The sequence below is a fragment of the Elephas maximus genome, chromosome 6, assembly GCF_024166365.1.
Source record: "Elephas maximus indicus isolate mEleMax1 chromosome 6, mEleMax1 primary haplotype, whole genome shotgun sequence".
NCBI classification, from domain to species: Eukaryota; Metazoa; Chordata; class Mammalia; order Proboscidea; family Elephantidae; genus Elephas; species Elephas maximus.
In genome coordinates this window covers 81165855-81237943 of record NC_064824.1, presented here as the reverse complement: position 1 = coordinate 81237943, position 72089 = coordinate 81165855, and the positions used below count along the sequence as shown (strand labels likewise).

General features: G+C 39.0%; 1 protein-coding gene across 1 annotated transcript; it reads left to right on the top strand.

The window, feature by feature from the left end:
- The first annotated feature begins 17305 nt into the window (after positions 1 to 17305).
- On the top strand, positions 17306 to 48815 carry FRZB (frizzled related protein). Its single transcript, XM_049887599.1, has 6 exons — positions 17306 to 18416; positions 25409 to 25456; positions 36816 to 36881; positions 43408 to 43612; positions 43967 to 44030; positions 47296 to 48815. The coding sequence occupies exons 1-6, from the start codon at positions 17939 to 17941 to the stop codon at positions 47410 to 47412; spliced, it is 978 nt and encodes a 325-aa protein (XP_049743556.1). The 5' UTR covers positions 17306 to 17938; the 3' UTR covers positions 47413 to 48815.
- Positions 48816 to 72089: the final 23274 nt, after the last annotated feature.

The following is a 72089-nucleotide window of genomic DNA, read 5'->3' as shown; positions in this document are numbered from 1 at the left end:
ATGACAACAATAAACCCACACCAATGGATAATCACACTGAATGTAAATGGCTTAAATGCCCCTGTAAAGAGACAGAGAGTGACAGAATGGGTAAACAAACAAATAACCCATCAATATGCTACCTACAACAGACACACCTTAGGCACAAACACATAAAAATATTAAAAATAAAAGGATGGAAAAAAATATATCAAGCAAAGAACTACCAAAAAAGAGCAGGAGTGACAAGACTAATCTCAGATAAAATAGACTTTAAGGCGAAATCCACCATAAAAGACAAGGAAGGACATTATATAATGATTAAAGGGACAATCCACCATGAGGGCATAACCATAATAAATATCTATGCACGCAATGACAGGGCTCCAAAATACATAAAACAAACTCTAACAGCAGTAAAAGAGAAAGTTATAGTTCCACAATAATACTAGGAGACTGCAACACACCACTCTCACTAAAGGACACAACATCTAAAAAGAAACTCAGCAAAGATCTTAAGGTCACAATCAACCATCTTGACCTCATAGATATGTATACAACACTCCACTCAACAGAAGCAAAGTATACATTCTTCTCCAATGCACATGGAACTTTCTTCAGAATATACCACATCTTAAGCCACAAAGCAACCCTCAATAAAATCGAAAACATTGAGATAATACAAAGAATCTTCTCTGATCACAATGCCATACAAGTAGAAATTAATAACAGGAAAAAAAAAATCAAGTACTTGGAAACTGAATAACACCTTGCTTAAAAACCACTGGGTAGTAGAAGAAATCAAAGATGGAGTCAAAAAATTTCTAGAATCGTATGAGAATGAAAACACATCATACCAAAACCTTTGGGACACAGCAAAGGCAGTGCTCAGGGGTCAATTTATAGCAATAGGAGAAAACATCGAAAAATATGAAATGGACAAAATCTAAACATTAGCCCTACAGTTTGAACAAATAGAAACGGAACATCAAAAGAAGCCCATAGCCACCAGAAGAAAGGAAATAAAGATCAGAGCAGAAATAAATGAAATAGAGGATAGAAAAAGAACAGAAAGAATCAACAAAACCAAAAGTTGGTTCTTTGAAAGGAGCAACAAAATCTACAAACCACTGGCCAAACTGACAAAAGTAAAACAGGAGAGGAAGCAAATAACCCAAGAAAGAAATGAAATGGGGGACATTACAACAGACCCAACTGAAATAAAAAGGATCATAACAGAGTACTATGAAAAACTATACTCCAACAAATTTGAAAACATAGAGAAAATGGACAAATTTCTAGAAACACACTACCTACCTAAACTAACACAAACTAAAGTCGAAAATCTGAACAGACCCATAACAAGAGAAGAGATTGAAAAGGAAAAAAAAAAAAAAAAAAACTTCCAACAGGAAAAAGTCCTGGCCCAGATGGCTTCACTGGAGATTTCTACCAAACATTCAGAGAAGAGCTTGCACCAGTACTGCTCAAACTATTTCAGAATATAGAAGAAGGGATACTTCTGAATTCATTCTTTGATACCAAAGCTGTGCAAAGATGCCACAAAAAAAGAAAATTACAGACCAATATCTCTAATGAATTTGGGTGCAAAAATTCTCAACAAATTTCTAGCCACTAGAATTCAGCACTATATAAAAAAAATACACCATGAACAAGTGGAATTCCTACTAGGTATGCAAGGATGGTTCAATATTAGAATATCAATCAATGTAATCTGCCACATAAATAAAACAGAAGAATCACATGATCATCTCAGTCAACACAGAAAAGGCATTCAATAAAGCCCAACACCCATTCCTGATAGAGACTCTCAATAAGATAGGAATAGAATGGAAATTCCTCAACATAATAAAGGACAGCTATACAAAACCAACCGGCCAACATCATTCTCCCCTGAGAGAGGCTAAAAACATTTCCCCCTGAGAATGGGAACAAGACAAAGACAAGGATGACCTTTATCACCACTCCTATTTTACATTGTGCTGGAAGTCCTAGCTAGAGCAATAAGGCAAGAAAAATAAAGGACATCCAAATTGGTACGGAAGAAACAAAACTATCCCTATTTGCAAATGATATGATACTATACCTACAGAACCTGAACAACTCCACAAGAACACTATTAGAACTAATAGAAAGATTCAGCAGAATAGGAGGATACAAGATAAATATAGAAAAATCAGTTGGACTCCTATACACCAATGAAGAGAACTATAAAAAGGAAATCAGGAAAACAATACCATTTATAATAGCCTCTAAAAAACTAAAATACTTAGGAATAAATCTAGCCAGGGACATGAAAGACCTATTCAAAGAGCTACAAAACACTACTGCAAGAAACCAAAACAGACTTACATAAATGGAAAAACATACCACCCTCATAGATAGGAGACACAACATTGAGAAAATGTCAATTCTACCCAAAGCAATCTATAAATACAATGCAATTCTGATCCAAATTGCAACAGCACTTTTTAATGAGATGAAAAAACTAATCACTAACTTTATATGGAAAGGAAAAAGGCTCTGGATAAGCAAGGTATTACTGAAGAAGAAGAACAAAGTAGGGGGTCTCACACTACCTGACCTCAGAACCTAGTATACAGCTATGGTAGTCAAAACAACCTAGTATCGGTACAATGACAGAGACATTGACTAATGGAACAGAATAGAGAACCCAAATGTAAATCCATCTACCTATGGCTACCTGATGTTTGACAAACACCCAAAGTCCACTAAATGGGGGAAAGAGAGTCTTTTTACCAAATAGTGCAGGCAAAATTGATGTCCATCTGTAAAAAAAATGAAACAGGACCCATACATCACACCATACACAAAAACTGAAAAGTGAATCAAAGACCTAAATATAAAATGCAAAACTATAAAGATCATGTAAGAAAAAATAGGGCCAATGATAGGGGCCCTAATATACAGCATAAATGAGATACAAACCATAAATAACAATACAAAAACACCAGAAGATAAGCTAGATAAATGATATCTCCTAAAAATTAAACACTTAATGCTCATCGAAAGACTTCACAAAAAGAGAACCTACAGACTGGGGGAAAAAAATTTGGCTATGAGATACCTGGCAAAGGTACAATCTCTAAAATCTATCGGAAAATCCAACACGTCTACACTAAAAAGTCAAATAATCCAATTAGAAAAGAGGCTGAGGATATGAACAGACACTTCAGCAAAGAAGACATTCAGGTAGCTAACAGACTCAGGAGGAAATGTTTGCAATCACTAGCCATTAGAGAAATGCAAATTAAAGCTACAGTGACACACCATCTCACCGTGACATTACTGGCACTAGTCAAAACAAAAAACTTACAAATACAAGAACAGAAAATAACAGATGTTGGAGGCGCCGCGGGGAGACTAGAACTCTTATGCACTGCTGGTGGGAATGCAAAATGGTACAACAATTTTGGGAAAAGATATGGCGCTTTCTTAAAAAACTAGAAATAGAAACACTATACAATCCAGCAATCCCACTCCTAGGAATATATCTTAGAGAAATAAAAAATGTCACACAAATATACATATGCATACCCATGTTCATTGCAGCATTATTCACCACAGCAAAAAGATGGACACAACCTAAGAGCCCATCAGAAGATGAGTGGATAAACTATGATACATACACACAATAGAATATTATGCAATGATAAAGAACAATGATGAATCTGGGAAACATCTCACAACATGGATGACTCTGGAGGGCACTATGCTGAGTGAAGTATGTCAATCCCAAAAGGACAAATACTGTATGAGACCGCTATTATAAAAACACATGAAAATATTTCCACACATAAAGAAACAATTTTTGATGATTACAAGGGAGGGAAAACACTAACTAGAAATTAGGTAAGTGGTAACTTTGGTGAAAGGTAAGACAGTACACAATACTGGGGAAGTCAGCACAACTTGACCAGGGCAAAGTCATAGAAGCTTCACAGACACATGCAAATGCCCTGAAGACTGAGTTACTGGGCTGAGGGCTGGCGACCATGGTCTTGGGAGACATCTAGTTCAATTGGCATAACAGTCTATAAAGAAATTGTTCTACATCTGACTGTGGTGAGTAATGTTAGGGGTCTTAAAAGCCTGCGAGTGACCATCTAAGATACATCTGTTGGTCACATCACAGGCTGGAGCAAAGGAGAATGAAGAAAACCAAAGGCACAAGGGAAAGATTAGTCCAAAGGACTAATGGACCACAATTACCACAATCTCCACTAGACCGAGCCTAGGACAACTAGACAGTGCCCAGTTACCACCACTGACTGCTCCAGCAGGGATCACAATAGCAGGTCTTGGACAGAGCAGGAGAAAAATATAGAACAAAACTCAAATTCACACATGCACACACACACGCACACATACACACACACACGCACAAGTAAAAGACCAGACTTGCTGTTCTGGCAGAAGCTGGAGAAACCCTGACAGTATGGTCCCCAGACACACTTTTAACTCAGTACTGATGTCGCTTCTGAGGTTCACACTTCAGCGAAGATAAGACAAGTCTTTAGGGCCAACAGAAAGCCTGGTGGCATAGTGGTTAAGAGCTACGGCTGCTAACCAAGAGCTCAGCAGTTTGGATCCACCAGGTGCTCCTTGGGAACTCTATGGGGGACAGTTCCACTCTGTCCTATAGGGTCTCTATGAGTCAGAATCGACTTGATGGCAACGGGTTTTTTTTTTTTTTAATAGGTCAACAATAACACAGGTGAGGAACATGCTTCATAGTTGAGTCGTGTATATGAGACTAATGAGCACACCAGTCCAGAAGCAAAGATGAGAAGGCAGGCAGGGACAGGAAAACTGGACGAACGGAAACAGGGAACCCAGGGGGGAAAAGGGAGAGTATTGACACATCGAGGGGTTGGCGACCAATGTCACCAAACAATTTATGTATTAACTGTTTATTGAGAAGCTAATTTGCTCTGTAAACTGTTACTAAAGCAAAAAAAGGGAAAAGACAACCTATAGAATAAGAGAAAATATTTACAAATCATATGTCTGATAAGGGGCTGTTATCAAGAACATATGACGAACTCTTACAACTTAATAATAAAAAGATAAATAACCAAATTAAAAATGAACAAAGGATCTGAATAGACATCTTGCCCAAGAAGATACACAAATGGCCAATAAACACATGAAAAGATGCTCAACATCATTAGTTATTAAGAAAATGCAAATCAAACCCACAATATGAGATACAGCTTCACACACACTAAGATGACAATAATAAAAAAGACAGATAATAACAAGGGTTGGTGAGAATATAGAGAAACTGGAAGCTTCATACATTGCTGATGGAAATATAAAATGATGCAGACACTTTGGAAAACAGTTTGGCAGTTTCTCAAATGTTTAAACATAGGAGTTCATATATGACCCACCAATTTCACTCTTAAATACATAAGAGAAATGAAAACATGTCCACACAAGAACTTGTACACAAATGTTCTTAGCAGCAGTACTCATAATAACCAAGAAGTAGAAAAATCCAAATGTCCATCAATTGATAAAGAGATAAATGAAATGTGCTATGCCCATGAAATGGATCATTCAGGAATAAAAAGAAAAGAAGTACCGGCACATGCTGCGATATAGATGATCTTTGAAAATATTGTACAAAGTGAAAGAAGCTGCTTATAAAAACCATATATTGTATGATTCAATTTTATATGAATAGGCATCTATATGTCCAAAATAGGCAAATCTATAGAGACAGAAAATAGATTAATGGTTACCTAGGACTGGAGAGATTCAGGGGAAATGCAGAGTGACTATGTCTTAGACTGTGTTCTCTAAAGAAGCAAAACCAGTGAAGCGTCTATATATAGAGCCTCTGTTTATCTATCCATCTATCTATCTATCTAAAGAGAGAGAGAGATTTATATCAAGGAAATGGCTCATGAGGTTGTACAGGCTGGAAAGTCCCAAGTCCGTGGGTCAGGCTGGTGGCTTTTCCCCACTGACACAGCTGCAAAGGTTGGCCAACCCAAGATCCAGAGTGCAGAGGATGACAAATTCTGAGATCGGCAGGTAACCTGCCAGCTCAGTCCCAAGAACTGCAGGTCAGATGAACAGGAGCCAGCCACAGAGTCTAGAGCGAGCAAAAGCCCAACAGCCTTGCTAGAGAGTCCAGCTACGTTGGATACAGGCCACACGCCCAAGGAAACTCCCTTTTAACTGATTGTCTACTTATAGCAGATCCGATCATGGCAGTGATCACGTATTATATGACTGCCAAACTACATCATAACTGCCAAACCACTGAGAATTGTGGCCCAGCCAAGTTGACACACAACCTTTACGATCACAGTCTGGTAATGGTTATGCGGTTTCTTTTTGGGTGATGGAAGTCTTTTAAAATTGATAATGGTGATGATTGCACAAGCTTGTGAATATACTGAAAACACTGAATTGGACACTTTGAACAAGTAACTATAATATGCAAATTATATCTCAATACAGCAGTTATTAAAAAAATCTGAAAGATCGGTGTGCAACTTGGTAGAGTATTTATATTAAGGCATACCAAATTGTTCTTAACGAGCACTGTGTCAAAACTGGAGGAGTAAGTTTTCATGCAGAGGTAATATAGTGCCAAGATGAAGAGCACGGTCCTTGTAGCCGGATTGTCTGGATTTGAATTCTGATATCAATGGAATAGAACTGTGAGGGAACTTGTGTCTTAGTTATCGAGTGCAGCTTTAACAGAAATACCACAAGTGATGGCTTTAACAAAGTTTATTCCCTCACAGTCTAGTAGACTAGAAGTCCAAATTCAGGGCATCAGCTCTAGGGGGAGGTTTCCACTCTGTCAGCTCTGGACCAAGTTTGTCATCAATCTTCCCCTGGTGGAGGAGCTTCTCAGGCACAGGGACCCTGGGTCCAAAGGACATGATCTGCTCCCGGTGCTGCTTTCTTGTTGGTATGAAGTCCCTCTGTCTGTCTGCTCGCTTTTCTCTTTTATATCTCAAGAGATTGGATTTCAGACACAATCTAATCTTGAAGAACTCATTAATATAACTGCCACTAATCCGTCTCATTAACATCATGGTGATAGGATTTACAACACATAAGAAAACCACATCAGATGACAAAATGGTGGACAATCACACAATACTGGGAATCATGGCCCAGCCAAATTGATACACGTATTTTTGGGGGACACGATTCAATCCATGATGCTGGGAAAATTATGTACATTTTCTGTGGCTCAGTTTCTTCATTTTGATGTCACAAAATGAGATTACTAATTGGTAACCCTATGTTACCGTACAGGGTGGTTGTGAAGATTAAATGTGTTAGATGCTTTAAGAGTGCAGATAGTAAATTATAGTAAATGTTATACAAGTATTTGCTATTATAAGCTACAGAGTTCAAAGGATAACCCTCTAGTGCTGACTGAATTCCAACTCATGCTGCAATCAAGTTAATGAATAACCACATGAAAAAAGGAGCCAAGAATATTGAGTAAGGGAAAATAGGTTTTTAAAGGATAGATTTCAGACAGTTGAGAGCAAAACAATATACAGAGGAAGAATAAAATATATGCATTTGCCTCCTCATACTGCTACATTCTAAGAAATAATGTCTTGTCTTGGAAATGTGATTAAATATACCCCCAAGAAATAGGCAAGATGTCTGCATTCACCTTTTGAGACTTGTAATTAGGAAATTCTGCAACTATTGAGTTACTAAGGTTGTTAGCATTGAGTAGACCCAGCTGTTCTGGCCTAAGCTGGACTATAATAACCCGGTTCTCTGTGTTGGAAGAATAGGGAGAAAGATTTAAAGGGTATTAGCCAGAGATGGAGTGATTAGCTGTGATGGGGAGAGTGAGATAGCTGAGGGCCATTTTGAGGGTCAGGGCCTTACAATTAGCAAGCATCCTCGGGGGAAAATTGCATGGAATGATTAATGTTCCTGTTTAGCAAGAAGGTCAGCAGGTCAGATTTCCCAGATGTGCTAAATTAGTTGATTGGTGATAGAGGTGTACTGAGCCTATTCCTAGGAAAGTTTCTGTTAGCACTAAGTTGAACCGTTAAGACTTAGGCCCTTCACATTGTCTAAGTTGTTATAAAATATCTCAATAAGATTCTTAAAAAGTTTCCATAGTCATTTCTGACATTCTGATTAGTATTCATTCTTCCAAAGTGAAGAAAAATTTTTAGACTTCTAAAAAATTCATTGGGTGTCTGGTCCACCATGTATAGATCTCGAAAGTCATCACTCCCATCCTCACAACAAGAAAAAAGCTGAATAACTGAAAAAGTCGACAACTCTTCTTATACCCGTCAGAGAATTGAGATCATAGGGCAAACTACAGCTTTGAAAACTGAAGATAGAGCCAGATACAGAAATTCAGAGTTTACCAGGAGGAGAAACTACTACCCTGTACCAGGTGGGAACACTTAAAGAGTAATCGACTAATTGCTAGAGACTGAGTGTGGAATAGTTTGAGAGACTAAAATCTTCTGCAGTCCCAGCCTTAGGTGAGCCCCACTCTTTCACAAGTTTTATCTTCAGGAGCTCCATCAGGTTCTCACTGTGAAGATAGGAGAAAAATCCCCATGTGCTTCTGGCAGGGGAGGGGAAAATAACCATTATGAAATACACCCAACCTGCCCTCACTGGAAACTATTTTACCAGAACCTAAAAAAAAAAAATGCGGGGGAAAGGAAACACTTCAGCTTTCTTTAGCCTTTCTGTCTCACCTAAGGGTTGAAAATAAATAAATAAAGCCGAGAAGCACTTGTGAAGGCTGAAGCCCAGGGGCACAAGCTCACTAAAATGACTGAGGCCTAATCATAAAATGATAAACATTTCCCCTCCCCTCACATCTTACCATCACATCAATAAAGCCAAAAAATCAAATTCGTTGCCTTCGAGTCAATTCTGACTCATAGAGACCCTATAGAACAGAGTAGAACTGCCCCATAGGGTTTCCAAGGAACGCCTAGTGGATTTGAACTGTCGAACTTTTTGGTTAGCAGCCGTAGCACTTAACCAGTACACCACCAGGGTTTCCATCGCATCAACAGAGCTTCTATATAATAACGAGTGATTACAGCTGAAAAAATAACTACCAGGTTCAGCTTCTACTTCAGAAGGAGTCTCTAGGGAAACCCAAAGACAACAGGAGAGGGGGGGAAAAAAAAACAAAAAACAAAACAAGGACACCAGTGAAAACTTTAGCCTCTGACACCTAGAGCTACAGCAAAGAGCAGATACAGCCTAACTAGCCAGATAAACATAAAACATACCAATGTTATAAGGGAACAGAAGAAGGAATTAGGAGTATTCTAAGGTAGCTGTACTACCTGTGAAGTGGTATATTGTTATTTAAAACTAGACTTAGATTACTTATAAATATATATAAATGTATATTGCAAACTCTAGGGCAGGCACAAAAAAAATTTTTTTTAAAGTATAATTGATACACTTAGAGAAGAGAGAAATGAAGTCATATAAAACGTTCCGTTAAAACCGGAGAATAATAATAAGAGTGGAAGAAAAGAAACAAAAAACAAGAGTAATCAACAGAAAATAGTTACAAAAAAGTGGCACAAAATATGGCCCAAGGCCTGAATGATAATGTAAACAACCCAGCAACTGACTGAGACCAAGGCTAAAATAGAATATGGCCTTACAATGATCCCCCAAGATTAGAAATGCTACAAAATAGTCTAGGTTTCAATCTTCTGTGATTTGTTAAATGTAAGGCTTAATTTGGAAGGTAAATCAAACTCTTACGTGGATATACAAATAAAATGAGAACATAAATTTGCCAAATTGGCAACTATCTCAATTACTAATCCAATGATTTTTTTTAACTAGACTTAATTTTTTACAGCAGTTTTAGGTTTACAGAAATATTATGCAGAAAGTAGAGTTCCCTTTAACTCCTCTCCCCACTGTACAAAATTTCTCCTATTAAAGCAACTCTTTTTTTCTCCTATTGGCATTGTTGCATTCCTGTGGTATATTTGTTACAATTAATGAACAAATATCCATACATTATTAATAACTACAGTCCATAGTTTACATTAGGGTTCGCTCTTTGTATTGTACACTTTCATGGATTATGACAAATGCATAATGTCATGTATTACCATGTGTTTTCAAACATCTTCCATAATGTTATGGATTACAGTGGTGGTCCAGCCTGCAACTGATCATGGGGATGGCACAGGATCAGACAGTGTTTGCTCCATTGTATATGGAGTCACTGTGAATCGGGGGCAACTGTATGGCAGCTGGTAACAACAACCCTGTTAATGTAGCTAACAGATAAAGTTTTAATTGTGTTTCTTGGAGACGGAAAGGGTAGGGTCTTCCTAGAGAAGAACACAAGGAAATACTAGGTTCCTAGAACACTGAGGGTAGAGAGGACACCAGCAGGAAGGCTGCCCCATTTGAAGTCCAAGGCTTCACATTCTATTCTTGCGAAGCCACAGCCAAAACTTGACAATCAGTGGTCAGTGTTCAGGCCCTGTCCCAGACTCACAGTGCCCAGGTCCTTTCGTTTCCTGGCTCCTTTCTGTCCTCAAAGAAGCATAATTGTTGGAATTATGAAAAGAGCATGGATTCAAGTCCCACTTCTGACAGGCCCTTATTTGACTGTGAGACTTTTGGGAAATCATTCCTCTGAGACCCAGTTTCTTTCTTTCTTTTTTTTCTCAGTTAATTTTTTCCCTTTTTCTACATTTTATTGATTTTGCCGTTGAGAATATACACAGCAGAACACACACTTATTCAGTAGTTTCTACATGTACAATTTAGTGACATTATTACATCCTTCAAGTTGGGCAACCATTCTCACCCTCCTTTTCTGAGTTGTTCCTCCCTCATTTACATAAACTCATTGCCCCCTAAGGTTCTTATCTAATGTTTTGAATTGCTGTTGTCAATTTGATCCCATAAAGATAGTTCTTTAAAAAGCATAATGCTCAAGGCAGACACTTTTAACTAGTTAACCTAAACTATTGTTTGGCTTTAAGATGACTTCAGGGACTATTTTTGGTTTAAGGTTTAAAGATCATCTCAGGGCAAGAGTTTCAAGGGTTCATCCACCCTCCATGACTCCAGAAAGTATACAGTCCATGAGAATTTTAAAGTCTGTTCTACATTTCCCCCCTTTTGATCAGGATCCTAGTATGGAATCTTTGATCAAAATGTTCAGCAATGGTAGCCAGGCACCATTCAGTTCTTTTGGCCTCATAGCAAAGAAGGGAGTTCATGGAGGTAGTTAGCCACACATTCCATATCCTCCTCCTATTCCTGACTGTCCTCCCTCTGTTGTTCTGGGTGAAGAGAGACGAATTGTTGTGCCTTGGATGGCTGCTTGCAAGCTTTTAAGACCCCAGGCACTACACAATGAAAGTAGGAGGTAGGACAGAAGCACTAAACAAGTTATAAGGTCAAGTAACTGGGATATCCCATGAAACCATGATCCTAAACCTCCAAACCAAAGAACCAAATCTCATGAGATGTTTGGTTGTACATGTGCAGCCACAGCAGCTACTCTTTTTTTTGGAAATATATCTATCATACAACTTTTGCAATTCAACTTTTTAGAGGTGTACAACTTATTGACAGCAATTACAATAATTGGCTGTGCAACCTTACCCTTAATCAGTGTGATTTTTCCATCACTGTTAACTCCACCTTTCTCCTTTCCTCCCACACCTGGTAACCGTTAATAAACTTTGGTCTCTATACTTTTGCCTTTTCTTGTCTTTTTATATAAGCGAGGTAATACAATATTTTTCCTTTTGTGATTGGCTTTTTTTGCTCAGCACAGTGTCTTCAAGCTCCATCCACACTGTAGCATGTATCAAGACTTCATTTCTGCTACTGGCTGAGTAGTATTCCATTGTATGTATGTACCATATTTTGTTTATCCATTCATCTCTTGATGGGCATTTAGGTTGTTCCTACTTTTTGGCTGTTGTGAATAGTGCTGCAATGAACTTTGGTGTACAAGTCTCTGAGTCTCTGCTTTCAAGTCTTTTGGTTATATTCTTAGAAGTGGAATTGCTAGGTCTTATAGTAGTTCTATTTTTAGTTTCTTAAGGAGCTGCCACTGTTTTCCACAACAACTGTACCATTTTGCATTCCCACCAGCAATGGATAAAGATTCCAATTTCCCCACATCCTTGCCAACATTTGTTATTATTTTTTTTTTACTCTTAGTCATTCTAAAAAAGGTGAAATGGCATCTCATTGTAGTTTTGATTTGCAACTCTGATGGCTAATGACACTGAGGACCTTTTCATGTTTTTGGTGGCCATTTGAATGTCCTCCTTGGTGAAATGTCTATTCAACTCCTTTGCACATTTTATGATTTGAAATCGACTCAATGGCAATAGATTTTTATTTGTCTTTTTGTTGTTGAAGTTTTATATGTTTTCATTATTAGATTCTTGTCATTTTTATGGTTTCCAAAGATATCCTCCCAGTCAGTAGCTTATCTCTTCACTTTTTTTAAAAGTCTTTTAATGAACAAAAGTTTTCAATTATTATTAGATCCCATTTATTTATTTTGTCTTTTGCTGTTTGTGCTTTACTTATTATGTTAGATAATCCATTGTTGAAAGCTAGGTCTGACAGTGTTGCCCCTGCTTATCCTTCTAAGAATTTTATGGTTTTAGTTTATACACTGAAGTCCTTAATCCGTTTTAAATTTGTTTTTGTATATGGTGTGAGGCGTGGATCCTGTCTCATTTTTCTATGTGGGAATTCAATTTTCCCAGTACCATTTATTGAAGAGACTTTCTCCTCATTGAACGGACTTAGCACCCTTGTCAAAAGTCAGTTGACCATAGATGTGTGGGTTGGTTTCTGGACTCTCAATTCTATTCCATTGGTCTATGTGTTTTTTGTTATACTAGTACCAGGCTGTTTTGATTACTGCAGCTGTATAACCAACCCTTTGCTGTCGGGTCAATTCCTACTCATAGTGACCCTATAGGACAGAGTAGAACTACCCCATAGGGTTTCCAATACTGTCAATCTTTATGAAAGCAGACCGCCACATCTTTCTCCCATGGAGTGGCTGGTGGGTTTGAACTACTGACCTTTTGGTTATCAGCTGGGTACTTTATCCCACTGTGCAACCAGGGCACCTGTAGTTGTATTAAAACAAAACAAAACTCGTTGGCTTCAAGTCAATTCTGACTCATAGTGACCCTACAGGAGAGAGTAGAACCGCCCCACAGGGTTTCCAAGGAGTGGCTGGTAGATTTGAACTGCTGACCCTTTGGTTAGTAGTCAAGCTCTTAACCACTGTAACATCAGGAAGTTTGAGCCCTCCTACTTTGTTCTTCTCTTTCAACATTGATTTAGTGATTTGGGGCCTCTTGCCATTCCATATAAAGCTGAGGATTGGTTTTTCTATTTCTGTAAAGAAGGCTGTTGGAATTTTGGTAGGGATTGTGTTAGATCTCTAGATTGCTTTGGGTAAGTCTCATTTACTTTATCCTGGTAACTAAAACCTCCTCCAAAGCATTGCTGTGCTGTTTATGTGCCTAAAAACTGGTTTATGTGCTTCTCACATAATGGGGACTCAATACAGTCTAGTTCCCTAGCTCCCTGGGTACCTAGGACTGATACTGAATTGGTAGAAAGTAGGACTGGCCACAGCCATTCTGACTGGGCAATGCCCATTCTGTATCAATTCATTATTTCTCATATCAACCCTGTTTGTAGGAATGTTTCTTAGAAGAAATAAGTAGGTAGTCTCATGATCAGGAATCTAGGGTAAAAGTTAATTTAAACAGATGAGATATAATGTCAATATGGAAATATTGAGAGAAGAAAACAATGCGATTTCGGTTTTTTTGTAAATTGGTCAAATTTAAATTTTGGTAATAAGGCTTTTTCACGGTAATGATCACTAGCAAGATCTTTTCTTCACATCACCACAGGAATCCTTGACACAGGCAATTAAATGAATTGCCAATGACCATAATGCCACCATGCAGTCTAAGAAGACTCTGGCTGGCCATGACTGGTTCTGGGTGCACTTCCCAGGCAGCTGTTGAACCTAGAAATGGCCAATGGCTCCAACTCAGTGCTAGGGAGTGCTATGCTGCAGCTCTTACAAAGCCAGATGCTAGTGATTACTCCTGAAGTTACCCCATCGTGGGAAAGGCCTACTGGATGTGTCTTGGAGAGCCCTGCAGAAATCCTGGCATCTGGTCTGGATTAGATGTTTTCAACAGGGTATCTTGCATTTGCCCCTTTGACAACTTCCTCAAATATGAACTCCACTGCACATAGTTCTTTATTTTTTGTCCTTAGTTCTAAGAGGTGAGTTCTGAAAGACCACTATTGCTATGTGGTCTTTTTTTAAGATACCATTTAAAAGCTCCAGTTCTCCAGCTTCTTGTATGTTGCCTGCAGGTTGTCTAGTAGGAAATCTTTGTACAGTTATGGAGAAATATCTAAAGCAATCAGGTGTCATTCTTGTAGCCCAGGTGCAGTTTTACACAAAGATCAGTATTCTGTCAGTTAAATTCTGGCTAAATAAAACTGTAAAATAGAACATAAAAGAAACAAATTACCTATGACCTATTTTCTCTAAGGGACCAGGTTTCACCCTTAATTTTCTTTACATGTTTGAAGGCACTCATTTTGGAGGGAACGGCTTATCTATGAATGGAGACTGTACACTATATCTAATTTTTTGTGTGTTTCCTCCATGATTACATAGCCTATTTTCAAACCTCAACTATTTAGTGAATTTGTACTTTACTTCTCTTTAAGACATTTATGATTTAATATTTAAAATATTGCATTCCAAATTCCGTCAGCCAATATTTCTCAAATGTCCATTTCGAAAGAAATAGAAGATTTCTTTAAAAAAGTGTACCTGCTATTTAGGAAGGCAGAACACACTCAGACAAAATAATGGGCTTTTTTTTTTTTTTTTTTGAGCAATAAACTGTCACGTGCTAAAGAATAGTTTCCAAAAACCAAAAATGTTCAAGGGGAACTACCTAGAAATATGAACAGAATCAGGCAGGATACTCAAAAAGGCTTCCTGAAGGCAGTGAAATTTATTTTGAGTTGTGATAAAAAGTACAAATTTGGATGAAAGAAAAGTTGTGAGGGATCATGTTAGACAAAGAACAGAATTGACGTTTGAGCCCAGGAAGGAAAACAGACTTTATTTCAGATAGTTGTAGAACCATTAAAACAATTTGCTAATTTCTTCTTGTGCTGTAAGATTTAAGATGAATGGGAAAAAGTATTTAGCAAACCTTTTATTCTATCTACCTCTCACTTCTTCTAATTTATTGACAATCCCAGCTCCATTTTCTTCATACAGAATAGCCCCAAATATTCTAATATTGACTTTTTTATTGCTTTTCTTTTCCTCCAAATGTTACCTGTGAAATCATTTTCTACCCATTGATTTATATAATTTTTGGCCTTGTTTCTTAGATGATACTAAATAATTGTAGGCCAGGCAAAGTTTTTATACTAGCTAAATGACTCCTCCTATCTACCATCTGTTGTTTTTTTCTCCTAAGTGGAACAAACTTCCATCTAAAGAATTCATAGCAGTCACACACTGCTGTTTATGGTGATTTTAGAAATAAAACTCCATAAAACTCAAGTTAGCACTTACATTTTATAAGCGCAGCCTCCAAGTCAGTGTTGGAGAATTGAAATCGACATCCCACTGTGTTCCCTGAAGTGGGGGCATATTCTCTCTGCTTATTATCGACTGTGAGAAATGGCCGGATTAAAGCAAAGAAATATTTCAATGATGCAGAGCAAAGGTGACTTCCTGTTTTGCTTTAGGCTTTGTTTCTTTCTCTTCTCAATGAGGGCTGTGTATTCTGACATTCTGCAACCCTTCTGCTTAATGGTTTCCCATTGAAAGTGTCCTGTGCAGTGACTTTGCAGGGCATTTCATTTACAATCTGTACCCAAAAGGGAGGGACGGAAAGAGGGGGGCTCATTAACAGAAGGAGCAGAGGGAGCAGACCACAAGTAGATCTGTTTTCTATTTTTTCCTCTAGATTGAACTCATCTGGGTGGAAAGGGAAAGGATTTTTTTGTGTGTTTGTTTTTAACAAATATATAGCCATCATCATCACCATCATCATGACCTGTGTGAGGTAATTTTCCTATACCTTTCTCTCAAGTGTTAGATGAAGTTGATCATAAGAAGAGTTTGATTATGTGTGGTTTTATTTTAGTGAGTAAAATCAGAAGAAAAAAAAGTCAAGTGCTTTACAGTAGTTTCTGCTCTGAAGCTTAAAAGGTGCAACTCAAAAGTTCTGATACCACAAGGCAAAGAAAAATTTAAGAGAAGAAAAAAATCTCCCTGCTCCTTGCTTCTGGTAGCCTATTTGTGATGGTACACAATGTTTTCTTCTTTTTATGAAAGGCAGTTTCTCCTCACCTGGTTATTAAAGAACACAGACCTCTTCTTTCAGAATCCTGCCTGCAGAGAATGAGAGCTCATTGCCCTATATGCTTTCCGATATCAAGTATGGTTACTGTTGTTTTTTAAAAAATCATTTCTCACTTAATGAACAAAAACTTTCTTTGTAGTTGTAATTCATTTCTAGAGAGGATGAACAATGTTTCAAATATTTATCTGCCATTTGAATCTCCTACTTAAAAAGATTCTTTTAAGTACTTTGCCCGCTTTTCTACTGGGGTTCTTTCTTTAAAAATTGAAATAAGAGTATTTGTATATTAAAAAACAAAACAAAACGCAGATCTCTGTCATCACTAAACTTTGGGTTGATAAGCCTCCACCACTGTTCACAGCTGTGTTATCTGCGACTCGGACATTTAAAGTGACTTTGCTTAAACCTTTCCCCCTCAGGTCTAAGTTTCTGCAGTTTGTTTAAAGGGAGTACCTCCTGAGGCTTGGGAGGATTCCCAAGTTGGGAACTGGGGTCGGGGGTGGAGACTCCCTGGTGGATATTGAGGCGGACTCTTCTGCGAGTGGCTAGGGGCTCATCTCTGGGGCCAGGGTTTCCTCAGTGAGGGGCACGAGGGGCTCCCCAGCGTGAGGGTGGGGAAGAGGCGATCTCTCCAACGCGGTGCACGACTCGGATCAGCGAAGCCTTGGATAATCGCATCCTCATTGCTTCTCAAAGCTCCCCTCCCCAACCCCATCGACCCGCAGACCTTCTCTTCCCCGACCCTCCACCCTTTTCCGGGGATGGGGAGCAGGCGTCGGAGGGCAGGGACTGCGCCACGGGGCGGAGCTCTTTCTGTGGCCCGGAGGTGGGGAGTGAAGAGTCACGAACCTCCCGGCGAGGCTCTGCCGGCGCTGCTCTCTACCGGCGGCGGCGGCTCACACCGAGGATTAGATCTTCAGCCTTCCAGGCTTGCAAACTCCTACTGCGTCCTTCTCTCCCCGTCCCCCGCCCCCCATTAGGCGTTTTTTTCCCTCTGGATTCCTCTCCTTCCTCCCTTCCCCACCCTCCCCCCTCACTTTGGAAAATTTAATGCTGCTTTAAGCACCTTTTGTGATCTAGGGAACGTGACACTCCAGAGCTTCAGTTACCTCGACTGATTTCTACTTTTGTTTTTATTCTCTCTCGCTTCTTCTGGTTTTCCTTCCATCTGATTGATCTGCGAAGTCTGGTGCTTCTGCCAGAGAGAGGGGAATAAGTAGGTGGTGCTGCCCGAGAAGGCTTAGACGTCGGGGAAGAGCAGCCAGAGCAGGAGCAGCACGGGCGGCGGCGGCTGGAGTTGGGCGCAGCTAGCGGGACCCCATTGGGGGAATTTGATCCAAGGAAACTGGAAGATTACAGGGGGAGGGGAAGCTCCCCAGATCACTGTGTCCACCTAAGGAGGGAGGAGGAGACGGCGGACAGCCTCTCGGCGTCCACGCCATTGCTGCACCCAGTCCCATCTTGCAGGGATCATGGTCGGTGGCAGCCGGGGAGGGATGCTGCTGTTGCGGACGGGGCTGCTCGCCCTGGCTGCGCTCTGCCTGCTCCGGGTGCCTGGAGCCCGGGCTGCAGCCTGTGAGCCTGTCCGCATCCCCCTGTGCAAGTCCCTGCCCTGGAACATGACCAAGATGCCCAACCACCTACACCACAGCACCCAGGCCAACGCCATCCTGGCCATCGAGCAGTTCGAAGGTCTGCTGGGCACCCACTGCAGCCCCGATCTGCTCTTTTTCCTCTGTGCCATGTACGCGCCCATCTGCACCATTGACTTCCAGCACGAGCCCATCAAGCCCTGCAAGTCTGTGTGCGAGCGGGCCCGGCAGGGTTGCGAGCCCATACTCATCAAGTACCGTCACTCGTGGCCGGAGAGTCTGGCCTGTGAGGAGCTGCCGGTGTACGACCGGGGCGTGTGCATCTCTCCCGAGGCCATTGTCACCGCCGATGGAGCGGGTAAGAGCTGACACTAATCGGCCTCTCCTCTGCGCTCAGCCTCTTCACTGTTTGGAGTCCTTGTTACTTCCTTTCACTCTTTAATTCTTCCTTTTCTCTTCTGATCACCCCTCTCTCGAACACTATTCCTTTTTTTTTTTTTTTTATCTCACCTTATTACCCTTCCAAACTGATGCCCTTTATTCCGGTATCTGATCTGTCTTTCAGAAACACTCCATTCATTTCACCCATATCACATTTACACTCAACTGAGTCCCTTCACTTTCCGCCCTTTGTTTCTCAAAGTAACTATATTGCATAGCGATGCTGTTTTTTTCACTTTCTTAATATGTTCGTGATCGCTGAGCTTTCTTGCCCCATTCTCATGAATTCTCAACCAACAGGTTTCTGTGTTTTTAGCGTTTTAGCTGCTGGTTAAAATTATGTGGAGAAAACAGAAAACTGAAGCCCTATTTTCTTCTAATCTCTAAAAATGCCAAGATAATTTCAGTAACCTTACTCCAACTCACAGATGTTAATGGTATGTGTTTGCTCAAAATCCAGTTTGAGCAATTCCCTTCACCTTAAATTTCCTCCTCTTTTCAATGAGATAAATGGTTCTTCCATTCCTGGCTGACACAGCTGTGAAACATTGCTATGCGCAGCTAATAACGAGCTTCTGTGACCTGCTCCAGCCTCAGAGCTGGCAGAGGGAAATTGCTGGGCTCTTTTCGCATGCCCACATGCCTTCAAGTCGTTTTGTAAATGGCATATGGATGAAAGGACTTATATTCAAGGCTTGTTATCATCATGCACTCCTGTAAAGTTATTTGTAATCTCACCCCTTAATTCCCGTACACAACAGTAATTCATTTTTATCCCACTCTCACACTCTGCAAGTAACTTGTCTCTAGTAGCTGATTTCATGCCCTTTCTCAGTGACTGCATCAACCACACATTCATTTCCATCTTTCTCTGCCATAAAACTGTTGCAGTTCTACTTTTAGTGGAATCAGTTGCAAGTTGTTTTCTCAGTAGCGTTTGGTCTAATTATGACATTTAAAACACTCAGTCTCCCAACTAAACCTAATTCACTGTGGTCCATTTAATTCTAATTCAATATCATTTCTACTCACTAACCCAAACCTCGAATTTTATCCTTCATATAGTTTAAAAATAAACCCAATCCTTTAGAGGGGTTTTCTTTCACACTGTCCCTAGATTGACTGTTTTAAGACGTGGCTACCCGCTTGCTACCATCTCTGTGCATTTTGGGGCATCAGTTTTTCCTTCTTCCTCTCAACTTGCTCAGTCTTAGCTCATGATCTTAGCCCATTTCTTGGTAATAGATCTTGGTTATCAGGGGACCAATTCAGAAAAATTAGGGACCCCTCTGCTACTTTCTGTGCACATTAGCTCATATAACCTAAAGTGGGAAGTGGGAGGTACTTGTACAAACAGCTGGAAAACCAAAACTGAACAGAAAGATTTTAAGAACTTATCAACGGTCCACTTCACTTTGGTTATTACCTTTTGAATATTCTATTTTTGTAATTTTAATCAAGAACCAAGAGCTGGTTGCAGGAGTGGATTATCCAATAGGCAAGGTAAGCTCAGATTTACTTGTGTTACTAATCAGCAGTGAACAATGTCACCTGGGTTTCACCACAATCAAACCCATACGAAATTGTTCACTACAGGTAAGTAAGTAAACCCAAGTAAGCCCGTGCTTACCTTGCATAATCTGTCCCTGTCAGGGACTGTAAATTGAAAACAGGCTTTGATTGTGTAGAAAGGTCCCGTGGGGCTGGGAGTGAGACAAATGCCAGCCATACCTAGAAGCAGAATCTTTGGTGTGGTGAATAAATGTGAAATCGTTCACTACAGATGATCTGGTAAACAAGGTAAGCACCCTGCCCACCATGTTTACCTTGCCTATTGGATAACCCACCCCTGGCTGGTTGTATAAAATAATCAGAAAGAAATGTATTATTAATCTGTGGGCCAAAGAAGCACTCCTGAATCTCTGTTCTCACTGACGCCATTGGTTCTGCAGACTTGGGAAGAGCTCAGTGCAGTTGCTTCCCTGGTCTGTCAGGCACTTAGGAGTAGTAGCTGAGCACTGGTGTTCCTCTGAGGCCAAGGGCTAGGAATGAGGTGGCAATGGTTCACGCTTAAACAGATTCCTCCCCTGGAAGAAGATATTCCCTTAAACCTCTCTTAAAGATGGCCCCCAAATGAGTGAGGTTTGGCGAGGTTAACGGCTCTCAAATATCATGCTATTCAGTATTGAGAGGAAGCAGTTTCATTAAATGCCCCCAAATTACCTATCACTGTGGACCAAACCCAGCACAACTGTCTCATGGAAGCTCTCCAACAGGACTTGCATGAAACATTCTGTCAGCCCATGGAACTTAATTTCTGAACTTCTTTAAAACGTTATCATACGTGCTTTTGACAACATCCTTGCTTGAAAAATAAGGAGTAGGTGGCAGTTGGAACCATATTTTTACTGATGATCCCCCTGCCCCCGTGACATTTACCACAGCCTCCAGCATGAACCGGAGATTATGGCGGCAGGTGGGAGTGAAGGGGAGGTGGGGGTGGAGAGTAGGGGTATGGATTCTAGCCTACAGGGCCTCCTGGCTTCCAGGGCCAGCTTGCTGAAAATTACACTGCCTGTGCTGGGTCAAACTGTCAGACACCTGGAATTACTTAGGAGCTACCACATGTGGTCAGTTTAAGATGCAATGTATTCTGTGGTCCAATGAGATATGATAGTTCACAAAGGAAGTTTTCTTTTTTCCCCCTCAAGGTATAAATGAAGTCCTTGTGACTTAAGACTAGAATCTATCCCAGCCAGATATAAAAATGACATCTCCCTGAACAAAATGTGACAGTCTTTCACATTCCTTCAATGCCAAGAGTTTTCAGATCCTACTATTCACGTGGAACTGTTTCCCCATGGTATGTCATGACTCCACAAACAAACTAAGGAGATTTTAAAAAGCAAAGTTCTGTTGAAATGGATTATTGCTTCAATTGCTTTTTGCTTTCAGAATACTTAGGGCAAACATACTTCTATAGCGCAAAGGACACATCCTGACCATTGCTAATGAATTCACATTAAATTTATTCTCCTTACATATTTTATATTTACCACAAAGTTGTGGTTACGTGTTCAACTGCTTTAAAGTAATTATCTGAGATTTCAGCTCAATTTAGTCATTCCACCAGTTAAGACGTTTAGTCAGATCTTTAGAATGGCATGGTGAGTAAATAGTATAGGCTTGAAGTCAGACAAACCAGGGTGTAAATCCTGACTCTTCCCATGTCAACTGTTATACGAAAATTATATAACCTCTTTGATTCAAAATTTTCTTATCTGTAAAATGGGGACAATACCACCTACATCTCAAAGGCACAGTAAAGATTAAATTAAATAACATATATCAAGTATTGAGTCCAATACCTGACCATAGCAGATCTTAACAAATTGTTACTGCTGGTGTTGTTTTACTATTCTAGTTATTGTTACAGCAATAACTATAGCAAATGTTTTCTTTTTTAAAATGGTTATGTTGGTAAATGCAGATACTATCTAGAATTTGTATCGGTTCAGCTGTGGGCAACAAACTTCATTCTGGGACCTGTCTGGAAAAGATCTTATTTCCTCTGAATATATAAAATTTATGTTTCATTTCATACAAATAGCCCTGGGCCTTAGACTCCAGAAGAAAACACTTCGGCAGCAAAAGGAAAAAAAAAAAAAAAAGACCAATCTATGTCTGTTAATTACAAATAGTTTATCTCAGAAATCAAGCATTTAAGAAAATTTATGGTGTGATATTTAACAGCTGTTTATACAACACCCACAGTTTGCCATGCCAAAGGCTTTATAATCACTCCTCAGTCATAGCTAGTTTCCGTGGTAGTGCTAACCTGTCACCCCAGCTCTTGCTCAACAGATTTTTCTAGGCCTTCTCCTGACTGGCAGGGCTGCGCCAACTTTCACATGCATGAACTGCTGTTTAATCATTTCTCCACTCTCTGAGGAACAGGCAGTCTTTTCTTTAGCCCCGGTCTACAAATATCTGAGGGGCCAAATACCAAGAAGGAAGAAGAATTATATAGTGTGACACGAGGAGAAAAATGGAATAAAAATGAGAGATGGAAATTTTAGATTAAGACTAAAGAGAAAACATGATTCTAAGGATCCTTCATTGTATAAAAAAGCACTCTAGATGGGACGGGGAAGAGTATTTCAGAGTGTTAATGGTGTTTAATTTTATTCACAGCTTACTCGATTATCAGTGGTAATGGAATCTTGGAAGCATAGGTCATCGAGTCTGTGTAGCCCTCAAACATTATCATTCATTTTTTATTTCATTCCCACCAAACATTCAAATAGTTGTTTCTATAAATAAAAAAAAAAAAAAATTTTTTTTAATAAGTAGAAAAATTGACTAAGTTGTATTTGGACTTTCTGTTTCTATTAGATGTCTAGAAAGGGGATACCAAGAGCCCACTATAGAGACATATAGCTTGAATAATTAAAAGTTAGATATTTCTTCAATTTAAAGAAAACCAAATTTTTGGTGTTACAGACTCTTAGCTGGTGTATCAGTCAGGTTCTCCAGAGAAACAGAACAGAAGAAACTGAGAGATTTGTTTTAAGAAATCGGCTCACACGACTGTGGGGACTCACAAGTCTGAAATTTCTACGGCAGGCCAGAAACTGGGCAGGAGTTCTTTTCTGGGAAGCCTCAGTTTTTGCTCTTAAATTGAAGAACTGGCTGAGTGAGGCCCACCCAAATTTTCAAGGGTAACCTGTTGCACTTAAAGTTAATTGATTGTAGATGTTAGCCACTACAATCATAGCAACACATAAATTCGTGTTTGATTAAGTAACTGGGTACTATATCCTAGCCAAGCTGACATATAAAATTAACCATTTTAGATTTGCCATTAATTTTGTACCTTGAGCAAGTCGTTTGACATTGACATTGACTAGAGATTGTAAAGAATGAAAGGAATATTCATGTAAAGTGATTAATAAATTGCAAAGCATGATGTGTGTTTAACAACTACCACCACCTCATTGGTAGAGGATATATGGCCATCCTTAGTGTGGGCATCATTAGCAACAACAGAATAAGAACAGCACTTACCATGTGCTAGGTGCTGTCCTATGTGCTTTATGCATATTTGCTCATTGATTCTCATAACTACATAAAACCCAAACCCAACCCATTGTCGGTGAGTCGATTACTACTCATAGTGACCCTGTCTTACAGAGTAGGACTGTTAGCTCATATAACTCTCATAATAGCGACATAAAACCCAAACCAAACCCGCTGTCAGTGAGTTGATTCCCCATAGAGTTTCCAAGGAGTGCCTGGTGGATTCAATCTGCTGACCTTTTGGTTAGCAGTCATAGCACTTAACCACTATGCCACCAGGGTTTCCAATAACTATATAGTGGGTACTATTATTCCCATTTTGCAGAAAAGGAAACTGAGGCATATAGAGACATTAATGGCTTGTCTAAATTCATAAAGTTGGTAGGAAAGAGAGTCAGGATTCAATCCAGGGCCTGTTCTACACTATACTTCTTCTCTTACTAAGAAAAGAGGTGATTCCTAAATTGATAGAAAATCTGAGTCTTTTGTCCGTAGCACTGTATTTAAAGGGACAAAGTATTTTCCATTGTATTTTGAAAGCCTATTTATATATGGCTTCAGAGAATAGAAAGTGGCCCTGGACCATGATTCTAGGAGATAAGAGAGTACTACTTCACAGCACTTTTGAGATAACAGAGAGTTTAAATTCCAGATTTTCATGTCTAACCCCAGGCCTCTCAATCTTAGTGCGTCCCAGAATGAATTCACCATTTCGTCACCCTCATATGCCTTTTTTTTTTTCCTAGTACTTTCTACATTGGTGAGAGGGACCACCCACCCTAGTTGTCTTGGCTTGGGAGTTAGCCTTGACTCAATCCCTTTACTCATTTCCCATATTCAATAGGTCCTAGGCACTATTGGTACTAATCTGTTGACATTTCAATGGTTGTGTACCAGCAAGTCAATTCTGACTCATAGCAACCCTGTAGGACAGAGTAGAACTGCCTTCTAGGGTCTCCTAGGCTGTAATATTTACAGAAGCAGATTGCCATATCTTTATCTGGCTGGTGGGTTCAAACTGCCAACCTTTTGATTAGCAGCCAAGTGCTTAACCACTGAGCCACCAGGGTGCCTTTGACATCACAGTAGGGGTGTCAATAAGAATACCTAGCTAGGAGCAGTATCTCTCAGCATAGTGTTTTGCTATGGGAATCAGTGTTATTCATTAGAGGCTGCTTTCTTGATTAGAACACAGAACACCCTTATCATATCATTTCCTGGTATTTATGGGATCATGAAAAGAATAAATGCAATTTCTAATTATTGCCATGTCTATTAATCGCACTGGCTTAAATAATTTCTGAATGGTAGGTTTCACTTCTGTTGAAGAACTATTTGGTCAGCAGATATCAAAGGGTACAAGAATACTTTCTGAATGTTTTCTCTAGGCATTAAGGATTTAAATGTATGCCAGTAGCATGATTCTTTTATTTATTGAAGAAGTATGTTTTGTTCTTTCAGTAATTAAGTTACAAGTGTCTGGTGAGTGCCTAATATGTGCAGAGGTTTTATTGTGATATATCAGGATTCACAAATCTCCTGAAACTCAAATCTTAAGTAGATTAAATCCTGAAATTTTATGCGCAAACGATGAGGATTTAAAAAGACTGTCCACCTTTTACTCAGACAAAAGAATTGATCTTACGGTTATCTGACCAACAAATGATGAAGTGCCAGCCTCAGGACATGAATAGGTGACTATTTTTCTAAGACACCTGGGCTGTTACCCAAATCAAACTTGTGACTAAGTTAGATTTTTATATGCGAATACTTGAAATAATATAATAATAGATATGTTCTTGTTCTCTCTATTCTATCGCCTCCTTTCAGATTTTCCTATGGATTCTAGTAATGGAAACTGTAGAGGGGCAAGCAGCGGTGAGTATATCATTATCTTCCTGATTTTATTTGTGGGTAAAATTAGTTTTTGTTATAACCTAGATCCCCAAGTCTTACCTGGAGACATTTGAAACCTACATTTTAAGATAAACTTAAATAAATATTTATATTAATTTTATTTTTAAATTAACATATAATAAAATGAATCATTCCTTTTGGTGTACAATTCTGTGAATTTGAACACAGGCATAGATTTGTGGAGCTGCAGCTGCCACAATCAGGATACAGTTCCATCATCCCAAAAAACTCCCTTGAGCTATTCTTTATAATCACAGTCCCCCAGCCCATAACCCCTGACAACCACTGGTATGTTCTCTATCTATGGCTATCGTTTTGTCTTTGAGATTATCATGTAAATGGAGTGAGAGTATATAACCTTTTGATATCAGCTTTTTTTCACTCAGCATAATGCCTTTGACATTCATCCAAGTTGTTGCATGTATGAATTGTTCATTCCTTTTTTCTTACTGCGTATTTCATTACTTGGATGTATGGCTATTTGTTTTTCCATTAACCCGTTGAAGGGCATTTAGGTTGTTTTCAGTTTTTGGCAGTCATGAATAACGTACTATAAACATTTGTGTACAAATTTTTTTGTGATTGTAAGTTTTCATTTCTCTAAGCTAAGAATGGGATTGCTGGGTTATAGGTTAAGCGTATGCTTAACTTTGTTAAAAACTCCCAAACTGTTTTCCAAAATGTAACTGTTCAATTATACACTAGCAATGTACATAATGTGTCAGTTTTCTCTGGTTGCTTTCAGTTTTTTTTCTTTTAGTTTTCAGCAGTTAGGTTGTGATGTGTCTGGGGATTTATTTCTTTGGGTTTATAAAAAAAAAATTTTTTTTTTATCATGTTAAGGGTTATCTAAGCTTCTTGAATTTATAAATTTATATTTTTAGCAGATTTTGGAAGCTTTCAGGCATTATTTCTTCGTTTATTTATTTATCACACTCATACCTCTGGGACTATGATGATACCAATGTTAGATCTTTTGATGTTGTCCCACAGGTCCCAGGGACTGTGTTCATTTTTCTTTTTCAATCTTTTTTTTTCTGTCTTGTTTATATTAGATTAGTGTATTTTCAAGCTCACTGACTCTTGACTCTGTCATCTCCATTCTGCCCTTGAGCCTATCCAGTAAGGTTTTTTTTTTTATTTCGGTTTGGTTCTTCTCTCTCTCTCTCTCTCTATTTGGCTGAGACTTTCTATCTTTCCATTCATTTCAAAGATGTACCACCCGTACTTGTCGGAGCATTTTTATAAGTTACCTTAAAATCATTGTCAGATAATGTTAACATCTGCGTCATCTGATTGTCATATACAAGTTGAGATTTCCTAGCTCTTCATATGTAGAGTTATTTAGGATTGTATATTGGAATTTTGAATATTATGAACATTTAATTTTGAGCATTATAAGACTTTGAGTCCTATTTAAAATTCTATGGAGAATGTAGATATTTTTGTTTTAGCAGGAATCAACCCAGGAAGATTTGGACTACAGATTCTGGTCAGCCTTCTGCGGATTTTCATTTTAGTGTCAATTCCATTTCTAAAACCTTTGCAGTGCCTTTCAGACCTATACATGTGTGCGCCACCCAGTGACCAATATGGGACCAGGGCAATGGTATATTAAATAGTTCAATTTTTAAAATCTGTGGGAGACTGTTTAATGTCAAAGCCACACAAGCCCAGCTCAGGGGAGATCCCAGTAGTTCATAAACAACTATGGGATTGCTTTCCCAAGCACCTCTCTCTCTGTAATCTCCCTGGTACTTTTCAGTACCCTGGAACTTTACCGTTTGGCACTTTGGCTCAAAAGCTTGGGCTTTATTTACCCCACTCTGTCATGCACACCCTATAATTGGTCCTGGATATGGGCCCAAGTGGAGGGAGGACATAGAGAAAAAGCAATGGGGATTTTCTCTCACTCTCTTGGCTCATAAGCACATCCATCAAAGAGGAAGGTTCCCCTTTCTTAGAATTTTAGGTTTCTGAGGGCTTCACTGGAAACCCTGGTGGCGTAGTGGTTAAGTGCTATGGCTGCTAACCAAACGGTCGGCAGTTTGAATCCGCCAGGCGCTCCTTGGAAACTCTATGGGGTAGTTCTAATCTATCTTATAGGGTCACTATGAGTCGGAATCGACTCGACGGCCCTGGATTTTTGGTTTGGAGGGCTTCACTTGCTTCCATCGTTGCTGCTACCACTACCCCTGGATTGTTTGAGGCCTGAGTTGGAAGAGAAGGGAGTGTTAGGAGACTCTTCTTGCACTTCTTGAGCCAGAACTAGAGGGCTCCTCCAAGAATATTCTTTTTGCATGGATGTCCACTACCATGTTATGAGCTGTGTTGAGTCCAGGCTGGGGATACCAGAGGAGGAATAATGGTAGACTCACCAATATCATCAGTTTGATGTTACTGGTCGTCTTCCCCAATCTGCCTACTACTATTTACTTTTTATAGTCCTTAAGGAGTTGCTTCATTCATTCTTCTCATCTTTTATAGCTGCATTCAGTGGGAAAGACAGGATGGACTCTGCTTATTCCATCTTAACTATAAAACTTAGATGAAGTATGACATACATGCAGAAAAGTACACAATCATAAGCATATTGCTGAGTGCATTTTCAAAAGTAACCACTGTCAAGTAACCACCACACAGATCAAAATATATAACATCTGTATTTTATATATGATATGTGTGTATATATATATATATCCATACAGAAGTCTTCCTTGTGCCTCTTTCAAATCACTGCTCCTACCTTTTTCACCAAGGATACCTAGTAACAGGAGTTTTCATACCTGTAGATTAATTTTGTCTGATTTGGGCTTTATATAAATGGAATACTACAGTATTGTGTGTGCATGTGTGTATATGTGTGTGGGGGGCTTTTTTTGCTCTTCATTATTATATATTGTATATAGCAGTAGATTTTCATTGCTCTAACATATCCTATCATATGACTATACTACATTTATTTATTCTGATGTTCATGGATACTTGGATTGTTTCCAGTTTTTGCTACTAGTACCAATGCTGCATTTGTTTCTACAAGAATGTTGTAAGTACCATTAGTTACTATGTACTTCTTCCGTCTGCACTGATTTGGGCCAGTATGTCCTGCTTTTTCAAGGTGTCTTATATGTGGAAGCTGAACATTTATGATTATGTAAAATAATTTGCAACATTGATTTTGATTAACTTGGGACAGTTTTCACTGGTGTTTTCCTCTGAATCTTATCATGGTAACAAGTGTTTGACCCATGGCAATGTCTACCAAAGGTACCCCAACAAACCATGATCTTCTTAAAAATTTAAGTGAATTAAAATTATTTATTTAGAATTATTTTGTTACCTTCTTGATGTAATTGACAATGTTCTTTAATGTCACAAATCAGTTGGAAACCATTGGTGTCCAGCAATGGTGCTATTTTAAGGACCATTCCTACTATTATGTCTGGTTAAAGTAAACCAAAAAGCTCATTTATTTAATGTTGCAACTGGTGAGTCAACATTTCTGGTCAAATGCATGCATGCACTATCAGTTTGTCCAGAAGCTATGTTAGAATAACACTTAAGTGTGTGAAAAGGAGAAGAGGACATTAACGACACTACAAACAGTATTCAAACATTCAGTGTATAAAACTACCTAGAATGGATGTAGTGTTCCCTGGTTCAGAGTTTACTCTTCCTCTTTAATAAAAATTTTGCTGGCGAAATGGCAGTGATGAAAGCAAACAAACAAAACTAAAATTCATTATAGTTGTGAAAAAACACACTAACATATTGACATATTTCAAAAGGAAATAATAATCTGTACTCAAAATTTTATACTTCAGGGTAATGTAACAGCTGAGGTTGATCATAACAAAACAGGAAATGAGGGAGACACAAAAAACATTGTAACCCACATAGCCTCTCTTTCAAATGTGTCAAGCTGTTTATTTCTGGAATTTGGAAAAGAATTTCTACCCCTCCAGCTAATTTATCCCTTGCCTCAAAGCACAGTAGTGCTCACTGGGAGCACTGAAGAAGGAACGAAGCTCAACACTTTTCTTTGTGTTTTGGAGATAATGATTCTGAGACACTTCCAATTTGTGTGTTTTGCTATTGCAAACCCACTGTCATAACAAGGAGCAGATCCTTTCTAGTTTCTCCAGCAAGGAATATAGAGAAAAACCATTTTAGTTCTATTCCATCAAGTCATCTGGTCTTGTCATATCAGCACAGAAGATTAAGGCAGGTATTCAAATGGGTCCATGAAAGGGTATGTTTTTATTAAAATAATTTCAAAAAATAATTTCACCACTTTTTTGTGCTGGTGAGCAAATTATGAGTTTTTACATCTGAAAAAACACAACTTCTCCGGAAAGGAGATGTAGTTAGTAAATTTTAACACTAACTAATTGTATGAATATGACCAAGATGCTGTACTTTTCTGGGTCTGTTTCCTAACATCGAATCAGATTGTATTGACCTCTGAGTTCCCTTCTGATATACCTTCTAATTAGGGAAACAGTAACAGTGTCCCCTACTGTAAATAAGATACTCTCCCAGAGTATCACTAACCTCTTCCTGTTCCTATTTCAAAGCAGGGCTTCTAACAGATTCTTTCCTGTTAACCCCTACTGAAAATCTGCATTTCTAACAAGTTCCTGGGAAGTTATACATAAGAATCACCTAGGGATCTTGTTAAATGTAGGTTCTGATTCAGTATCTCTGGGATAAAAATGCAAATTCTCAGCAGGGAACTTGTTAGAAATGCAAATTCTCAGCATGGGGTTAGAGCCAGATCAAATCTTCTGTTCGAAGCCCTTCTTCAAAGTTCCTTCAGAGGAACTCTTCTGGGTGGCTAAGTGGCAGCTAAGTAATTGAAGATTCCTGTTTGCATGTGGCCGCCAAGCTTGCCCCCAAAACCCACCCAATGCTCTCGAGTCGATTCCGACTCATAGCGACCCTATAGAAGCTTGCCTTAGCCACCCCTTTTTTATTGGGATGGCCTATCCCTAGCTTGGGTAGTACAGATACAATCTCTTTTGCAATCCTTTTTCTTCTCCATGGGCCCCCTACCAATTTTGGGAAGGAATCCAGGTTTCCTTTTAGTGTAAATGTTCACTGTGTATAAAACCAAAAAACTCACTGTCATCAAGTTGATCCTGACTCATAGCAAAGCGATATAGAGATCGAATTAATGTGGGTCAACTTCTACCCTCCTTTGGAAGAAAATTAATAGATTAAAAAGTATTTTTATAATTCTGGAGTAGCTACAAATATAGTCTTTTTTCATTACTTTGCAGCACTTGATAATTTTAACCAATTCTCTTTCTTAATCGTTCTTCACCCTTAGCTAGTATACAAATTGTTCTAGTTCTACTCCTGTGCCCCAGCTATGGGTATTCCCCAAGGCTCTGTGCCTAGCTTTTGCACCTATCTCCTTTTCTTTTTTTTATTAACTTTTATTGAGCTTCCAGTGAACGTTTACAAATCAAGTCAGTCTGTCACATATAAGTTTACATACATCTTACTCCGTACTCCCACTTGCTCTCCCCCTAATGAGTCAGCCCTTCCAGTCTCTCCTTTCGTGACAATTTTGCCAGCTTCCCACTCTCTCTATCCTCCCATCCCCCCTCCAGACAGGAGATGCCAACACAATCTCAAGTGTCTACCTGATATAATTAGCTCACTCTTCATCAGCATCTCTCTCCCACCCACTGTCCACTCCCTTTCATGTCTGATGCGTTGTCTTCGGGGATGGTTCCTGTCCTGTGCCAACAGAAGGTCTGGGGACCATGGCCGCCGGGATTCCTCTAGTCTCAGTCAGACCATTAAGTATGGTCTTTTTATGAGAATTTGGGGTCTGCATCCCACTGATCTCCTGCTCCCTCAGGGGTTCTCTGTTGTGCTCCCTGTCAGGGCAGTCATTGATTGTGGCTGGGCACCAACTATTTCTTCTGGTCTCAGGATGATGTAGGTCTCTGATTCATGTGGCCCTTTCTGTCTCTTGGGCTCTTAGTTGTCATGTGACCTTGGTGTTCTTCATTTTCCTTTGCTCCAGGTGGGTTGAGACCAATTGATGCATCTTAGATGGCCGCTTGTTAGCATTTAAGACCCCAGACACCACATTTCAAAGTGGGATGCAGAATGTTTTCATAATAGAATTATTTTGCCAATTGACTTAGAAGTCCCCTTAAACCATGGTCCCCAAACCCCCGCCCTTGCTCCGCTGACCTTTGAAGCATTCATTTTATCCCGGAAACTGCTTTTGGTGCAGTCCAATTGAGCTGACCTTCCATGTATTGAGTGTTGTCCTTCCCTTCACCTAAAGCAGTTCTTATCTACTAATTAATCAATAAAAAACCCTCTCCCTCCCTCCCTCCCTCCCCCTTCGTAACCACAAAAGTATGTGTTCTTCTCAGTTTATACTATTTCCAAGATCTTATAATAGTGGTCTTATACAATATTTGACCTTTTACCTCTGACTAATTTCGCTCAGCATAATGCCTTCCAGGTTCCTCCATGTTATGAAATGTTTCACAGATTCGTCACTGTTCTTTATCGATGCGTAGTATCCCATTGTGTGAATATACCACAATTTATTTAGCCATTCATCCATTGATGGACACCTTGGTTGCTTCCAGCTTTTTGCTATTGTAAACAGAGCTGCAATAAACATGGGTGTACATATATCTGTTTGTGTGAAGGCTCTTGTATGTCTAGGGTATATTCCGAGGAGTGGGATTTCTGGGTTGTATGGTAGTTCTATTTCTAACTGTTTAAGATAACGCCAGGTAGATTTCCAAAGTGGTTGTACCATTTTACATTCCCACCAGCAGTGTATAAGAGTTCCAATCTCTCTGCAGCCTCTCCAACATTTATTATTTTGTGTTTTTTGGATTAATGCCAGCCTTGTTGGAGTGAGATGGAATCTCATCGTAGTTTTAATTTGCATTTCTCTAATGGCTAATGATTGAGAGCATTTTTTCATGTATCTGTTAGCTGCCTGAATATCTTCTTTAGTGAAGTCTGTGTTCATATCCTTTGCCCACTTCTTGATTGGGTTGTTTGTCTTTTTGTGGTTGCGTTTTGACAGAATCATGTAGATTTTAGAGATCAGGCGCTGGCCGGAGATGTCATAGCTGAAAATTCTTTCCCAGTCTGTAGGTGGTCTTTTTACTCTTTTGGTGAAGTCTTTAGATGAGCATAGGTGTTTGATTTTTAGGAGCTCCCAGTTATCGGATTTCTCTTCGTCATTTTTGGTAATCCTATCTCCTTTTGATTATTCCTTCTTATTGGAGTTCATCCAGCTACATAGGCTTAATCATCACCTTTGTGAATCTAGTTCCGATAGTTCTCCCAGGTAGAGTATCACATTTGCCTCCAGTAAATATTTCTACCTGGGTATCCTATTTTGTACTTCAAATTCAACATGTTTAATGACTAAAGTTATCTTTTTTATTAAAAATTTCCTTCATACAACTTTCTTATTTGATATGTGACACCATCATTTCCCCAGGACTCTAAAAACTTCATAGTTAATTAGTTTGTCCATTCCACCATCCATTAAAAGTTTAATGAACACCCACTGAGTATCAAACATACTATATGCAAAGGTCATGAAATGAAAGGAGGGAGCAGTTGACTGGAAAGTCCACTCCTTTTGTCTATGTGCTTGACATGGAGTAGATATATAACCTTCTAAGAGGTTATCTTAGGTTATCTTCTTATTATTTGACCTCTGTAGAATACATCACGAATGCAACACTTAAGATGTAACAAAAGAAAACAGGCAAAATTGCATCACCTTTTTCTGTATTTTGTTTATCTTGAATGACTTCTTGGATCCAGAGACATTGAGAAAGGCAGTTTATTTTAAATTTTCCAGTGGCATAAATCCTAAAGGGATAAACCATATTTCCTTATTAACATCAGGTTAGACACCTCGATCTTAAGCAATTCCCTTTTACAAAGTGCAAATTACTATGAATTGAGTTCTTTATTGAAATATTTTTATATTTTATAATATCAATGTTATGTTATATTAAATTCAGCTATATCTGACAGTAATATCCATGCTTTTAACCATGGTGCTTCTCTGGTCTCTACTGCAGTAGTATAGCTCTACTTCATCTGCACAGTTGGCTTGATTTCTGATTCTGCAGAAGGTGTCTTTTGCTTATTCGTTTGTTTATTTATTTCATCATTTAGATGAGGGTTTTTTTTTTTTTTTTTTTTTAATGTCCTGGGAATAGTAAGGCCCTCTAGATTTTTCATGAAGTGTCCATTTGGTAACTTGGACTTGCAATTTTAAGAAGAGAGAAGGTGGTTCTAGGGATGGGGTTCCATGGATGTTTCACCATTTCTAGATGTTTCTAGGAGGGTGGTAGAACTGACCTTCTGGAAGATAAAATTGTATACAGTCCAACTTCCACTTAAAGGCTATCAAAACAAATTCTACAATGGTACCCCTCCCTGTTGCCATTTTGATGACTCTGATGATAAAGTAGAGGAGCCATCCAGTGCTTTGACTTTTGCTCTTCTCTAAGCTGCTCATCCACTCTACCCCAGCCATTCTTTTCCATGGACACATCCTGGACTTTGTCATCTAGCAGTGAAATCAGCTCTGTCGTCTTTAATTTCAGGCATCTCACTTTGCCTTTAAAATATGTGTAACATTTTACTGTAAAATAAAACTTCTATACAGGTAGTCAGGAAAAATATAATAACTTCTCATTTTCTTTCAAGCACTGATGTTAGTGTTGGCATTAGTTGCCATTGAATTTGCTCCGACTCATGGCAACTTTATGTATGACAAAACAAAACGTTGCCCAGTGATGTGCTGTCTTCATGACTGTTGGTGTGTTTAAGTGTATTGTTGCAGTCATTGTGTCAATCCATCTCACTGAGAGTTTCCCTAATTTTTGTTGTCGCCTTTACCAAACATGATGTCCTTTTTTAGCACTTGGTCTTTCCTGATGATGTGTCCTAATTATTCAAGTCGAAGTCTTGCATTCTCACTTCTAAGGAACACCTGGTTACAGTGATGTTGGTGTGTTGTTGTTAGCTGCTGTTGAGTCAGCCACCAATTCATGGTGACCCCATGTACAACAGAACAAAACACTGTCCAGTCCTGCACCATCCTCATGATTAGTTGTGAATTGGACTGTTGTGATCCACTGAGTTTTCTTTGGCTGATTTTTGCACAACAGAACAAAACGCTGTCCAGTTCTGCACCATCCTCATTAGTTGTGGATTGGACTATTGTGATCCATCGAGTTTTCTTTGGCAGATTTTTAGAAGTAGACCTCCAGATGCTTCTTTTTCCTCCAACTTAGTCTGGAAGCTCCACTGAAACCTATTCAGCATTATAGCAACACATGAGCCTCCACTGACAAATGGGTGGTGTCTGCACACAGGATGCATTTGCCAGGAATAGGACTTGGGTCTCCTGCATGGAAGGCGAGAATTCTAGCACTGAGTCACTAATGGCTCCACTCCCACTCCCCCACCTCTGCACTGGTATTACACACTGTTTATTGGGCTGAGAACTTCATACAGAAATCATGTGTTAAGGATCATCTGCGGAACAAGGTAAGTGTGGTGCATACTATTGAGAAATTCTTATTTCTCACAGGGTGAGAACTATTGGGAAAGCTTAGTGTGCAGCTGCCCATCACCAGTGGAGATGCTTTTCTCTAAAACTTAGAGCTGACAGTAAGGTACTATGTCTCCACAGGGCTGCTACTTTATAGCATATTATCTACAACTTCAAATGGAAATAAACTTTATTTTGATTAGAAAACACAATATCCAATGGTTAACAACAGCTCCTGTCCTTTATTGCTCTCCGCACTAACATAAAACATTGTTTAAACAAAACTTTTCTATTGGCTTTCTTTCTCTGGTTCATATGTTCTTCTTCTATTTTTTTTTTTCTTTTTCTGTTCAAAATAGAAGAAACTCATGCTATTTCATTTTTAATAAAGCTTTTTCAGGGGCATTATAGAAGTCTTTGCATACAATAAAATGTTTTCCAAGATAATTGTGTATTATTTTATAGTTGTGTAATGACTACTAGCCATTTACCATGTTTATTCTGTGTATTTCTTAGCTATCTTGGCAGTGCAAAGATATAAAGGTATAATAATCCATTCTCCAAGATATTAAATGATCTATGCTATATATGAAATATTTTGAGATAATTAGAACTTGTATTGCATATACCTGTATTACATAGAAAATGTTTTTATCGTTTATCAAATATTTAAAAATATATGGAATTTCTCCTTTCAAAATATGCATCCTTGAGTTAAATAGCAGCTGTTCTACCTAGAAAAGGGGCTTGCAACCCTCTTCTTAGGACCTTCATTAAGCTCACTGGATTTCAAGTCAGAGAAAGGTATGTTGAATTCCTTGATTTACCAATTACTATCTTGTGCAGGCCATTTAGCCCCTCTGAGTCTCATCAGTAAACAAAGGTGGTAATAACACCAGCTTGTCTGGTTGAGTTGCTTTCAGATCCATGAGCTAATAATTGGAGCAGTACTGTGTGATCTGTAAAACATATACAAATTTAAGTAGTACTCTGCAGGGGTAAACCAATTACTTGAGCATAAGCGAAAATTGCCTCTAAGTAGGTATTGATTCTACTCCCATATGAACTAAGCAGGGGTCACACTGTCATGCATGGTGGCGATTTTAGTTAATCTAGTGCTGCTATAACAAAAATGCCACAAATGAATGGCTTGAACAAACAGAAATTTATTTTCTCACAGTTAGGAGGCTAGAAGTCCAGGTTCAGGGTGCGAGCTCTAGGGGGAAGACTTTCTCTGTGAGCTCTGGAGGAAGGTCCTTGTCTCTTTTGAGCTTCTGTTCCTCCGCAATCTTCATGTGGTTTGGCATCTACCTTTCCCTCGTCTCTGCCTGCCTGCTTGCTTGAGCTTAATCTGCTTTTATATCTCAAAATACAGTGATTTAAGACACACTGTATACTAATACTGTCAATACTGTCTCATTAACATAACAAAGAAAACTCATTCCCAAATGGAATTATAGCCACAGGTATAGGGGTTGGGATTTACAACACATGTTTTTGGGAGGCACAATTCCATCTACAACATTGATGAACAGTGCTTCCTCATGATTTGGGTGTTTTTTTTTTTTTTGAAGGTGAAAACTTACGAATATATTGGTATTGAATTAGAGGCTATATAAAACCAAACCTTGCCGTCAAGTCAATTCCTACTCATAGCAACCCTATGTAGTTCAAAAAATGTGAATATACAAAAGAAAGCAAACGTTGAAATTTTACTTATAGCTAACATATTGTATTTTTCAGAACGCTGCAAATGTAAGCCAATTAGAGCTACACAGAAGACTTATTTCCGGAACAATTACAACTATGGTAAGGATATCTTCAAGGTAGAGCCAGAAACCACTGTATTAAGAAGGGTATGTATGTTAGTGTTTAGAGCTGTTCAAGAGTAAGGCTTAAAAACAAATACAACTTTTAAGAGTTGTATTTAAGAGTATAGTTCCCCTGCCCCAAATAAAGTATCTCATGTGGCCGAACTTTTTTACAAATGTTTGATTGTAAAGCATATTAAACTAGGCACCATCGACTTGATTCTGACTTGTTATGACCTCATGTGTGTCAAAGCAGAACAGTGCTCCATAGGCTTTTTTTTTTTTTTAAACCACATTTCTTTGTGTATATAATTATCACATTCAGGATATTTAACACTGACCTAGTCTAACACCTAATGTGGGATCTGTGTTCAAATTTTAACAATTATTGTCATGTTCTTTATAGCCAGTCCATCTCCCCAAAATCCTAGATCCAGTGTGTTACATTTAGTTGTCATGTCTCTTTAATCTCCTTTAATCTGGAACAGATCCTCAGCCTTCCTTTGTCTTTCACGACCTTGACATTTTTTAAGAACACAGGCCGGTTTTGTAGACAGTCCTTCAATTTGAGTTTGTCTATTTCTTCATGATTACACTCAGGTCACGTGGTTTTTTATGAGGATGGTACATAAATGATGCATACCACATTAGGAGTCGTGTGATGTCTGTCAGTCCTATTGTTGGTAATGTTGACTTGGAGCACTTGGTTAAGGATCAGTTGGTGTTCACCAAGTTCCTCCTCTATGAAGGTTCATTTTCCCTTTAAGAATAGCTTCTTCATAGACATCAGAAGAGAGGAGGACCATAGGGTTTTCAGTGGCTGATTTTTGGAAGTAGATTTCTAGGTTTTTCTTCTGAGGTACCTATGGCTTGATTTGAATCTCCAGCATTTTGAGTGAATTAACAGTTTGCACGTTTGCACCACTCAGAAACTTTAAAGCATATTAAAACCATAAAACCAAACCTGTTGCCGTCTAGTCTATTCCGACTCCTAGCAATCCTATAGGGCAGAGTAGAACTGGCCCATAGGGTTTCCAAGGAGTACCTGGTGGATTGGAACTGCCAACCTTTTGATTAGCAGCCTTAACTCTTAACCACTACGCCACCAGGGTTTCCTTAAAGCATATTAGGCAGCACTAATAATATCTTAAACCAAAATACCAAACCCATTGCCGTGAAGTCATTCTAATAGTGACCTTATAGGACAGAGTAAAATTGGCCCGTAGGGTTTCCAAGGAGCACCTGATGGATTTGAACTGCTGACCTTTTGGTTAGCAGCTGAACTCTTAACCACTACGCCACCAGAGTTTCTTAGAACTATCTAATTAAGTGCACAGAGATGAATTTTAAAATAGGTGGGACTCTTCTCTATCAGGAAGCTGAAAAGAATTTGAGCTCAAATGTTGGTGTTTCAGGGTGTGTTCTAAGTTCAGCTACACTGAGGTGAACAGAAGAGCACTTCGAGGCATAAGGAAAGGTTACACGAACCAAACTTGGTTGCTTCAGTCAGTATACCCCGCGGAAAACATTGACAGAGTTTGAAAGTAACGCTTAAAAGAAGTTGCTAGCATTCAATTAAGGAAATTTTTTTATTAGCTAAGACTAGAAAGGAAACCCTGGTGGTGCAGCGGTTAAGAGTTCAGCTGCTAACCAAGAGGTCGACAGTTTTGAATCCACCAGGCGCTCCTTGGAAACTCTATGGGGCAGTTCTATTCTGTCCTGTAGGCTCGCTATGAGTTGGAATCGACTTGAGGGCACCTTTTTTTTTTAATACTAGAAATGTGACATTCTGATAAACGAAATATTAATTGAATAGCTACCAATCCAAATGTGGCTGCCAAACTCGACTGTAGGAGGAAAAAGCCTGCTGACCCCGCTGGGTACGGTGCTAGGTGGTTTCCATCTACTATCTTGTTTAGTATTCTCCACTATCCCGTGAGATGTATTATTATCCTGATTTTATCAGTGATTATGGAGGAAAAGTTGTCCTTTCTCTGATTATTCAGAATTACTTTGGGCGTTGGTGTATTTCTGAGTAATAAATGTCAATTACTGTCATATTTAGAAGGGCCAGTTAATAGTTTCCAGTTGATAAATAAGGGGAAGTTAATATTTACTGTATTCAATAGGCAAGTTATTGTGATTTTTTTCAAGCGTCTATGAGACTAATAAAGGTCATATTACTACAGCTGGAGAAGATTTGTGATGTGGAGTCAAGGAATACGCATGGCAATTAAATTAAATACACATGGCAATTAAATTAAATACACATGGCAATTAAATACACATGGCAATTAAAGTGAACTTTTTATTATTAACATGAATTTAATTATGAGTTTATTGCTCTCTTTTAGAGAATGTTGGACATATAGAGAAGACACATTTCTACTTTTATACTTTATAGAAATTGGAAGGAGAGAAATGAGTAAAACTGTGTAAGAGTAACATCTGATAATAGGTATTAAGAAGTATAAAGTAGAAAATTCTCAGTGTAGTTAAGCCTCTTAGTTAAGCCTCTAAAATACACCAACTTCTTCAATGGAATTAATTTTTTGTTTTTGGCTTACACTCATCTTAAGAGTGGTCTACTTTCTTTTAGCCAATGATGGATGCAATTTCCAAGGTGGAAAGGTTATGTTTGTATAAGAATACAAAATACCTGGCTGCTTGTCTGAGGACGTGTTTTACAAATTGATGTGAAAACCTTCGAGGGTCTTAATTTTGAAGGGTTTAGTTTTCTAAGATTTAAAAATACAATATGAATTTTAAGTATAGTGATACTAGAAACAAAAGCACAAATATAAAGAAGGTGAATTGGGAAATTTGGTTGAGTTGGTATTTATTTTATGTCTTTTTATTAATTTTTACTTTGTTCAACTTCCTTAGTGCTGCAATGGTTGGTGCTGATATTTCTGGTAAACATTAAAATACTAGTATTTACAAGTCATGGAAAGGGAAGATCTTAAAGAAAGAAGTTGAGTGAATATTATAAAATATGGGGTATAAAAAAAAAAGTAAATGGAAGGGGGCAGATAATTTCTTTCTCATAGCCAAATGGTAACCACCTTGCCCATAGTTGAAGGGTTTTAATTTGTCTGGAGCTTTCAGCTTATTTGGCGAAGACAGGTACTCAAAGGATTAGTTAGAAGAAAAAAAATCTGAAAAAATAAATTTTTACTTCCACAGTATGTTAATTTTTATCTTTCTTGTCATATCTCTGCTTGCATCTATCAAGAAATCAAAGTGGGGGTGGGAGCAATTGATAACTGAGACACACATACACAAAAAATAACAGGCTGCTTCATTCAGATTAATTCAGTCAAAAACTCTTTAGCTTTGGCAAAATTAGTTGGATAATAAAATAAGTCTTAGAGAGAGAGATTTATTTTGGAGTGGGTACATGTGTTAAAAATTTCTAATGAAAATAGGAACACTGGGTAAATAAATCATTAGTTTGAGAACATTGCACAGTTTACTAATCTCTAGTATTTGATGGATGCCATGAAGTTCAGTCACTTAACCAGGACACATACGCACACAAAAAATCTGCTAGCTAGGATTGTGAACTTATCATCTGATTTTCCCAAATGACATTTCAAAAAGATTAATCTCATTTTTTATTAAAATACAGAATAGAGAGAACACTAATAGAAAGGAACTCCTTGCAAATCTCACCAAGCAGGGACAACTGGACAGCTTGCTACAAGTTCTCATACTTCAGGCAAATAATTTGCTGAAGAAAAAATAAGATTTGGTGCTGAAGTTTGTAGAATTAATTAGTGACTTTGTTTCTCTTGTTCATATACTGTACTATTGAAATATTGCTGAGTCAATTTCTGATGAAGTTGGAGAATTGATAGGAGAACAGTTTATTAGCTGGCTTTATATTTTCATGGATTATTTTTCTCATTCCTTTGTAGTCCAAAACCCCTGAAATGTGTGGAAAGGGATGCCGATGAAAGTGGTTTGCAGATATGTGCCTAAGAAGCTTTTAAAAAGTGGCTTCTTTTGGATAATCTTCATGGATATTGAACTAGAGCAGTAAGGGTACCTGGGCAAAAGCCCCTGGCTTCTCACTAATTCACAGTTTTACTTCTTTCTCCCTAGGCATTTTCAAACTCTCCATTCTTTCTTCTTTTTTTTTTTTTTTTTTAATTGTGCTTTAGCTGAAAATTTACAGCTCAAGTTAGCTTCTCATTCGAAAATTTATATTGTTCTGTGACATTAGCTGCAATTCCCACAATGTGACAGCACACTCCCCCTTTCTACCCTGGGTTTCCTGTGTCCATCTGACCAGTTTCTGTCCCTTTCTGCCTTCTCATCCTGCCTCCAGACAGGAGCTGCCCATTTGGTCTCCGATATTTGATTGAACTACGAAGTACATTCCTCACGCATATTATTTTTTGTCCTTTCTTTAAAAAAAAGCTCATTTAGAATCTGTGAAACATTTCATAACACGGAGGAACCTGGAAGGCATCATGCTGAGTGAAATTAGTCAGTTGCAAAAGGACAAATATTATATAAGACCACTATTATAAGAACTTAAGAAATAGTTCAAACTGAGAAGAAAACATTCTTTTGTAGTTACGAGAGTGGGGAGGGTGGGAAGGTGAGAGAGGGGTATTCACTAATTAGTTGGTAGATAAGAACTACTTTAGGTGAAGGGAAAGACAGCACACAATACAGGGGAGGTCAGCACAACTAACTAAACCAAAAGCAAAGAAGTTTCCTGAATAAACTGAAAACTTCAAAGGCCAGTGTAGCAGGGGCAGGGGTTCGGGGACCATGATTTCAGGGGACATCTAAGTCAATTGGCATAATAAAATCTATTAAGAAAACATTCTGCATCCCACTTTGAAGAGTGGCGTCTGGGGTCTTAAACGCTAGCAAGCAGCCATCTAAGATGCATCAATTAAAAATTGGTCTCAACCTACCTGCATCAAAGGAGAGTGAAGAACACCAAGGACACAAGGTAATTATGAGCCCAAGAGACAGAAAGGGCAACATGAACCAGAGGCTACATCATCCTGAGACCAGAAGAACTAGATGGTACCCGGCTATAACTGATGACTGCCCTGACAGGGAACACAACAGAGAAACCCTGAGGGAGCAGGAGAGCAGTGGGATGCAGACCCCAAATTCTCATAAAAAGAGCAGACTTAATGGTCTGACTGAGACTGGGAGGACCCCGTTGGTCATGGCCCCCACACCTTCTGTTAGCCCAGGACAGGAACCATTTCCAAAGCCAACTCTTCAGACAGGGATTGGACTGGACAATGGGTTGGAGAGGGATGCTGATGAGGAGTAAGCTTCTTGGATCAGGTGGACACTTGAGACTATGTTGGCATCTCCTCCCTGGAGGAGAGATGAGACGGTGGAGGAGTTTAGAAGCTAGCAAAATGGACACAAAAAGAGAGTGGAGGGAGGGAGCGGGCTGTCTCATTACCAGGAGAGTAATTGGGAGGATGTAGCAAGGTGTATATATTTTTTTTTTTTTAGCAAGGTGTATACAAGTTTTTATGTGAAAGACTGACTTGATTTGTAAACTTTTACTTAAAGCACAATAAAAATTATTTTAAAAAAAGCTCATTTACCTGAAATAGGAATCTAAAGAATTTGGCTCTCCTCAAAAAAGAAAGCTACATAAAAGAAGCAGAACTGTACATTTTAGCTTCTGAGTCAAATACTTGGGCTCTGCAATTGGAATGACTTCTTTTTTAAGGTAGTTTGTCTTTAGATTGAGAAGTCAGCTGAATCTTAGGTGATAAATTGGGCCCCAGAGTATCCACTGAGAGAAGTAGATGGATGGAATTGATGTTTTAGAACATATTCCATAGCAGAAGGAATGTTGGAGTGTCTGACTTCAAAGCAGATGAATGAAATAAGGTCTGGTGTGACAATTTTTACTCATAAATAAAATGTATAAAAAAATAATCTCTACTGAAACAAAGGAGCAGTGCAGCTGATGTCCGAACAGTGAGCTAAGGTCAGGAAGATGAAAAGATCACAGATTCAATTTGAGAATACAATGAGGCAGGACAACTTTATAACACTAAAGAACCCCTCCTGCCCCAACTCTTTAGAAAATACATTAATAGACTTGATGAAATCATTTTGGCAAGAAAACAAAGCATATTTGAGTACTGAGCCTTGACCTATGGTGAAGTTAACATAGTTTAAATTCCTGTAGGCAGCAATTAGAATTGGAAGAAAATTATATCAGGATATTCACTTAACTCTTGATTATTTAAATGTATTTCTCACAATGAAGCACATGCCCACATGTGTATATATATGTACACACAAACATACACACCATTGGAATGGGATGGGCCTAAGCATCAAGGGGGCAGGTGTGTTGCTTAGTTTGTCACTCTGTACAGTTTAAGGCAAAAATATCTGGATGACTTATTGAGCATCAAGTGGATAAGAATTGACAAGAAAAGAGCCTACTTTTTTGTTTTCAAATGAGGCACCTATTGTGTATCATATCACTATATCAGGTTTGTTGTCTTTTATCTCAGTCATTCGGGCAAAAGTTAAAGAGGTAAAGTCTAAGTGCCACGAGGTGACTGCAGTAGTCGAAGTGAAGGAGATTCTGAAGGCTTCTCTGGTAAACATTCCAAGGGACACTGTGAACCTTTATACCAGCTCTGGCTGCCTGTGCCCTCCACTCAGCGTTAATGAGGAATACATCATCATGGGCTACGAAGATGAGGAACGCTCCAGGTAATTCACTCCTTTGCCTATCCCACCCTGGTTGCATTTCTCTCTAGAGATCTTACCCTTGGGTTCTGTGTACCTTTCAGGAAATCATAGATGGGTTTTTGTTAGGTCCCACATTTTTACATATTGAATACACAAGTGTATGTATGCAATGTGTGGGTGTGCATTTTTTTCTGGGGGGAGGAGCCATAACTTTTATTTGATTCTTAAAGTGACTCCCAAAAGGTTAAGAATTCCTGCTCTAAAATTTGGTGTCCCAGTCTAGATCGAAACAGGTAAGTTTTAGCACCGATTTCTCGTATTTATCAGTGGTATGTTCTAACCTTTCAAAAATGATTGCTTTTTTACAATATACAGATTACTCTTGGTGGAAGGTTCTATAGCTGAGAAATGGAAGGATCGACTTGGTAAAAAAGTTAAGGTAAGCCTGTATTTCATATCGAAAGTAACATACTGACGAAGTAAAAAACCAGCCATCTGTCATTTAAATTAGGTAGTTGCCCTCAACTACATGGGAAATTCTAAAATCTGAGATAAATATATCTAAAACAGCTAAGGACTGAGTTTGCCTTTGATGATCACTTCCTTTAAGGAACAAATTCCTCAGCGTGTGTATCAGTGACCTAACTACAGTTGTCTAGCTTCTCACAATGAGAAGCCTAGAGGTCCAGTGCTGACAGGGTGGCTCCACATTGCCATTAGGGCTCCAGGCTCCTTCTGGTGTTCTACTCGGCCATTCTGAAGAGTATTGCTTCTATGCTCAAGTTCACTTGGAGGTCACAAGATGGCTACTCACCTCCAGCATCAAGTCTCCATTATAGGCAGAAAGAAAGGGAAGGAAAAAGGGGTTCCCAGAATCCTCATCCAGTAACTCTTGCTTATATCTCATTGATTAGGACTGGATCTCATGTCCATACCTAACTGCAAGAGAAGCTGGGGAATGTAGTTTTTTAACTGGGCATATTGCTTCCCTGAATAAAATTGTGTTTCTGTGAGTCAAGGAAAAAGAAAAAAACCAAAGTCACCTTGGAGCCAATTCTGACTCATGGCAACCGCATGTGTGTCAGAGTAGAACTGTGCTTTATAGAGTTTTTCAATGGCTGATTTTTTGGGAAGTAGGTCTTCAGGCCTTTCTTCTGATGTGCCTCTGAGTGGACTCGAACCTCCAGCCTTTCAGTTAGCAGCCGAGTGCATGAACAGTTTGTATCATCCGAGGACTCCATGAGTCAAAGAAGAGGAGATAAGTGATGAGTAGGAAACTGCCAGTGTCTGTCCCAATACATAGACACCGATTCCTATGTGTAAGGTGCGGCTGCATTCATCTGTGTATAAGAGATCTGACCAAATTAGACCCTTAAAGCAGTAATGTAGCTTTATTTTTAGGCTGATGATCTTAGATATGGAGTTGATACATTTAAAAAAAAATCACCAGGTAAACTACTTTATTATAGAAGGCTTTGTTTCTTCTTACTGCCCTAAGCAAGTCCATGTCAAAGAAAAGAATGTGGGAGAGTCTGCATAGAGGGCAAAGAAGTTAAAAGGCTATGTGTGACAGGAGTGGGATCTGTACCAAACGTAATACATCCTCCTCCTTCTGTGAGCTGCAAGGCTTGGGAAACTTTTGCAGAGTAGGTTAAACACCCCTGGGCAGTTTATCTTATACATCTGGCACTTGACACAGCAGACACATTTGGGTTTAAGTGACCTACAGAAATGTAGAGAGAATTATTTTTCATAGTGAAACAATCCTCCAGCCAGTATTTTAACCCACACCCCAGTGTTTTTGTCAAAAGTGAGATCTACTTCAATTTCAGGCTTCGGGCAGTTCTTTATCTCTCTCTTCAATAAGTTTGGTGTTTGTTAAAGAAAAAGTGGCTCTTCTTCGGTATGTTGGAATCTCTTACTGTGTCCTTTTAATTTGGTTTTCTGCTTGCTAATGCAGAACAGGAATTTGTCCTAAATTCCTGTACCAGTTGGAAGAGCTTTCAGCATCCCTGCTGCTAAGCATGTAATAAGGCTCGCTGCTCCTTTCTTGGTACCAAAACAATATTATCATGTCAAGACCCAAGGCACGTGACTCGTTTGTCTTGTTTCTTAATGAGGGGAACATATTTCCCATTGCCTTCTATAGGGAATTCACAAAAGTTATTATTGTGAGGTCATTTATTTTATGTCTGGATTTAACCATGCTAGAGGGAAGAAATGAACCATTAACTTAAACAATTTTTACTTCATATCCAGATTCTTAGGGCTAACAGGCTTGGGTGGAAAAATTTCTTTTGGCTAGAATGATTGAGACCCTTACTGTACTGTTCCAGTCAATTTGGGAATGTAAGCAAGGGTTTATGGAGGAAATTCGCTTTTTCTGCTTTAAATAAGTATTGCCTTTTCAGCTGATATTTCTCTCAGCAGATCAAAAATTTTAAAAAGACCTTACGGTATTGCCTTGCAATTGGTTATCTACTTAAGCCTTTGTTAAGGTAGATTGTTCAAGCCAAAGTATTTGGGCTGCCTTGGGAGTTGATAATCACACTGTGTAACCTTTTTAGATAGAAAAACAATACATTTTAAATTTCAGGGTGAAGTGTATGAAGATTTGTTACTTTCAGTAATAGAAAATATTAGCTACCAACAGTAAAAAAAAAAAATTTTTTTTAACAGTAGCTAATATTAATTAAGTGCTAAGCTTTTTAAAGCACTTAACAGTTTCATCAGTTAATCTTCAGAACAGCCTTATTAGAAGATTCTTTTATTAATTTCATTGTTATAAATGATGAAAATAAGGACTGGTGAGTTCCAGAAACTTCTCGCAGTGAGAAGTGAAGCCAGAATTTAAACTTGGGCCATCTGATGTTAGCTCCTTGCCACTCATAGTGTATGTGGTCCCTGGATTAGCAACATCAGCACCACCCGGGAGCTTGTTAGGAATGAAAATCTTGGGCCTCATCCCCAAAATACTGAGTTAGAATCTGCATTTTAATGAGATCCTGAGGTGATTTCTATGTCTACTGAAGTCTGAGAAGTACTGCTGTAGTCTCTTGTTCTTATTCACTACCTAAAAAAAACCCATAATATAGCTTCCTCTTATTATATTACATGTAACACTATTAATATTGTTAATATAAAATACCAGTAAACTTGATGGTGGCTATCAACCCATATTGGTAATGCCTGCTTTGTAAAGTTGGAATGGAGGGCAGGACCTTGTCTCCCAAAATCTCCATTTTTTAAAACTACTCACTTCACACAAGTTTTAAAAGGCTATGTTCTTGTCTTAGGAGTTTTAAAAGAGGAAGATGAAGAATAATAGCCTTTCCTTTGAATTCTCTGAGTAAATCTCCCATTTGCTGAGAATTTTTGAAGACCAGGGTCGCGTAATATCAAGGAAACCCCACAGATTTTAGTAGATACTTGTATCCCCACTTAGGGACAATGAAATTTTATGACAGCATTACTGAACTACAGGATGGATGGCCAACTTCGCTTTGTGTTTTTTCACATCAGAGGACTCTGTCCATCTAATATCGATTTAGTTGTTGCCTCGGGTTATGGATTTTATGCTTTCGGAACAGTAGTAAAATGCTTTAACAATCTGATTTTGCAGTCGTATTCTGTTGTTGCAATAATACAGAAATAATGGCCCTGGCGTATGTGCCTGTGAACATTTTCTGTTTTAAATTTCACAGCGCTGGGATACGAAGCTCCGTCATCTCGGACTGAGTAAAAGTGTCTCTAGCCAGAGCGATTCCACTCCGAGTCAGAAGTCTGGCAGGCACCCTAACCCCCGGCAAGCAAGCAACTAAATTCTGAAATGCAAAAAAGTACGATCAGTGGACTTCCTGTTGAGACTTGCATTGCTGTACTAGCAAAGGAAAATTGCACTATTGCACGTCATATTCTATTGTTTACTACAAAAATCATGTGGTAACTTATACTGCTTCTATTTCCTCTTTTGTTGCTTTTCTCTCCTCCCCACCCCCCCATCCCACCCCCCACTTTTTGGGGTCTGGCTGCAGATCCTTCAATAATTATATATTTTCTATTTCACTAATCATGGGAAATCTGTTCTTTTGCCATAATAATAATAATAAATTAAACATGTTGATGCCAGGGCCTCTTCGTTGCAGTTCCCAGATGTTAATTTACCCAGCTTGGGAATGCAGGATTGGATGCAGAGAGAGATTTCTGGGAAACACAGAAAACTAGGTATGTTGTAAAACACACTCTGCTGATCTAGTTACAGCTTCATTTTCCTCTGCCTTTGGGCATTCTCTTCCCACTTAGGCTGTTTTAAATGTTTATAAAGGTAAAATGGCAGTTTGAAATCAAATCACAGGCAACACAATCAAGCACCAGGAAGCATTTATAAGGAAATGACACACAAGATGATTTATTTGCAAGATTGGCAGGAAGCAAAATAAATAGGGTTAAGAACTGTGGAAAGAACATTTCGCCTGATTGAGAAACACAACTGAAACCAGTAGCTGCTGGGGCTTTCTTTAACAGTAGCTTTTTTTGTTTTGTTTTTTGGCAATCCATTTGCTTTGTTCGTGAATATATTAACCAGCATTAGGGAAGTGAATTATAACTAGACATCTGCTGCTATCAGCAAAGCTCCCTTTAATTTGCTTCCCTTTAAACAAACCCATTGGTGTGAGTCTTTTTTAAAAAATAAATCTGACTTGTGCATTGACCAGGAAAAGAAAGTCTGTATGTGCGTGCAACAGGGTGTTATTTTTAAAAGGTATATAGCTCTGTAAGATGCTATCGTTTGCTGGATGGTGAAATGTACACTTTTTTTTAAACGTGTGTGTGTTTCTGTCTGTATTTGTATACATACGTGTCTGTGCACTCACACCCAAGCTGGACTGAATTACCAGGCCACGTGCTGGTGCTGGCCTGCACTTTATCCTTTGGAGTTATGCTTTTTTACTACTCAGTAAAATAATGTCTAATAAAAGGAATCGTGGTTGTCAGGAGAGAGGTTGTTTTGATACTGGAGCCAAATGCACATTCTCGTTACCCAGACTGCAGCATGATCCCCAGTGATCACGAGAACAGATGATGCTTTTCCTGGCTTCCTCCAGCAGGATTCTTTAGAGCCGTGCCAATCATCTGAAAGTTTCATTTCTGTCAATTTACATGTCTGATATTAGTAGCAACAAATTTCTAAGCTATGATATGCTAAAAATAAAACAATTACGAAGCAGAATGGTACTGTGTTTCCTTTTATGAGGACAATCATGCAAGGATGAAATTCATTCCGGAACAAGTTTTCTAAAATAGTAAATAATGACTCATTTAAATTCTCTCTGGGAATTAAGAGAATGCCCCATCCTCCGACTGGCCCCGACAATTTCCCTAATCCCAGAAGAAAGAAATCCCACCTTTGCAAACATGAAGATTGCATAATCTTTTGGGTTACTGTATGGTTGTTTTCAGGTAATTTCGATGACTGCCGTTCAGGCATTACTCTCAGATGGCTAGGGCAGGGGCATCTTCCTCTAGATGGTGCTGTTGTGGCCTTAAAATGAATTTGGATTTCACAGGGTGGTAATGAAATGCCACGCTGGAGGAACTGTACTTCAGTGTCTCTCTTCTTGTTTTTTTTTAATATTTTATTTTGTTCTGGTTGTTAAGAATATATACAGCAAAACATACAGCAATTCAAAGCTTCTAGATGTACAAGCTAGTGATATTGACTACATCCTTCAAGTTGTGCAACCATTCTGAACCACCTTTCCTGAGTTGTTCTTCTCCCATTAATATTAATTCATTGCCCCCTAAGTTTCCTATGTAATCTTTTGAGTTGCCTTTGTTGATTCGATCCTGTATAGATAGATCTTGAAAGGATGTAATGTTCCAGGCAGACGTTCTTTACTAGTTAAGCTAAACTATTGTTTGGTTTTAAGAAGACTTCAGGGGATATTTTAGGTTTAAGGTTTAAAGATTATCTCAGGGCAATAGTTTCAAGGGTTCATCCAGTCTCCATGGGTCCAGAAAGCTTGGAATCCATGAGAATTTGAAATTCTGTTCTGTATTTCTCCCCTTTTGATCAAGATTCTTCTATAGAATCTTTGCTCAAAATGTTCAGTAATGGTAGCTGGGCACCATCCAGTTCTTCTGGTCTCATGGCAAAGGAGGCAGTTGTTCATGAAGCAACTAACTTCATATTCCATTTCTTTCTCCTATTCTTACTTTCATTCTTCCTCTGTTGCCCTAAGTGAATAGAGATCAATTATTGTGGCTTGGATGGCTGCTTGCAAGCTTTTAAGACCCCAGCACTATACAGTGAACTAGGAAGTAGAGCAGAAGCACTGGGCATGTTATTAGGCCAATTGACTGGGATGTCCTGTGAAACCATGATCCTCAACTGAGGTATTTATGCCTCAATTGAGGTATGAGGACGGAGGACTGGAAAGTAATGCTTCTGCATGGTTCAGTTTTTTTTTTTTCATGCCATTTTCATCTCAAGTAGGGAATAAGAACAAAGATTGACCGCATGAAATTTAAAGGAACTGGTATCTCAAATCCACAAAATGTTAACAACTCTTTCAAAGTATAGTAAGAACAATTTTAAGTGCTGAAATGTTTTGGTGTACAATGAAAGCCACAGATGGTTCTGCCTCCTGAAGTTTTTTTTTTTTTTGTATATTCAGTTTCTGTATAGAGATTTGACACAATTTATGCTCAATAAATATAAAAATATAATATTTATAAGCCAAGGAGGACCAGATTCTTAGATTCAGCAGTGTTTTTACCATGTTCTCTTTCAATGCTCTAAACTGACAACGTTTGGTTTTGCTCATTGCTATTAGGCTTCTGTAAGCTATTTTAAAATTTCTAATGATATAAATTCCATGAGTAAAGCATATTTGGTTTCCAATTTGATAGTTGCCATATCTTGCATTAATAAATTATGTGCAGGCATCTGTTGGGGGATGACATGATTGTATGATGATGGCCACATTCCTTATCAGACTGCAAAGCCATTCCTATGTTGTAGTTGCCACGGTACAAATATGCTCATCAGTGTCTCTCTACAAGTTTTACTGGCAGGTACTCACTTTCAAAGAAATTAAAATTTTAATATACATGTATCCTAGTTAGTAACCTTGAGATCTATAAGATTAATTTAAAAAATTTTGGAACATTTTATTCACCTTTAGGATTTCACTTTTCTTACTCAAAAATTAAAGGGAAGTACCTGATGTGTGCTGAATAATCTGGCAAAAATTAAAATAACAGCAAAGTTGGACTCTCTTATGCATATATATGTGAGTATTTCACTGTGTCACATAGACAGTGTAATCTGATTCGGTACCATATGTTGCACTGAGTATTTGGGGGTGGGGTGGGACAAGCCTATGTCTTTCCACATCTGCTATATATTATTTAAGAAGGCAACAATATATATATTATTAAGAAGGCTACAATCACTGTGAGTAAATAGCACTACTTATTGACTTTTGCAAGAAATTATTTGCTATTACATTTCAACAGGTTAAATGACTAAAAAGAAATATTTCAAGATTGGTGTTTACCTAACACTATAAATTTTAATATATTATTAACACAAGTGTTCAAGAAGATGGTAAAAATGAGGTGAAGCAGAGATTTCTAACACTGTTTTACTGAAATCCACCTCTTAAGAATTTTAAAATATGCTTCCCAGCTGTATTAACAGCAGTATAAGCCAGGCCTTTTAGTAATTATCTATTGGGTAATAATACTGTTTTTTTTTTTTTATAGTGGTTAGGGCTCTATATAAAACACTTGCATGTGTATTACGTCGTTTAACCCTTGAAAGTCTGTGAAGAAGGTATTCCCATTTTATAGATGAACACACTGAGGGTTTAGAACTTCAGAGGCATGTAAGGAGCAAAGTTGGGCCTCATATCCTCTTATTCTTTTTTCTCAGGGTATAGTTTTTCCATAGTGCAACTGTCAATAAAAGGGTGAAAACATCCTGATCTCATAAAAAAAAGCATAGTGCCAGTTGTATAGTGGCTACTGATATATATATTTTTTTCTTAAACTAAGGTCTATCGACTGGATGTCATAAAGTCTATATAACTTAGTCCTGAATCTGACCTAACATACTGTCACATCAACTCTTCAGTTGTCCTCACCAATTAATTCAAAATTTAATGGACTGCTTCTTGTACAGGACAGGAAGGTAAATGAACAACTTAGTGAATCTTTTGGCATCAATAATTTAAAGGTACATGATTCTCAGGAGAATAAAAATGGTAATTTTTAAGTTTCTGTTTTCCCTTGAATTTGGACAAAAATATAGATTTAATAGTATTCAACAAGGCCAGGAAGAAAGTTGACATTAAAGGTTGATGGTTACTACAAATAAAATGATGACTATCCATTGGCAACTCTCATTTCTTGTTCTTAGATCATTCTGCTTATCCCTCCCATCACCAGAACCCTTCAGAATCTGGAAAGAAAACTATTCTATATTACCTAATTTCCCCAGCTTTTCTTCTATTAATTATTTTCCTTGTGGCAGGGATTCAACGTATTGTTGAAAGACAACTAAAGCTGTTGTTCTTTGGGTGAAATGCAAACGTTCTCTGTGTTTTTATTTTGAATGGTGGGTGTTGAGAACTCAAGGAATGGTTCTATGAAGAAAAGAAAAAATGTGCTCAGGAAAGCTTGTCCATCCAAAAAGAAAGAAATTGTGGACTGTTAAGGAGGCTGACACAGAAATGAAAAAAATGCAGAAAAGAACTCACCACTAACCAAAGGGACGTGGCCACCCTTCCAAACAGGCACCTACCCATCCATTTAACGTTATGAAATGGGATTAATTTTGTGTTTATAGGGTTGGAACTTGAGAAAGTTGGGACATTGACAAAGGTGGGGCAGGGGTGGTTTATGAGGCTCAAGATAGCTTCGAGATGTTCAATGTTTTGTGAAACAGGAAACAGCCTCTTTCTTGCCTATACCCGCTGCTGTCAGGTAGGTTCTAACTCATAGTTACTCCATAGGACAGAGTAGAACTGCCCCTAGGGTTTCCTAGGCTGTAATCTTTACCGAAGCTGATTGCCACATCTTTCTCCTGTGGAGCGGCTGATGGGTTTTAACCACGACCTTTCAGTTAGCACCTGATGGCTTAACCACAGCACCACCAGGGCTCCTTTCTTGTCTGTACTGCATGCTAAATAAAGCTAATAAATAAAGCTGATCAGGTTCACTCTGTCTTTATTTCTACATTATATTGGTGATCTGGGGGAATCATGGCTTTCCAGATATGGGGTCCTTGTACTAACACTGAACAGAACTGTGGGGGAATTGGGTGAAAGAAGAGATCAATATGAAAAAAAAAAAAAACCCTCACTGAACAACTCTTTCCCTATGCCCTATAACTCGTGTTATATCAAAGATTTAAAAAGAACCAGAAGGAAAATACAATTTAAAAAAGAACCACAAAGCCCAGGAAATAATCAACCTGCAAAGTCTGCATTGTCCTGTCTGCACGCATTCATCTCTTTCACTTCTGGCCATTTTCACCTACCCTGCTTCTCCTCATATTGCTTGGCTAATTAAATCAAATGCTTGCCTGCAGTGAGTATATTCAGAATTGCCAGGAAAAAAAAAAAAAAAACACACAAAGCAAATAGAAGAAACTGATATTCTTTAAATCCATTGATCAATATCCATGAAGCTCCTCTTCATTTCTTTTAGATCACCAGTTCAGGCAGTCTCGTCCTTTACCAAGAAAAACTTTCACATCCTGTGGCAAGCTTCTCTTGCACATACTCATCAGCCTGTAACTCCAGCTGCCCAAACTCTCCTATGTCCTGAGGGACAGTATTTTGAGACATTCAGTCAAAAATGGCTCCTTTACCCACCTTGAAAAGAGCTTTGGTATTAGGGCACCTCATTAAAATTCTTGCTTTGCAACTCCCTGGCTGTTGAAATCTACTCTCTGAGTTCCAGACAAGCCTCAGGGTCAAGTGAGTTGAACTGGGCAGAGTCTATTGAGCAGTGCCTGGGGCACGGTAAGTGCTCAATAAGTTTCAAGGCTATTCTGCCTTTTGCTCCCAAATGCTCTCTGTGAGGTATGCAGTTCTCAACTGGGGCTCCAGTGAGCACTTACTAAGCCTAGAAGAAAAAGTGACTTCCAAGAGATCCTACTCCCTCCCCTGTTCTCCCTCCTCCATCCTTAAGATGCCAGACTCAATATCCCCTCAACTCATCCTCAAATGGAAGATTAAAATTCTTTTTCTTTTCCTCCACCAGCTTAGTAGCATGATCAGGAAACTGGATGAATACTCACTCACTCAATTTAAACAAAATAAAAATTTGGAAAAACTACATAGCATTCAATTTTACAAATATTTTTTATCACCAATACAAATTTTTGGTTATTCCAAATACTATGATTTATTTTGGAAATGGGAGAACCAAATCAACTAAGATGGCACTCGGACCACTTTTAAATACAGAGGGCGGTAAACCTCTAGAAAGGTGAATATCTTCATGCCATTCCAGATTAATTTCTTTAACCCTTGAACTTTTAAGTGGAATAGGTTTCATAATTTATTATTATAGTAAATAGTAAATTACTTCATGTAAAAGACCAAAGCAAGTAAAACAATTCTCCATTAATGTTACTTGTGAAAGTTTAGCTCCCCAAATAGGTTACTGTTCATAGTTTAGGTTGCTGAGGAGAGACTACTTGGGAAGATACATGTTCTCAATAAAAGCTGAATTTTGTCAGAAGAGCTTCTTGGTGTTTTTCATTTCCTAGGGTGTTCCAGAAGTACCAAAATTATATTGAGACAAAGTGCTTATGCTTCAAAAGTGCAGGCTCTGCATTCCAGTCTATACCCTGAGGGTTCTCAAAAGACAGGCAGATTTTATTGAACCTTGGGAAATAAAGATAACTCAAAACGGCTTGGACTAGCCTCTAGCGGAACAATAGAAGATAGCCAACAAACCAGGTGGAAAAAAAACACCCCGGTCCAGGGATTGTCCAACTTTTTCTGTAAAGGGGCCAAATAATAGTAAATACTTAAGGCTTTGTGGACCACGCAGTCTCTGCCTCAACTACTCAGCTCTGCCAGTGTAGCTTGAAAGCAGTCATTGACAAGCCATACATGAACGAGTGTGGCTATGTTCCAATAAAACTTTATTTACAAAAACAGGCACTAGCCTGGATTTGGCCTGCAGGCTGTTGTGTGCTCATCCTTGTGTGCCTGATCAAATGCTTACTAAGTAGTCTGAATTATTTTATCATGTTTTGGACTTAATAAAATTAGTGGTTTTGATGTCATAGAGACACAACTACTCAGAACGTTTAAGTGTGTGCTTAAACAAGACTTTGCCTGGAATCTTACCATTAGACATTCAGTCTTTTGGGTCAAACGGTGTTCTCTTCAGGGACCTACTTTAAATGCAAGAGTTTATGAAACATATCTAGTCAACATTTCCTTAGTATTAATTAGTTTATTAAGTAGCTGGGGCCCAAAGAGGCCATAGAAGCTTCAGGAAAGTGCATGGAGTAGAGAAAGGGAGGTGAAAAGGGGAAGAAGAGCCATGAAAGGGAGATGTTAACCACTCCCTATACTGTCCTCCTTTAAACAATTACTCATAGACCTACTCGGCCACCCAATAATATATTCTGGTCCTGCAGAGGCATGTTTTTGAAGAATAAAGTCCTGCGTATGTGAGCGCCCCCTTCTTTGCACACATGTTCAGCACCTATTTTGTTGTAAGTCTCAGTGCTACGATTTGAAGGTAAGAAGTGGAATAGGATAACCCAGCAGGGAAAATCCACATGTAATACAAAATGATAAAATCTACAGTAGAAGGAAGAACAAGGGGTATTCTTTTAAAAAGTCCCTCAAACTGCTAGTCTCCTTTCTCTTTTGCTCTCTCTCTCCCATTCATTCCAGTTTGATGTACTGAGATGTGTTCTGAATGTTAATTACCACTTATTTTAAACCTGGCATGCCTAGTAATAGTGAAAAATTATATAAATATTGTTGGTAGTTGCTATTTTTAAAAACCTCGTTTACTCTTTGCTGTTTCCTTAGAACTTACATTTAAGTTGCTAAAACTAAAAAAAGATCTTCGGAAGTGTTGCTCCTGCACTAAAACACTCTTGTATGTTTAACCCATTCACCAGAGACTTGATTTACAACTGGCTTCGCTGCTTGATGAATACCACATGCCCTGTAATTTAAACATCTTAATGTGCCTCTCACTGGAGTGCCTTTTTATTTGAATGCAGATTGATTCTGAAACTGCTCCCAGTCAGAAGTTTGTCTTTGATATCCTGTAACTTAGAGTTGCATATAGTCATGCTATGATCCAATCTGCAGAGTATTGGGTTGAGGTTTGGTTGTCACCATAATGAACCTAGCTCAGATCAATTTAACCATAAAATATACACTTCAGTGGACTGTTCAATCTGTCACAAATAAATGAATGGCACAAATCGTGAGCTACTCAATAAATGGAATGCAGCTTGTTTATATAAATACATAAGACCCTGCAGAGTTTATTCCTGAATTTGTGCAGTTTCTTTCTTTCTTTTTTTTTGAGGACTTTAAGGGATTTTCGATGAAAGGCAAACAAGATTTTTATAACATTATAGACCTGGATGCAACCCCCATAACTCTTGTCTAAACCAAAAAACCTCATTGCCATTGTATTGATTCCGACTTATAGCAGTCTTTATAGGACAGAGTAGAACTGCCCCATAAAGCTTCCAAGGAGCGGCTGGTGGATTCGAACTGCCGACCTTTTGGTTAGCAGCCAAACGCTTCACCACTGTGCCACCAGGGCTCTAACTCTTATCTACCATACTCACCCATTGCCGTCGAGTCCATTCCTACTTATACCAACCCTATAGGACAGAGGAAACTGCCCCATGGGGTTTCCAAGGAGCAGTTGGTGGGTTCAAACTGCCGACTTTTAACTTTTATTTAGCAGCTGTAGCATGCCGTAGCTCTTAACCACTAGGCAACCAGAGTTTCCAACTCTTGTCTAGTGCAGGTAAAACCAAATGCAAACCATGTAAGCTAGGGGCTTCTCTACGGCTGAAAAACATCTAATGAGCTCCATTTATAGATGATTCTAGAATTTAATAATAACTCCTGCTACAGGAAAGTTATACTACAGTTTTTAGCACAAGAAAATGTCAAATCCCACGAAATATTTAGCTATAGTTATAAAAGTTATGCTTTTTTAAAAAAGTATTTGTTCTGTATCTTATATTTTCATATAAAATTTGAAATTTGAAAATATTTCAAACTTAACATCGAGTATCATCTTAGTAAGTTTTAAGTATCAGTCTTCTTGTTCAAGCTCAGAAGGGGTAAGTTAGCTCCAAACATGCGTGGGTACAGCAGTTAGCTCTCCTTGGAGAAGGGCTGGAGAAACTACAGTCCCCCTCTCAGACCACACCCCAGAGAGTAGGGAAATGTTTCACATTGATGAGGTCAGGCTAACAACTTGGAAGAGAGCTGTGGGTATAGCTTCTCGCTACTGGTCCCTCATTCCCTAATTTAATTGAGGCAAGACAAAGCCTCTAAACAGGGTTAAGAGGAAATGTTACATTGAAGAGTTTCATGGGGAATTACAGGATTCTTAGTAAAGGAATGTAGGGGTTAGGTAGAAGTACTGCCAGGGAGCTGCAGTAATCACAGAAAGTTGTGCTAGGAATATCTAGAAAGATATTTATTAATATTATAATGGATATAGGTATATGTTTATAAATGTCAGTGCTGACAGCTCTTTGAAGGTAATAGATAGGGATTATGGGTTTAGACACAATTCTGCATCTTTTAATCCTATCCGGGAGTGCAGGAATGAATTAGGTATGTGAAATATGTACACCATCTTAATAAATCAGGCTTTAACTTTGTTATCCGAGTTAGTTTACATTTCTTAGTGGCCTGTGAGGAACAATTATATGACCACCACTGAATCATTCCAACCAATGAACAGACCAGACTTTTCAAGCATACCTGAGATGTAGCCAACATTGTGCTTGCCTGTGGATTAAGACCTTGACTTTAAAATTCAATTAGGAAATGTTTTACTAAAGTTAAATACGCATTTTTGCAAATAAGAAGTATTGGCTAATCTGGCTTTCTAGCTTCTTCCAAGTATAACTGAAAGACCTAAATGTCAACTATAATTCAATGGAATCTGAGGTAGAGGATGCCTGACAAATTCACATTTGTGCATGGTGTCTGTAGCATTATAGCCAATTTCAAAGAGCTGAGAAGATATACCATAAGGGAAGTGATTTGTTATATTGGTCTGAAAAATTCTTACTTTTTTCTTAAGGAATATAGATTAGTATACAAAATCAGTGGCGCAGTGGTTAAGCGCTTGGCTGCTAACCAAAAGGTTGACGGTTCAAACCCACCAGCCACTCCTCAGGACAAAGATGTGGCAGTTGACTTCCATAGAGATTATGGCCTTGGAAACCCTATGGGGAAGTTCTACTCTGTCCTACTGGGTCGCTATGAGTCGGAATTGACTGGATGGCAATGGGTTTGGTTTTTTGGATACATAATCGGTAATTGAAAATGCATTAAAAGTTGTATTATTCTAAAAAGTTTATAGCGGATATAATTTCAGAGTTCAGGAAGGAGATCAATCAGCTGCAAAGTTTCTTGGGGGATGACATCTGTAACCATGCGACATAAAGAACACCATATGAAATTTCCCACGAATTAGTTTCCGTTGTATTTCAGAACCTCCCCCTCCCCTTATTTTTTGATGAGAATTGGTGCTCTAGGAGTTTTCTATCTTATTTTTGTGAGACTTCTGTCCTGCACCCCTAACGTGCACACTTCCTGAAATATTTATTTTGAAATCTAGTAGTATTTGACTGGAGGGCTAATCCAGGAAAAAGAAAAAGAAAAAAGAACTCAGGAGTGAGGAAGGTAGAAAACGATAAAAGGAGCTGTAAGCACAATGGGCAAGCCTATATGAGGATTTTATGAGTGAAAATAATACTTTTTGGATTGCTGGACATGTCAGTGTTAAACCCTAAAGAAATAAAAATTAACAGTAAAATTAAAACATTTTAGAAAAAGGTAGGAAAAGAGGCTAAGACGATAGTAGGATTATAATGGAATGATTCAAGAGACCTTGCTGATTGTGCTGAAAAGAAAAGTATATAGTTTTCAAATTCTGTGCCCTTGTAGAATTTTTGGTATGTTACTAAATAGGGCAGATGGAATAGCTATGCTGTACTGTTTGCTTGCGAAGTTACAGCCTTTATCATCTCTGGCCCCAGTTCAGGCTTTTCTGCAACTGGAAGCCGACTGTGATGTCCAAAGTAAAACCAAAGTCATTAAGAAGTAGTGTTGCCACCTGGGAAGTCATCAGTGCAAAGCATGAACTGTGAAGAATGACTCCTATTCTGGCTTCTGGCTGGGACACACAGAAGTCTGACGGTCACACGTGCTGTGGTGGCCAACCTCATGGCAGAATTCGGAGAATTGGCAGTCGCTGTCACTCTCTAGCACTCATCCTAGGGAATGCACTGGCAGAACCTGGAGCGTCTGCCCAGAAACTGCCCCGTACTGTTGTTATTGTGTGCCCTGGAGTTGACTGACTCAGAGCAACCTATAGGACAGAGTAAAACTGCCTCACAGGGTGTCCAAGGCTATCAGTCTTTAGGGGAGCAGATTGTCAAGTTTTTTTTCTCAGGCCTTTCAATTAGTAGGCCCAGTAGCGTGTCCTGGAATCTCCCTTACTGAGCCCTTTCCATCCCCAGAGGCTCCTCCCATGTTATCCAAGTCCGCTCAGCTGGTACCTACTTATACCTGTTTGCATGATTTGGGCTATCTCTCACACATTACATTTGAACTACTACAAGTGCCTAAATAATGTAGTATGCTTGTGGCTGACTGAATTATCCATAAAATACATGTAAAATAGAAGTTTTATAGTATTTATTTTGTTTGCCTTTCTTTGGTTAAAAAAAGCCACTTTTTTATTAAAAGAAGAACTTTAATGAAGATGAGGTCTTCATCTCATTGTTGTCAAATGTGGCTTTTGTTCAAGCTTGAAGAGTGAGAAAATGAAATAACTTTTCATTAGTCATTAAAGGAAAAATGGCTTAAGGTTGTGACTTTCCACAAGATTAATCTAAATTTGGGAAAACCGACTACATCTTTCCCTCTCCATCGTATTCTTTAGTAAGCACAAGATAAACGCTTCACAGCTAATTTTGCTCCCAGTTTCCTATGTTAATAAAATTACTTGTATCTGCAGTCTGGTTGACCCTGCTTTCTAAAGCACACAGCTGCGTTGGCATGCTAATTGAATTGTCAACAATAAACACAGGAATGGAGGCTCTTTAAGCTACAAAAACTTTACTTAAAGGTCGCCTGCTGTTTCTCCTAACTATGCATGAAAGGCAATTACTAAACCAAGGATAAGCCGTATGTTGGAACTAACAAAAGACACACAAAACGCTTGCAAATCTTCTCAGGACAAAACTGTGTGCCCTGGTGCTTGTAAGAATGTGTGGCCCAATTAGTGGAAAAACACTTAACTAAAAGTTAAATGGCTCTGTTGCCTTTTGCTCTTTAAACTGGTGTCTATCCTTAAGCATGAGGACTCTAGCTGAATGCTTATTTTACCAAGGCGGAAACACAATGAACCAGATATGAACCAGTCTAATAACTTTACCAGTCCTGGGCCAAGTATTAATGCTAAGAATTTATACTGAATGAATACATACCTCTTTGTTATTTCTAATTGTGACGGTGAAAAGGTTACTAAATTCCCACATGTGATAGTACAAAAGACACTGAGCCAGCACAACAGGCTCCATCTGACACCAGTGGAAGGAAGCAACTTTTAGGCCGAGTCAAAAAAAAAAAAAAAAAGGCTGCATTTGTTAGCAATTAGGTCTGCCATGGTAACATAAACTTAAATTGCTAGTTTTTTAAACTGTGAAAAGTTACTCTCTTGTTAGTAATAGCGTGCAACTTGGACATGTATTTTACCACTTAAAAATTATTTATAAATGGTTCTAAACTCCAAATGATGCCTCGGTTTTTAGGGACTATTGCAATAATCCCTGGGATAAAATAACAAAACTTCTTATACCTTGAAAGCTATTCCCGCTACCTCCTGATGGGCTGTGTGTGTGACAGCAATGTCCTCCCTAACCCCGGAGAAGCAATGAAAAATGGCCCCTATAAACTGGAGGCTGATTTAGCTTTTTTTTTTCTTAAAGTAAGATTTTGAAAAATCCTGAATGTAAAAGCTGGAAGGCTGCTAAAAATACAGCAGTTTAATCTAAGATTTGTTCCCCATGAAAATAGACATTTTAAACCTTCGTTTTCAAATGAAAAGTAAATAATTTATAATCGCCTTTATGTTTTTTGCCATGCATGTAGTTAGAATACACACAAATTTTAAAATGCTGATTTATCAGTTTTTAAATTAGTGTATTATAGAAGGCTAGAATTTATAAGAAGTGTGTGTGTGTGTATACACACACATACAAAGCTGCAGCACACACAGACAGAACACTTTTGTTTTTAATCAATTGATTCAAGTGAAATATGGTAAAGATCAGTAAGCGATTGTAAACCTAAGTGGTAGGAAAGGTATTTTATTTCTCTTTTGCCCTTCTCATTTTCATGTCATTCTTGCTTACAAAAATTCTGTGGCAAGAATTACTGGTATTCAAAACCTGTTCTCTGAAGTTACTGTCCTTGGGTATTGATTTGAAGCAGCTGTAAAACTTGAGGGGCTCAAATCCAGGGTCAAAACATCACTGAGTAGAAATGCCTGTAATAGATCCTAAATGTTCATGGGGTTGTTTTTTGTTCTTGAATAAAGCTTCTCAGGATCCTGGGTCCTCTTTTGGCCTTAGGGAAGGATATGTAACTCCTGGCTGTGAGTAGTTCTGAAAATATTCAGATACAAAATGAAATGTTAGCAGAAGAGAGAAAATCAGCTAGCAGAAGAGAGAAAATCAGCTAGCAGAAGAGAGAAAATCAGCTAGCAGAAGAGAGAAAATCAGCTAGCACAAGACAGTGCCCCTAAATGTTTGTAGTCAATTAAAGCCCTGCTCAAGGTTAGACTGGAATTCCGCCAGCTGTAGTGGTCCATGTAAAATAAAATATTACCAGCTGTGGTCAATTATCTGACTTCCCTATGAAACTTGAGAAATGTGTAATCACTGTTAATATGGCAAAAACTGATCAAGTGTGACGCGCTATGCAATTTACTGATTGCAATAGCCTTTTTTTAGGTACCAACTCTGAGAGCAGGGCATGCTGATTAGTTTCTAGACTTCTAGGGCTAAAGCAAGAGCTGGTTAAACTTTGTTCTTCAAATTTAGCTTTCTGTCACATGACAGAGGATTAGTTTAAGAGACCTATGGTTTATCCACTTAATAGAATATCATCAACTATTAAAATACTTTTGTCAAAGTGTTTAATAATGTAAGAAATGCTTATGAAATAATTGAAACAGTAAAGCAGGACAACATTATGTATGTGATGATTACAATTGCATTAAAAAATCTGAGTTTAAAAAATGCCAGAATACCAAAACATCTTTTTTTCTGGTTACTGTTTCCATTAAGCCGAATGCATTGACTAAAAATGTGTATTTGACAGTCTGCACATAATTTGGGAAATATGCAGAGGAAAAATGATACATGAAGGCATCAAAAAGTATAACCGGCCAAATGCAAAAAAGCAGTAAAAAGTAGAGGGATCTGAGAGCCCAGGCACTCACTTTCACAACTTGTGCCAAGAAATTCATTCCCATACTGCATGCACCTTGGCGATAAAGATTCTTGGGGATTTTAATAGCGTTGGTTATCTTTGGAGGGTGTCTTGGTTACCTGGTGCTGCTTGCTGTGACAGGAATACCACAAGTGGGTGGCTTTAAAGAGCAGAAATTTATTTTCTCACAGCTCTGAAGGCTGAAATCAGTTGTGTCAACTCATACTTTGTAGGAAGCCTGGACGTTCCTTGGTTACTTGCTGATCTTCACATGGCATCTGTCTTCCCTCATTTGTGTGTCTGATCTGTTCTTTTTATAAGTCAGAAATGATTAGGTTTAGGACCCATCTTATGCTGATATGTCCTTATTTCATAACAAAGAAACCCCTATTTCCAAACAGGACTACATCCACAGGCGTAGGGGTTAGGGCTCCAACACGTATTTTGGGGGAGGCACAATTCAATCCATAACAGGTAAAAAATGAGCCCTTATAATAGCATCATGGTGGGAGGGTGAGCTCGGGAGTCTTTCAGAACTGGATGTAAATCCAGGATCAAATTTGTCTCACCTTTTCAGGCTCCTCATCTATAAAAGACCAAGCTAGTTGTGGTACCATTGACTCTGACTGATGGCAACCCCATGTGTGTCAGAGTAGAACTGTGCTCCATGGGGTTTTCAATGGCTGACTTTTCAGAAGTAGATTGGCAGGACTTTCTTTCGAGGTAATTCTGTGTGGACTTGAACCTCCAACTTTTTGGTTAGTAGCCGAGAGTGTTAACTGTTTGCACCACCCAGGGATTCCTTCTCATCTCTAAGGGGGAAGTAATAGCAGTATCTACCTAACAGGACTTGAGACAATTACATGAGATGGTGAATGAAAAACATGGCCTGGCTACTGGTAAAATTCAGCAACTGTTACCTATTTTTATGAGTTTAAAAAGGTCTGTATTTTTATTTTTCCAAGCTATCAACTATAATCTGTAGGTTTATTTTTATAATAAAATATATAATCAATCTTATTTAAAGATCTTGTGAACACAAAATATTTTTAATTCCTTGTGATGGTGATTCTGGGGTATTATCTTTTGCTGCCTCTCAAAGCGCAGCAATTTTGCCCTTTCTTTCAAGGTTAAGTCGGGCATTGCCTCCTCTGTATTTGGCTTTTTGCATTTAAATTCTACTAATATTTACAAAGTTATTGCTTTGTATTGGATACTCATGTACTTTTAAGGTATAAAAGGTCCAATTTTAACTTTAGCTCAACAAAAACCAAAAACCGAACCCGTTGCCGTGGAGTATATTCTGACTCATAGCGACACTATAGGACAGAGTAGAACTGCCCCATAGAGTTTCCAAGGAACCGCTGGTGGATTCGAGCTGCTGACTTTCTGATTAGCAGCCAAGCTCTTAATCACTGCACCGCCAGGGCTCCTTAGCTCAATAAAAAAGCTCAATAGACCTGACTAATTAGTAATCACAGTAATTCGAAAGCGGTTAAGGGTGAAGGATGAAGTTCAGGTTTCTTTTTCTGGGGGTAATGTTAATTATTGCCTACATTTAAAAGAAGCTCTTAAAACCCCCATTATATTTCAAATTCCAATTTTCACTACTTTGTAGCTCCTCACGGTTGCAATTTTATTAGAAATAATGACTGTAAAGTAGGTAGACTTTTTTTGGGCAAGGGGGTGAGTTTTAAGTTTCCTGCATACATTTGGTCTCTTTAAAAAACAAACAAAATATATTGCTTACATTGGCTAGCAAGCCAGTTGCTGCTGAGTAGATTCCAACTCCTGGCGACCTCCTGTGTGTCAGAGCAGAACTGTGCTCCACAGCATTTTCAATTGTTGATATTTTGGAAGTAGATTGCCAGAACTTTCTTTTGGGGCACCTCTGGGTGAAACTGAACTGCATTGTTAAAACAGGGAGTCCTTTTTTTTAAAATTAGATTAAAAAAAAATTTTTTATCATGCTTTAAGTGAAAGTTTACAAATCAAGTCAGTCTCTCATATAAAAATATACGAAGATTTATATACACCTTGCTATATACTCCTAGTTGCTCTCCCCCTAACGAGACAGTATGCTCCTCTCCACTCTCTATTTTCCTGTCCATTCAGACAGCTTCTGACTCCCTCTGCCTTCCCATCTCCCCTACAGACAGGAGCTGCCCACATAGTCTCATGTATCTACTTGATCCAAGAAGCTCACTCCTCCCCAGCATTCCTCTCCATCCCATTGTCCAATCCACTCCCTGTCTGAAGAGTTGGCTTTGGGAATGGTTCCTGTCTTGGGCTAACAGAAGGTCTGGGGACCATGGCAACCGGGGTCCTTCTAGTCTGAGTCAGACTATTAAGTCTGGTCTTTTTATGAGAATTTGAGGTCTGCATCCCACTGCTCTCCTGCTCCCTCAGGGGTTCTCTTTTGTGTTCTCTGTCAGGGCAGTCATCAGTTGTAGCTAGGCACCATCTAGTTCTTCTGGTCTCAGGGTGATGTAGTCTCTGGTTACGTGGCCCTTTCTGTCTCTTGGGTTCATAATTACCTTGTGTCTTTGGTATTCTTCATTCTCCTTTGTTCCAAGTAGGTTAAGACCAATCGATGCATCTTAGATGGCTGCTTGCTAGTGTTTAAGACCCCAGATGCCACTCTCCAAAGTGGGATATAGAATGTTTTCTTAATAGATTTTATCATGCCAATTGACTTAAATGTCCCCAACTCCCACCCCTGCTACACTGGCCTTCAAAGTGTTCAGTTTATTCAGGAAACTTCTTTGCTTTTGGTTTAGTCAGGGACTCCTGTTAACACTACAATTAAGTATCTCAAGCTCTCAATTTACCTATCAAAAGTACATGCTTTCATCCCCCCCAGAATGAAAAGGATCAGACTGGTGGCCCTGGACTCACCACTTGAGTAGGGCTTAGGTGGCACCTCCATAGGCTAACTAACAGCACCTCAGTGGGACCCTGCACTCCCACGCTAGAGACAGGTATTTTAGCAAATACGTAGGAAATGGAAGAGGTTCTCCCTTATAGTGTGTGGGCCCTTTGGATACATCTCAGAAGGTATGACTAGGGCTAAATGTAATAATGATGCCTGCCCTGTTGTGGATCTTCCACACATGAGGGCTTAGGCTCTCCACCTAGATGCCACCTCAAGAAGAGTCCCTCACAAATGTTACACCTCTGGGTCAGGTGGAGGTGTGGGGTCTGCTACCGCCTTGGCCCAGAAGTTCTGTCTTTGGTGACCCGGCTATGTATAGTGGCCATGCTACTCATCTGGTATCTCTACCACCACAGCGCGTGGTTTTTAGGGGCCTTGCCCTTTCCTGCCACTGCGATTTTGGTCAAGTTCTCATTGGTCTTTTGACAGATGCCATTCACTTGGAAGCTCTGAAGGAGCTAGAGTCTCAAGCAAATCTGTCCACTTCCTCCCCAGCTACCTTCAACATCTGTGCATCAGTTAGTGGGAAACTTGAGGCTCATCTCACTGAACACTTCACTGCATGTCTAATAACACTGAAAACTTAGTGACACCTGGTCATTAGGGGATACAACACTGTGTCTGACTTGAACCAGACCTCAAATTTCTTCTATACTATTTCTTTTACCTTTGGTTTTCCCTGAGTTTTCCAGATAATTTCAAAGACATGATTCAAGATTTGATGGATTGCTTAGCAGGTGGTTTTTGCAGTGAGTAGTCTTTCTCAAAAGAGCCCTGGTGGCGTAGCGGTTAAGTGCTTGGCTGATAACTGAAGGGTCAGTGGTTAGAACTCACCTGCCACTCCATGGAGAAAGTTGTGGCAGTCTGCTCCCATAAAGATTACAACCTTGGAAACCCTACGGGGCAGTTCTATTCTGTGCTACAGGGTTGCTATGTGTCAGAATGGACTCGGCGGCAATATTTTTTTGTTGTTGTTGTTTATCCATTCCCAATACTGTTTCGAATATCATGAGTAAAAGCACAATGTGCTTTCACTTGGAAGATAACCAGAGTGCCCCCTCTTCTATCTTTCCTTCCTCCTCATTTTGCACACTGTAAGTAGAGAAGAGATACTAAACTATTTTATTGTTGCTGGGCAGAGAGACAAGTTGGCACCCAAGTTCCTTATAAATACCGCATGGTCTTTGGCGATTTTCTCAGCTGCGGCTTGGCAATAGTTCCTGAAGTAACCAGACAACACTCCGGACTTTTGGCTAATTTTATCAGGAAAACATCAAGGTAATTCATGCAACCTAGGTGAAAATGCTGAAACTTGAACGCATCGGCCAATCCTTAATTTTCTTAAAATAGGAAGGTCATTCTACTTATAGCTAGATGCCATATGATTACTTAAATTGAAAGAAAAATCGCTAAATCAAATCAGCTGGCAGTAAACGGAGACAAACTAAATCACAAAAGGTAGAGATTTATGTGACTGTGTACACTGTTTTATGTAAACACAAATTTCACTAGTGAGCCCCCAAAGCAACGTCTCATTGCCATTTGGAAAATTTCAGTTCGTGTTTTTTCCATTGTCTATTTTGGTACTTATGAAAAGAAAGTGGAAAAAAGGCCTGATGAGGTGGCATAATCCTTAAATCCACACCCGTTCTCTGACTTTTCTCCCTACAGGGTTCAGCCTACAAAGTCTCTAACACTTGTTGCTATTAATAAAAGCTGAATAAAATGATGCCTTTGTCTAAAGACATTAGCAGAATTGTACTCCTGTTCCAAAGGATGGGGGTGGAGAGGAGGGTGCGAGAAGGCCAGTTGCCCAGGGCACCAACCTAAAGTTGCTAAATTTGTTAAAGTGGAAGGCGGCAAGCCAGCCATCAATGAACAAGAACTGTGCAGTTGTTCTAGGTGTCCATGGTGCTTGGAAAAGTTCTGCTTACTTTAGACAGTTCTACCACATGTGCCTTTCAGAATTGCTAAAGACCATTTCTATATTTTAACGAAGCAAGATTTAGACAATTGGACTGTAGTCTCCTATACTCATGTTCATAACTACTTTAAGATTAACCAATAATCAGTTCCTGGAGTAATTCTGACTCATGATGACCCTGTGTGTGTGTCAGAGTAGAACTGTGCTTAACAGGGTTTTCAATGGCTGATTTTTCTTGAAGTAGATCCCCAGACCTTTCTTTCATGGTCTCTGGGCGAACTTGAACCACCAACTTTTCAGTCAGCAGTCAAGTGTGCTAACTCTTCTTACCACTCCGGGACTCCACTTTAGGATTAAGGTTTTAAAGATATCTAAACATTTAAACATTTCAAACTTAAATGAGGCAACCAGCACCTTAAAAAACCAAAAAATCCTTTAAAAGAGAAAAAGCTGTTTTCCTGTTTAGTTCTTTCTTGAAGATGGTGCAAAGCTTCAGAGCTCTGGCTGGACAATAAAATCACCTAGGAGGGAAAAAGTCACCTAGGAACTCTGGGCCCCAACTTAGACCCTCTGGGGGCCGGGAGGAATGGGGGTCCTATGAATCTATAAGTCTTAAAAGCTCCCCAGGTGATTCTGATATCCAGTGAGGGCTGAATGAGAACCATGTGGCAATGTTTACTATAATACTCCCAAGCTTTAGTGTATATCAGAATCACCTGGAGGCCTTGTGGAGCCAGATTACTGGGCCCCACTCTCAGTTTCTGATTCAGTAGGCCTGGAAAGGACTCCCAAAATTTCTATTTCTATCAATTTCCATTGCATGCTGATGCTGCTCCAGGGACTACGCATTGAAAACCACTGCTACAATACGAATTCTGAGTCATTCGGCACATCCCAAGGTATCTTAATGCCTAGAAAACTTTCCCAAGTGCTATTGTTGTTTATGGTGGAGATTTGAAGAAGGGGCATAGAGTTGGCAGGGGCAGGAAGTGGAGGAAAGGGACTTTAAGAAAGAAAATTAAGGTGAAAATGTTATAAAGATTGGAGAGGAGCAGTTTATGAATTTTAAAAGTATAGGCTGGGCAAAGAAGTTTTACCAGAGAAGTTTGAAGACAGCAGACTAGGAGAAGCTATAAAACAAAACAAAACGAAACAAAACCCAGTGCTGTTGAGTCGATTCTGACTCATAGATACCCCATAGGACAGAGTAGAACTGCCCCATAGAGTTTCCAAGGAGCACCTGGCGGATTTGAACTGTCTACCCTTTGGTTAGCAGCCGTAGCATTTAACCACTATGCCAGCAGGGTTTCCATAGTGGATATAAGAGGATTTAAAGGAGATATTTTAAAAGTATTGTTGAATTCTCTATGTCTCCCTTAGTGTGCCAAGAAATATAAAGGACAAGTTTTGGTTGTTAGCTATCGTCTGTTGCCACACACCTCTTTTGGAGCACATGGGTCATGCTTTTTTTTTTTTTGGTCACAGATGAGGACAACCTTATATCAGAAACCCTCCCTTTATATTTTAAATTTTTATATTGTTGTTGAGAATATACACAGCAAAACGTACACCAATTCAAGTGTCTGTATGTACCATTTAGTGACATCGAATACATTCTTGGAGTTGTACAATCATTTCTCCCCTTTTTCTGGGTTGTTCCTCTCCTGTTAACATCAACTCACTGCCCTTAAGGTTTCTACATAATCTTTCAAGTTGCTGTTGTTAATTTGATGCCATATAGATTAGTTCTTAAAAGAGCATGATGCTCAAGGCAGGCTTTTTAAAAAAATTATTATTTTTATTGTACTTTAGATGAAGGTTTACGGAACAAACTAGTTTCTCACTAAACAGTACATATATCGTTTTGTGACATTGGTTAACCACCCCACAACATGTTAACACTCTCCCTTCTCAATCTTAGGTTCCCTCTTACCAGCTTTCCTGTCCCCTCCTGCCTTCTAGTCCTTGCCCCTGGGCTGGTGTGCCCCTTTACTCTCATTTTGTTTTATGGGCCTGTCCAATCTTTGGCTGAAGGGTGAACCTCAGGAGTGACTTCATTACTGAGCTGATAGGATGTCTGGGGGCTGTACTCTCAGGGTTTCTCCAGTCTCTGTCAGGCCAGGAACTCTCGTCTTTCTTTCTGAGTTAGAATTTTGTTCTACATTTTTCTCTAGCTCTGTCCAGGACCCTTTCTTGTGATCCCTGTCAGAGCAGTCAGTGGTGGTAGCCAGGCACCATCTAGTTGTACTGGACTCAGTCTGGTGGAGGCCGTGGTAGTTTTGGTCCATTAGTCCTTTGGACTAACCTTTCCCTTGTATCTTTAGTTTTCTTCATTCTTCCTTGCTCTCGAAGGGGTGAGACCCACAGAGTATCCTAGATGGCTGCTCACAGCCTCTTAAGGCCTCAGATGCTACGCACCACACAGTAGAATGTAGAACATTTTCTTTATAAACTATGTTGTGCCAATTGAGCTAGATGGTCCCCAAGACCAGGGTTCCTACAGCCCTTGGCCCAGCAATTTGGCCCCTCAGGGAGTTTGGATGTATCTGTGGAGCTTCCATGACCTTGTCTTGTACAAGTTATGCTGGCTTTCCCAGTATCGTGTACTGTCTTACCCTTCACCAAAGTTACCACTTATCTATTGTCTATTTAGTGTTTTTCCATCCCTACCCTTCCCCTCCCTCTTAACCATCAAAGATTGTTCCTTTTTGTGTGTAAACCTTTTCATGAGTTTTTACAGTAGTGGTATCATACAATATTTGCCCTTTTGTGAATGACATATTTCACTCAGCATAATGCCCTCCAGGTTCATTCATGTTATGAGATGCTTCACAGAGTCATTGTTGTTCTTTATCATTGTGTAATAGTCCTTTGTGTGTATGTACCACAGTTTGTTTATCCATTCATCTGTTGATGGGCATCTAGGTTGTTACCATCTTTTTGCTGTTGTGAACAATGCTCAAGGCAGACATTTTTTACTACTTAAGCTGAACTATTTGGTTTTAAGAAGATTTCAGGGAATATTTTTGGTTTAAGGTATAAAGATTATCTCAGGGCAATAGTTTCAGAAGTTCATCCAACCACCATGACCCAAGAAGTCTGGAGTCCATGATAATTTAAAATTTTGTTTTACATTTTCCCCCTTTTGATCAGTATTCTTCTATTAGAATCTTTGATCAAAATATTCAGTAATGATAGTTGGGCACCATCCAGTTCTTCTGTTCCTATGGCAAAGGAGGCGATTACCAAAGTATTCCAAACCCTCATTCTATTCCTGACACTCCTCCTTCCTCTGTTGCTCCAGGTAAGTAGAGCACAATTGTTGTTTCTTGGATGGTTGCTTGGTGACCCCAGACACTACACAATGAAGTCGGAGGTAGAACAGAAATACTAAATATGTTATTAGGTCAATTAACGGGTCATCCTTTTTTAAGCATTATACCTGTGGCCTTTTAAATTATTTTTTCTTCCTCATTCTCCTCCCTAGGAGAACCACAGAACCTAACTTTGATAACTCCCTAAAGAAACAAGAGTTAGGAAGGACGGGATTTCAAACACTCAAAAGACTAAATACTTGGGGCTTGAAGAGGGGACTTTCTTGAGTCTAGAAGGGGCTATGTTCAAGATGAGAGTGGAGGGAAAAGTGGACAAATTTATCCTATAGCTCCTGTCTCTGATTGGTCAAAAGAAATTCTGCAGTATGAAAGCCCTCTGCACTTCAGTTATGTTGGGGGGTGGGCGGGGAAGGTGGAAGTGGGAGAGAAGAGGCTCCCAGTAAGGCCCCACATAGGCAGGAAGCCTGGCATGGAAATGAGTGACTTGTGCAGACAGGTTTCCCCTGCATGGGGTTGTCAGCATCTACACAGCACTGGGACAAGAGATGGCTGAGGTCTTGGGGCTCCATGCAGTGCAGAAATTACTTGGTTAGGGAGGAAGGGGTGTGGCGGAGTAGCCAACAGTGTCCACTCAGAAATTTCAATGGCTCATAAAACTATATGACGGAAATCCACACACAAAAGAAAAACCATCCACAAAACTGTAAATAAGACATTTGTTTCAAAGCTCTCTCTTGATGTACCTTCTACTAGCTCTGCAAATTAATTTAATGGACCACTGAAAGCTTCCCCTTTGCAAGCTTTCCCTTGCCATTCTGAGCAATAAAAAGACCCTGAAGCAAAACGGGAACATGGGTTCATACGGACAGCTAACTGTCTTCTGAATTAGTGAAAGTGGGTATGGTTGAGACAGAGAAATGTAATTCAAAGTTTATTTTAGAAGAGTCAAATGGAAATCACCATGTCTTTGGTTGCACAATTCATTTTTCAGTCATGTATAGTATTTGCAAACATTTTAAATGGGCACCCCACAAATGGGTAGTGGAAAATGAACTGGTCTAAAAACCATGGCCATCAAGTCAATTCTGACTCACAGTGACCCTATAGGACAGAGTAGAACAACCCCACAGGGTTTCCAAAGGTGTAAATTTTTACTGAAACAGACTGCCATATCTTTCTGCATTGGAGTGGCTGGTGGGTTTGCACCTCCGACCTTTTGGTTATCAGCCTAGCGCTTAACCACTGCATCACCAGGGCTCCTTTTTGAACTGGTCTAGGAATCAGAAAACCTGGAGTCTGGTCCTGGTTTTGTTGATAACTATTGGCATGTGGTCAAGTCACTCGTTCTTCTTCAGCCTCAGTGTCCTCTTACAAAATGATGATATCTAAAGTTCAGTCAGGCAAATATTCTAGGAGACAGAGGTGAAGAATCTGATGTTCACTCAGGTGAGCCCAGTTTTTAAAGCAGAAACTAAATTTGTACTTCTTACCTGTATTCAACTAAGATTCAAATTAGGTAAAGCTCAAGTTTGTCTCCTTGGGT

Excerpts from the sequence above, each read along its gene's own strand:
- FRZB (XM_049887599.1), top strand. The coding sequence starts at position 17,939 with ATGGTCGGTGGCAGCCGGGGAGGGATGCTGCTGTTGCGGACGGGGCTG. Across the intron at positions 25,457-36,815 it reads CTGTAGAGGGGCAAGCAGCG|AACGCTGCAAATGTAAGCCA; the intron begins GTGAGTATATCA and ends TGTATTTTTCAG. Across the intron at positions 43,613-43,966 it reads GAAGATGAGGAACGCTCCAG|ATTACTCTTGGTGGAAGGTT; the intron begins GTAATTCACTCC and ends TACAATATACAG.